Source organism: Oncorhynchus mykiss, chromosome 8 (assembly GCF_013265735.2).
Source record: "Oncorhynchus mykiss isolate Arlee chromosome 8, USDA_OmykA_1.1, whole genome shotgun sequence".
Classification (NCBI taxonomy): Eukaryota; Metazoa; Chordata; class Actinopteri; order Salmoniformes; family Salmonidae; genus Oncorhynchus; species Oncorhynchus mykiss.
The window spans coordinates 35,356,933-35,424,248 of record NC_048572.1 but is presented as its reverse complement, the minus strand read 5'-3'; the positions used below and the strand labels follow the sequence as shown (position 1 = coordinate 35,424,248).

The 67,316-nt window shown below is 42.2% G+C and overlaps 1 protein-coding gene across 2 annotated transcripts; it reads right to left on the bottom strand.

The window, feature by feature from the left end:
• Positions 1-38,311: 38,311 nt before the first annotated feature.
• Positions 38,312-55,547, bottom strand: LOC110529853 (E3 ubiquitin-protein ligase pellino homolog 2-like). Of its 2 annotated transcripts, none has more exons than XM_021612457.2 (7): positions 55,198-55,547; positions 43,584-43,713; positions 43,307-43,408; positions 42,270-42,467; positions 40,140-40,325; positions 39,728-39,933; positions 38,312-39,502 (listed from the first exon to the last, which is right to left on the bottom strand). In XM_021612457.2, the coding sequence occupies exons 1-7, from the start codon at positions 55,272-55,274 to the stop codon at positions 39,085-39,087; spliced, it is 1,317 nt and encodes a 438-aa protein (XP_021468132.1). In that variant the 5' UTR covers positions 55,275-55,547; the 3' UTR covers positions 38,312-39,084. The 2 variants fall into 2 exon arrangements, with proteins under 2 accessions (XP_021468132.1, XP_021468133.1); XM_021612458.2 differs by having other exon boundaries at positions 38,312-39,484; positions 55,198-55,546.
• Positions 55,548-67,316: the final 11,769 nt, after the last annotated feature.

The following is a 67,316-nucleotide window of genomic DNA, read 5'->3' as shown; positions in this document are numbered from 1 at the left end:
ACCCTGCCTTGGCCCTGGTCACTGCTGCGGAGTGAGGAACTGGCCCTCGTTTCCCAGAGCCTTCGTACCGTTAATATAATTGTTAGAACCATATTACAATGCATCTTTAGTAGCCGATCTGTTTCCCCATAGCCTTTTTACTCACGTTGATCTTAAAAACCTTCGCACACCTGAGAGAGCCACAGCCAAATTGCATTGTTAGATGTTTCGCCCTTCCGCGTCACTTTATTCACAATGATGTCTGCGAAACATAGAACCAAGATGTTTAGGCTAGGTATGTCTCTGACCGCAGATATCAGAACGAAGTTGACTACAAATACAAAGTTGCGATTTGCAATTGTTATCAAATAAGTGAAAGATAAAACGATGCTTCAGATTAAAACCGAGATGACTACGTTAAAGATAAATAGGCTATAAGTGTACAAAACTTTAGGAACACCTGCTCTTTCCGTGACAGACTGACCAGGTGAATCCGGATGAAAGCTATGTATAAGGGAACAAGGCGAGACCCAAGTGTAGACATAGGAGGCAGATGGTAGAGCTCCGATATTTATTATAATAAAGGGAGTAGGCAAAATGCAGGTCAGGCAAGAGTTCATAAACCAGGTCAGACCAAACAGTACCAGACACTAGGCAGTCTCAAGGTCAGGCCAGGCAGGGGTCAGAAACCAGATCTGAGTCCAAAAACAGTACAAGGGGATAGGCAGGCTGGTATGCAGAACAGGTAGAGTGGTCAGGCAGGCGGGTTCAGAGTCAGGACACGCAAGGATTGAAACCAGGAGGACTAGAAACAAACCGCGACTGGGGAAAGAACCACTGGTTGACTTGGCAAACAAGACGAACTGTCACAGAGACAGAAAACACAAGTATATATACACTGGGATAATAAGCGACACCTGGAGGGGGTGGAGACAATCACAAGGACAGGTGAACCAGATCAGGGTGTGACAATATGATCCCTTATTACATCCACTTCAATCAGTGTAGATGAAGTGGGGGCGACCTGGTCTTGGAGCATTTTATATTATTCTGTAGGCTATGTAAATCCGAGACACTCCATTTAGTATGATATCATACGTTTCATATGGTATGTATTCATTTGGGAATGTCCATCACCCATTTTGTATGATATGTTACAAATTACAATTTGTATTATATTTTACATATTTGCAAAACGTAAAATATGTTATGCATTATGGCATGGTGACTAAGGTTAGCGAGCTTGCTAACATTAGCTAGGTTAGGGGTTGGGGTAAGGTTACGTTTGGCAGTGAGGTTAAAGGGATAAGGTCAGGGTCAGCTAACATGCTAAGTAGTTGAAATGTTGCTAATTAGTGATGAGATTCGAACTCGCAGCCTTCGGGTTGCTAGACGTTCGCGTTATATGCCAATGTAACAGTATAACTTTAGACCGTTCCCTCGCCCATACCCGGGCGCGAACCAGAGACTCTCTGCACACATCAACAGTCACCCTCGAAGCATCGTTACCCATCGCTCCACAAAAGCCGCGGACCTTGCAGAGCAAGGGGAACTACTACTTCAAGGTCTGAGCAAGTCACGTCACCGATTGAAACGCTATTTAGCGCGCACCGCTAACTAAGCTAGCGGTTTCACATCCGTTACACCAACCCATCCACCCTCCTTTAGTTTTTGCATTAAGTAACCATACCAAACACAACATATTACACTGAACAAAAATATAAACTCAACATGTAAAGTGTTGGTCCTGTGTCAGGAGATAAAATAAAAAATCCCAGGAATTTTCATACACACAGATTTCTTTCAAATTTGGTCCACAAATTGGTTTACATTCCTGTTACTGAGCATTTTTCCTTGGCCAAGATAATGCATCCACCTGACAGGTGTGGCATATCAATAATCTGATTAAACAGCATGATCATTACACAGGTACACCTTGTGCTGGGGACAATAAAAGGCAACTAAAATGTGCAGTTGTCTCACAACAATGCCTCAGATGTCTTACATTTTGAGGGAGCATGCAATTGGCATGCTGACTGCAGGAATGTCCTTCAGAGCTGTTGCCAAATAATTTGATGTAATTTTTTCTACCATTAACGGCCTCCCAACGTCACCAGCCCAAGACCTCCACATCTGGTTTCTTCCCCTGCGGGATTGTCTGAGGGGGTGCTGAGGAGTATATCTGCCCTTATTTCATGGGAACATACTGAAGCAAAAAAAATACAGACAGTAGACTAGTGACAAAATAAAACACGATATGATTGAAATATACAGTACCAGTCAAAAGTTGAGACACCTCATTCCAGGGTTTTTCTATATTTTCACATTGTTGAATAATAGACATCAAAACTATGAAATAACACATGGAATCCTGTAGTAACCAAAAAAGTGTTAAACAAATCAAAATATAGATTGTATATTTGAGTTTCTTCAAAGTAGCCACCACAGTGTGGCAGGCTGGCTCGAGGTTTGGTCAGGCAGGCAGGTACAGAGTCCAGAAATAGGCAAGGGTCAAAACTGGGAGGATTAGCAAAAGAGAAGAGAATAGGAAAAAGAGGGCGCACGGGGAAAACCACGCTGGTTGACTTGAACGGACAAGACGAACTGGCACAGGGAGACAGGAAACACAGGGATAAATACACCGGGGATAATAAGCGACACCTGGAGGTGGTGGAGACAATCACAAGGACAGGTGAAACAGATCAGGGAGTGACAGATTCTGTCAGTAGCAACACATGGTCTAACCAACGACGCACTTAGCTAACGTTCTCTCTACGTGCTTGTTTGGGAAACACTCATAAATAACGATGCAACTGGTACCATCATCGTAATATTTAAATCACACCTCAACTGGGAAACGAGGCCCAACTCTCTTGGCTGGACTAACGGCCCTCGAGAAGCAAAATAGGGCTTCCCCTCAGCGACATCAGGCAGACAGGCACTTAGCCGCGCGCCCAGGGAATTTTACACGCATTGCAATAAAATAAAATAGGCTATGATAGGAAGCTTTGTCAAAACTTTTATGGGTTTTGTGAATTTGAGCATCTTTTCATGGTTTGACAATAAAAATGTGAAAAAAATCTCAAAGGTTTTATATTTTTCGATTTTCTGCTGCAGTGATATTTATCCATGCAGTAAAAAAGGCTACTATGGTTTAGGAATATTCTGACATTTGATATCGGAATTGGGAAAAGTAGTAGCCTAGTTTCTCCCATGTGAGCTATCAATATTAAATCAATCATTGATAATCAATGATATCATCAGTATTTGGTTTGTATCGCCCCCCCTGCCCCCCCCCCCCCCCCCCCCATAAACCATAATATTGTAACATCCTTTTTAATTAGAAAATCTACCAGTTCCCATTCATGCAGCAAACGCAGGTGTCTACAATAACACCGTTAAAACATGTATACAAGTGTTGTTTTATATAGAATAGAACCTCTTTAAAAAAATAAATGAACAGCCTTGTTGTTTGTGAGAACTAAACTAAAGACTATTGTTTATGTTGTCCTACATTCCCAGGGATACAGGCAGTGACAGCATCACATCAACATACATCATTCATCTACATCAACAAACATGGAATCTAATTTGACTTCATGAAACAATAGTGTCTCTGTGTTGTATATGGGACGTACTATTTGACGGTTGGGGAATATGGTAAATGGTTAATAACCATGATACAGGCAACACACACACACACACACACACACACACACACACACACACACACACACAGACACACAGACACACAGACACAGACACAGACACAGACACACAGACACACACACACACACACACACACACACACACACACACACACACACACACACACACACACACCCCGACACACACACACAGACACAGACACAGACACAGACAGACAGACAGACAGACAGACAGACAGACAGACAGACAGACAGACAGACAGACAGACAGACATACACTTATGCGATTCAATGCCTATTTTAATGTGACAGAATGTGACGTGATGCTTTAATAAGACAAAGTGCAAAATAGGGAACATTAGGAGAAAAACAGCGACTGCACAAAACAGTGAAGAATGAATGATTGGTTAGGTTGGTTGTAATTAATGGTGAAGGAAATGCCTTTTACATTACACATTCATTAATGAAGTATCTTAATATGTGTGACATAACATAACATAACATATCTGTAGTATAAGAGACTGATCAATTGTCATATTTGAGTGTGACATGACTGAAACTACAATTCCATGTCCCCATAACCAAGTTCAACCAACAGGTAGGATAGGCTATACACACAAAACCCACTCATAGTTTGGTTTGATTGGCACTACAGGGGAGTTCCCCAGTCACGTTTTCTCCCCTTGACTGTGACTTGGTGCTGATCCATTACTGTAAATGGAATATGGCTGCATATTCTGTAAGGGTCCGAGAGTTCCAAAATGCACTTCCTCAAGTGTAGTTCAAAATGATAGCAGTGTACACCTTCTGTTGGTGCTAATTTCAGGCAACCTAGAGCCAACCATACTCAGGGGTTGTCCAAGGATGCACGTGTGACCATTCACATGTCATACTTATGTTAGGTATAAAAAATGAAAACAATCTTTTATGTCAAACTGATGCTTGTTTTTTCAATAAGCCTTTGTGTTTGTGTGTGGTGGTTTTGGTGACACTTTTTACATGAGAGAAGGAATATTCTAACCTTAGTGAATAGATTTTCTTGGAAATATAATAAAATATACTCAAGAATGGCATGCCTTTCTCTCAATTCTTAGAAAAAGGTTATGGTAATCTGTACATAAATCTCCCCAATAACAATGAACTTTATATAAGTAAATAGTGTGTAAGTGTAGATAACTATGACTGTAAATTGTAATGACTTTTTAGTTGTTTGAATTAGGTTTAGTGGTTTAGAATTAGGTTTGCATGGCTTTTTTAACCATATTGATGGGGTTACAAATGTCAGCCAAATATATCAACATTGTCTTCTTTATTCCAGAGAGAAAAAAACTCACAAAGCTGAAAGCTGATTACAGGTTTTTAATATTCTGACATATGTAAAAAATAAAAAAATAAATCAATGTTAAAAGACATTTGAGTATCAGGGCTTTCTGCATGTTAATGCCTAGTTATTTTTTCAAATGCAGCGTCCATTTAGCTTGGAGACCTTTCAACGTGGATTATACAGACAGACTGCAGTACAGCCAGCCAACAAAACACCCCCCAGTCTTTATACCAACGCACCATTAGTATTAAAAAAAAATCTCAAATCTCCTTAAGAGCAACATGGAGATGCTTTAATAACAGATTACATGCATCTAATGGCACAATTTGCAAGCCTTTATAAGCTTTTTGTGAGGCTAAAAGCATTTGGAATGGAATTTGAAATGACTGGTATACTGGTGGTGTGTTGTCAGGCACAATGTCCCTAGAAGGGTGGAACATCTCTCTATGGTGACTGGGACATGTGATGGAACCTCTTTGGCCCACCGGTCAGGTTTTTGAGTGTGATGATGTCACTTATAATACAACAGGATGTCACCTGACTCAGTTGAGAGTGGGCTGTGTCTCAAATGGCATCACATTCTCTTTAGGGCCCTGGTTAAAAGTAGCTCACTATATCAGGAATAGGTTGCCATTTGGGACGCAATCAGAGAGAAAGAGACAGCAAGAGATGGATAAATTGAGCGAGTCGCAAACAGTTTATTTGTTCACACAGCAGTTTCTTGGTTCACACAACTACAATGAGTACTAAGAGACAGAGAGAAGACAGAAGTCAGGAGGCCCTTGACTCTGACTAGTGTTTGTATCATTATGGGTACACTGTAAAAGGGTTGCAGAGAATTTTACAGTAACTTACTGCCTCAGTGGCAAGTGAAATTCTGTATTTCATATTACAGTATACCTATTGTAATATAAATACTGTATCAAGGCAAGTACTGTGTAATGACAAAAAGTACAATACCGTAAAACTGACTGTATTATACTGTAAAAAAAAAAAAAAGTAAACGCTACCATAATCGGAATAAAATTAATTTAGGAGATTGGTTTGTATTTCACAGTATTTTACCGTAATTACAAGGGATTGTTGCAAGCAGGTTGGCTGCTAAGTAAAGTATTTCCACAGTAGAGCATATTAATGAATATTTGGTGTTTTAAATCACTTGTACTTCTAGAGGCCTTAACAGAATCCTTGATAAATACTCAACTTAAATACATAACAGCAGTCAGGTTTCAGAGCAGGTCATAGCACCATTTTGGTTACTTCTTTGGTTTTAAATGATGTTCTTAATATTTTGGATAAGAAGAAACACAGTCCAGACCTTTTTTTTGACCTGTCTAAAGCATTCGACACTGTCGGATCACTAATTTCTTATGAAGAGGCTTTCATCATTTTGCCTGGACCAGGTTGCGTGTAGCTGGTTAGACAATTATTTAAAGGACAGAACACAGTTTGCATTTACTGATGGTGTTAAATCAGGTTTTCTGGACATAACAATGGGTGTCCCACAGGGATTGACTCTTAGTAATTTTTTTCTCACTATTTACATGAACAATATTGGTTTATCTGTACAAAAAATATATACTTTTACCTCTATGCAGACACTTTGGTATATGCTATTGACCCACAGCTGACCAGGCTCTGTCAGAGCTTCAATCGGCCTTTATTGCCCAGCAGAAAGCCTTTCTTGAACTTTTATTTATACTTAATACTGCAGGTAAAACCAAGTGCATGTTATTTTCCAAATCACATAAATATGAATCTGATGATTTATGAATACATGCTATGGATGGTGCCCTCATTGATCGAGTCCCCGCCTATAAATATCTGGGCATCGGGCTTGACGAAAAGCTATCTATCATTTAGTTAAGAAATGAAGAATTGAAATAGGCTTCTTCTATAGGAACGAGTCCTGTCTTTCATTAAATAGCAGAAAACAAATGATTCAGTCAACATTCATTCTGGTTATAGACTATGGCCATATTGTCTATATGAATGCAGCTGCCAATATATTGAAGCCATTGGACATAGTTTATCATAACTAGGCAAGTCAGTTAAGAACAAATTCTTATTTACAATGACGGCCTACCCTGGCTAAACCCTCCCCTAACCCGGACGACGCTGGGCCAATTGTGTGCCGCCCTATGGGACTCGCGATCACGGCCGGTTGTGATACAGCCCGGGATTGAAGTGACGCGTAGTGACGCCTCTAGCACTGAGATGCAGTGCCTTAGACCACTGCGCAACTCGGGAGTCCATTGTGCTTTATTATGGGTGATAGGTTCATTAAACATAATTTCATTCTGTATCACAATGTGGGCTGGTCCTCTTTGAAGTTTTGTAGATTGTTGCATTTTTCCCCGCCCACAACATTTTTCCACAACCCACCATCATTTACAGTATGCTGCAGTAAAATGTTTCAGAGTATTTTACTGTTGATAATACTCAGAATTACTGTAAAATTATAGTTTTCCGTTACTGTGTAGATGCCATTTAGATCAGTGTCTAAGGGCCCAAAACTCTGTTTTAATCATTCTCCAGAGTGAGGGTTAGTGGTCAGGGGGCCACCCCAGCTGTCAGCTACCACCAGTCTCTTGGCGTCCTAGCTAACTACTGTAAGACTGAATCAGACAGCGCAGGGACTTGGAGTCTCATCCACCTCAGTACTGTAATGTCCCCCATCCACTAGATATGGTCCAATCAACCTTACATAGCATCCCTCTCTGTACTGGACAACTGGGACCATCTCAGTCCACAAAGAGACACAAAGGGACATCTCATTCCAAACCTAACTGGTCACAATGATGACCTGTAGACCATCTCTCAGCTCGCATCAATTATTCTAAATGTTTTAACACTCTACCAGAACACTATAGCTTTCATCAGTCAAGGCCACCTGACCAGTCTGGTTCATATAGGCTGTATGAAGAGCAGATGGAGAGGTAGTACAAGAGGAGTTTGCTAGTTTGTAGACAGATGCCCCCCCCCCCCCCCCCTCCAAACCCTGTCCCCAGTCCTGGACTTGGCCCTCCTGTTTAGGCCAGCAGATAGGCCCTGGAAGCATGTGTGGCTGTGTGGATACACGCAAGGAAATGGGAAAGGGGGCGGGGCAGGGGGGGTAATAGAGTGTATATCTGTTTGTGTGTTTGAACGTGTGTGTGTTTTTGTGACCAGTCCCTCTCTCAAGACTAGGGCACCAAGTGAAGGATTTGTGTTTGTGTGTGTGTGTGTGTGTGTGTGTGTGTGTGTGTGTGTGTGTGTGTGTGTGTGTGTGTGTGTATGTGTATGTGTGTATTAGGGGAGGCATGAGGAGCCCCGCAGACACCACACGCCTGGCCACCTGCTCGTGGATTAGGGAGCATGTGGATTACACGCGCCACAATGGAGATACACTAACACAAATACACCCCACACCACCCGTACAACAAAGGACACACAGCACCGCCTGTCAACATGACCCCACAACAACTATAGCTTTGAGCATTGTCATTAGTTTTAAATAAGGAGACAATTCACTGGTCTATTGTATTGAACTGGAGAGAAGATTCTTGAGCACATAAGTACAACAATAGCATATACTGCCAATGTTTGACATTAGATACTGTGGGGGAGAGTGGGGTAAGTTGAGCAGAATGGATAGTTGACAAATATTTAGGAAGAGGTCATCATTTCATGGACTCTGTGAAGGAAGAAACCACATGGAGGAAGTGGTAACAAGTTCACCAAGGTGTTTGTCAGTGGTTTCATGATGCTTGCATCTAAAACAAAGTTGATCATTTTAAGATTGTTCCATACATCAGTTGGGGTCTCTGTATGAGGCCCTAATATGTTTATCCTTGTTGCTGTGTGGGCTGATAGTAAAAATGTTTGCCTTGAGCCAATGGCCATTTGGTGTGTTGAGCCAATCGTTGAGCCATGTAAATGTTTTCTTCCCAGGTGTAATGCAAGGCATTATCTCTGGGATATGTGGTAACAACAGGGCCTATGTTCACAGTGTTAAAAAAAAAAGTACAAAGTGTTTGTTAGGTGTTAAGCCTGTGTTAAAAGATGCTTGAAGGTAGACTCAGCGATATGACGTACATACAGGAAGTAAACAGCATGGTGGGTCAACTTTCGCAACAACTAAGAGTGTTGAAGCGCGAGGCCCAACTTCTCTGCTGTTTTGGTGTGAACAGCGTGAAGTGAACCTGTGCACATGCGCCGATAGTGTTTGTGACCGTGTGAGAGACGAAGTCATGCATCTCACTCGTCTCGATATCTGCGGTGTTGCTCGTGGCAACGTCGTTTTGCTGAGTCTACCGTTAAAATGATTAAAAGACAAAAAAAAGTGATTGTGATTGTGTTGAATTGTGTTTGGGAAATAAAGACAGACATGGTTTTAAGGGTAGTGGTAATATTTGATTGACTACAGAAATGTGTAGGCGGCATAACCTACCCTGTCCCGCGGCTCAACTTAGCCCATACCCAGGGTAAGTTGTGCCAAGAGACCACTTTTTTTGGACAAGCTATGCTTTCAAATCTGTAACGTTCATATGAATTCTGATTATTTCCACAGCAACCTGAAATATATGTACATACCTTGTTAGAAAGAATGCTATGTGTCCCTTGACAGAGTGATGCTGAATGTAGAAACAATTGCTCAACTTACCACTCTCCCCTGTGCATGTGTTGACCCAATGTCTTTGTGTGAGGATAGCACTTGTGGATTGTATTCAATATCATGACGTTGTAACTATTTAGACTATAATTTACTGTTCGTAGTCACCATGTGAGATGTGGCTAACGTGAGTGTGTATGTTCTGTTTGTATTGTGTGTGTGTTTTTGTGTTTGTGTATTCCTGTGTTTGCACTTGCGTCATGTTTTTAACCTATACGATCTGGTATATTATCTGCGAGAGAGTGGGTTTGTGGGAGTGTGTTTGTGTTTCAACGGGCATGTTTTGCCACGCGGGGAGGGAGGAGAGGACTTACTCTGACCCACTACAACTCCGCTGCCTCCGCTGGCCTAGTTTAACCAACAACAACACACTGTGACGTCACCATCCTGGAACCAACAGGCTAGTGGGACCCAGGAGAAGAGGGTCAAGTGAAGAAATAAAGTCGACAACAATAATAAAAAACAGCAACCATACAATAAGCAGCAATGACAAGTGATTTGAACGACACCTTTGATCAGCCATGTGCAGTGTGTCGATCCTACAGAGCACTTGTTATGGACAATGAGTAGGCCTATCTAGCCTACTGTGATGTCGTGTCCCTCATGCGCCACTATCGTGCAATGGCAAGGGTCATCCTAACCTCATCCCGTGCCCACCCAGGATGTCCTCCATGGGCCTCTCTGTGGCGATGAGAGGTCTGGAGACCAGAGATGACAAGAAAACAGCGATGCATGTGGCTCTTCACTCAGTAGACAGACATTTATTTATATATATGTATATATAAAAACATTTTTTTATGCAAGAATAAGCATTGGTCTGAAGCCCCCCTCCGCCCAAAAAAAGAAAATTCACATGAGCACCACAATGCCTATTCCACCCATGCTCTACCAATGTTTCCATCACACAGCTATGACCGACTACAGATGCTATGTTGGTATGGTACTTCACACTGTGTGTAGTTAGGTTGCTTAGGATTCAAATACTTTCAAACAGCCTCCTTCATACTCTTGGAGGAGGTGCTTCCCCGATAATGTGATTTGTTGCACATACAAGGTAAAGTATTGGATTCTTCACGCACCACAGTAAGACATAATGCCATTACGCTACCTTCTCAAGCTTTTTTTTTTTTTATTAAATGAAAGCAAGCTTTGTTTTTCTACTTACGAGAACATCAGGCCTGACTGAGCTGTTTTGTCTTGTAGTAATGTGGGTGCATGCCTGTATTTACTGCAACTTTTATTTTAGCAATACGCGTCAGTAGGTGCCCAACATAAAAACGGGTGGTGGTGTGTTGCACACAGTCGCTCAGACAGAGCATGTCTGCATTACTGATTGCTGGAACTGTTAGCTTCCCCGTGTGATATTGAATTCAACTCAGAACCTTTTGTGTTTCAAACATGGTCCTATTTTATCAATTGCTGTGCGGATCAACGGACCGTTCATTACCTCTGTCAAAATAACGTGTAGCTTAAAGTAATGTTTGTACTTGTATTTATTTTTTTTGCAATAAAGATGGTGACGCAACAATAATACACATTTACAGTAGGCCTGATATCTAAAAAAATACATACAGCCAAATTACACTCGGTGTACAAAACGTTAAGGACACCACCGTAATATTCAGTAACAAGGTGTTGAAAGCGTTCCACAGGGATGCTGGCCTGTGTTGACGCCAACGCTTCCCACAGTGTCAAGTTGACTGGATATCGTTTGGGTGGTGGACCATTCTTGATACACACTGGAAACTGTTGAACGTGAAAAACCCACCAGCATTGCAGTTCTTGACACAAACCAGTGCGCCTGGCACCTACAACCATACCCCGTTCAAAGGCACTTAAATATTTGTCTTGCCGATTCACCCTCTTGCCCTATACATGTCTGTTGTTTCATGGATAACATCTCATTTTTTGCCCTGTCTCCTCCCCTTCATCTGCACTGATTGAAGTGAATTTAACAAGTGACATCAATAAGGGATCATAGCTTTCACCTGGTTTCACTCAGTCAGTCTACGGTATGTCATGGAAAGAGCAGGTGTCCTTAATGTTTTGTACAATCAATATATATATATCATTTGAATAGCAGGACACTGTAAAGTCCATTATCCCTCTGAAAAGTATGAATTTGTCACACCCTGATTGGTTTCACCTGTCTTGTGATTGTCTCCACCCCCTCCACGTGTCGCTTATTATCCCTGGTGTCTTGTATTATTTTCAAGTCAACCAGCGGTTTTCCCCGTACGCCTGCTTCTATTCTCTTTTGCTAGTCCTCCTGGTTTTTGACCCTTGCCTGTTTTCTGACTCCATACCTGCCTTCCTGACCTTGAACCTGCCTGCTACTCTGTACCTCCTGGACTCTGAACTGGTTTTGACCTTTTGCCTGTCCATGACCATTCTCTTGCCGACCCCTTTTGGATTGTTTAATAAATATCAAGACTCAAACTATCTGCCTCCCGTGTCTGCATCTGGGTCTTGCATTGTGCCCTCATAGAATTAGGCTGTTTGAGAAGGTTTGAATCCTAAACAACCTGCCTACACATACTTTGAAGAACAATACCAACATAGCTACTGTAGTAGGTCAAAGCTGTGTACTGGAAAACCTTGGTAGAGCATGGGTGGAATAGGCATTGTGGTGCTCATGTGAATGCCCTTTCTTTTTCAGCTTCAGACCAATGCCTATTCTCACTGAAATGTTTTTAGTTTTAAATATCCATGGTTTTTACGCCGGACGGTGATTATGCAATATTATTTTACAGCAAAAGTAAACTTGATAAATGGCAATTGAAATAATGTAGTTAGTATTTATTTAATATTAACAGCTGATTTTTTTCCCCCAGAGGGAAATGAAAAACCAGAAACCCATTTAAGTCAATATAGAGGAAACTGGAAATGTTTTCCCTGATCTCTCAAGATAATCGAGCAAGCTCCTGGAAAACACACACAATCGTGTACGCATGAACTATTTACATGAAAATGTACCTTATAGTCTACTGAAGACAGGCCTAGTACTACATTACCTGTAAACAAACGTGAGTTATCACTAAATATAACATTTACAACCAAATGTGCATTCATCGGATATAGTCAACTTTGTAAATACTATTCAGGGTTGGCCACAATATCTTTTGACAAGCTACAGGTTTAAGCCGGCTTTTGTGTTCAAGCCCCAGTTCTACCACACCGGATTCTACTATTCATGGTCTCGGTGAACAGCTGAGTTGTAGAATCCGGTGTGGCAGCACTGGGATTGAACAGAGAAGCCTGCATGACCCTGTGGATCATCAAGAGTAATGGATACAAACACTGCAACAAATGACAAACTGCTGAGAAACACCCTTAAAATAGCCATCAGAAAAGTACAATATTCTTAAGAAAAACTATAGACATATTTACATATCGGAAATTGGATAGGTGCTCTAAATCAAATAGATTTTCTTTCAAATGTATTTATTTATTTATTTATATAGCCCTTCGTACATCAGCTGATATCTCAAAGTGCTGTACAGAAACCCAGCCTAAAACCCCAAACAGCAAGCAATGCAGGTGTAGAAGCACGGTGGCTAGGAAAAACTCCTTAGAAACGCCAGAACCTAGGAAGAAACCTAGAGAGGAACCAGGCTCTGAGGGGTGGCCAGTCCTCTTCTGGCTGTGCCGGGTGGAGATTATAACAGAGAATGGCCAAGATGTTCAAATGTTCATAAATGACCAGCATGGTCAAATAATAATAATCACAGGCAGAACAGTTAAATCCTTGAATACAAAACTTCAAGCAACTCCAGTAAAAGAGCACATGTCTTAATTTATAAATATGAACACAGGTGGGACTGGGAGTGCTCACAGATATGGAACAGAACATACATCTCAAGTATTGATAGTGTGCTAAGTACTGCGTGCATTTGAATTGGCATAAGTAAATGGTCAGTTCCACACGGGCTAGCTTGCATTTCTCTGTGACAGGCGTATGCCACAATCCGCCATGAAGCACTGTGTCCCTGGGCAGTACTGTATGGATGGCGTGCATCTCACGGATGAGGGCAATGACCTCTTTCTTCCTTGAGAGTCTGAGAGATGGTCCCTCCGCTGTTCTAGCAATAGGCACACAGTCGTACACGCCACCACACTCACTGCCACTTGCATTGTCACTCCACACACCCAAAGGCTCTTTTCAGAGCCACCTAATAAATGATATACTTAGTTCTAACCAAGTTAGCTGGGATGGTTCTCTTTTGACTGCGCACAGGTTCGGTTGCGCCAGCAAGCAATAATGTTGTTTTAACTGTGCGCATGTGCTACTTATGTGGATGACAAAGTCGGATTTTGGGGAACTCATTGAAAAGTAACTTGACCCTGTATTGATCAGTCAAGGCAAATGTGGATTATAATGACAAGACAATTCCCCTGAGAGAGGAGGAGCGTACTGAATTAATGCACAAAGTAAGGGCTGATGGCTCATGACGACAGCATAGCCGCGGGGAGTAGGGGTGCTGAGGGTGCTACAGCACCCTGTTATAAATATCTATTATTATTATTACATTGTTTTTTTTTACACAAAAATAGTGCAGTGGGCCTTTAATAATCCGGTATTAGCGGATATATCCATCTGCAGTGTGGCAGGGGGTGTTGTGTACCTCCAATCACGTTGATTTGTTTCTAAACTAACGGGTATTAGCGGATATATCCATCTGCAGCGTGGCAGGGGGTGTTGTGTACCTCCAATCACGTTGATTTGTTTCTAAACTAACGGGTATTAGCGGATATATCCATCTGCAGCGTGGCAGGGGGTGTTGTGTACCTCCAATCACATTGATTTGTTTCTAAACTAACGGGTATTAGCGGATATATCCATCTGCAGCGTGGCAGGGGGTGTTGTGTACCTCCAATCAAGTTGATTTGTTTCTAAACTAACGGGTATTAGCGGATATATCCATCTGCAGCGTAGCAGGGGGTGTTGTGTACCTCCAATCACGTTGATTTGTTTCTAAACTAACGGGTATTAGCGGATATATCCATCTGCAGTGTGGCAGGGGGTGTTGTGTACCTCCAATCAAGTTGATTTGTTTCTAAACTAACGGGTATTAGCGGATATATCCATCTGCAGCGTAGCAGGGGGTGTTGTGTACCTCCAATCACGTTGATTTGTTTCTAAACTAACGGGTATTAGCGGATATATCCATCTGCAGCGTGGCAGGGGGTGTTGTGTACCTCCAATCACGTTGATTTGTTTCTAAACTAACAGGTATTAGCGGATATATCCATCTGCAGCGTGGCAGGGGGTGTTGTGTACCTCCAATCACGTTGATTTGTTTCTAAACTAACGGGTATTAGCGGATATATCCATCTGCAGCGTGGCAGGGGGTGTTGTGTACCTCCAATCACGTTGATTTGTTTCTAAACTCAGAAATGTTGGAGAAGAGCCTCCTTTTCACAAGTGATGCCACACATTTCTGCCATACTAATTAGATGGTTCATCTCACTCAGCGGTGAGTATCTCTCTCCCCCCCCTTTTGGGTCCTGTTGCATGGGGTTGGTGATGAGACGGGAAATGCTTGGGGGAGTGGGGAAGGAGGTGTGTGAGTGAGGGGGAAGGAGGAGAGTGGGAGGTAACTTTACTTTATTAGTGGTTTTGTTTAGCTAATGACCTTACTGAGCAACTATATCAACATCATCAACGCATTTAAGAAATGTTAGATGACGATAATGATGATGGAGATGACAACGAGGATGATGCTGATGATCACGACGACGACGACGATGATGATGATGATGATGAAGTAGAATGCCAAACAGCAAATGATGTATGTACATTTGAAGGATGATAGGTCTACTTCTGAGACAATCCATATAATTGTCTTATTAAATGCATACATGGTCTATTATATCCATTCCTTCCATATGACACTATAATATAAGGTAGGACGAAGGAGAATGATGAAACTGCTCTGAATGGAGTGTAGCTATATCATCTAATGTGGCACAAAATGACCCTCCTGGTGTGTTGAGAGGAGCTCCACGTTGACCGGGAGAAACATCCACTCTAGCAACCAGGAATATTTACAAAATATGGCAAACCGGAACATTCCCCCTGCAGCCCATCTTCTTCTGAAATAAATATTATTGTGTGTTTGTGGACCTTGCTGTAGTATGTGTGTGTGTGTGTGGAACCCCTGTTAGAAATGCCTGTGGCCGTCCATGACGGTGCCTAATGTGTATGTTTACAGTCCATTATTCAAATGAATCTAGGCTGTGTGTTGTATGCGAGAGAGAGAGAGAGGGAGTGATAGTGTACTGAATGTAATGTGTGTGTGTGTGTGACGCGTGTCAGCAAGGAAATGTGCTGCCCATGACTTCAGAGAGGAAGTCACGCTGTGGTTATCGCCCATCAGAAAGTGTGTGTGCACGTGCATTGACTAGCCTTCTCTCACACATTCAATTGAGATGCTCACGCAGTGGTGCTCCACACAACATGTGAGATTTGATCACAGTGCTGTAGATAGATCTCAGTGTGTGCATTAGGAGCGAGACTGCAAATGTTCAAGTGCATCATAGTGTGTCAAAAAAGTGTTGATGGAGGGTGGGCACTGAGCAGACGCTTTTCCCATTATAGAAGTAGAGCAGAAGGATGAAGAGGCGAGAAGGAGGAGAAGCAAGAGGAGGCGGGAGGAAGAGAGGAAGAGGAACAAATTAGATGGAAGGAGAGGTAAGAGGTCATTTGGCTTTGTGCATCCTGGTTAAAAGGTTTCAAAGTCCTGATCTTGAGTTGTGGCACAGCCTCACCGTAGTACCAGTCTTCCTGGTACATGTGAGGGTTTTCTCAGCTAAACAGATACCCCTATGGTGTTAACTTACAAATACTCCATGCTTGAAGGTTAGCACCACTGGGACCCAAGACAGGTAAGAGGATTTTAGAAATGAGTCAAGTTCATTCACTTGCCCTCTCACTTACACACACACACTTAGAGAGGCACACACACACCCTTTTCACACTCTGCGGGTAGCAACTAAAGTCATATTTGCAGCTCCCCCCTCCCCTTCTCCTTCCTTCCCCCGCTCCCTTCTTCCATCCTTCTCCTGCCTCTATCACATCGGCCAGGGTCTACTTATAGCAGTGCCCCAGCATGGAGAGAATGGGTAGAGAATGGGTATTATGACAGTGGGAAGAGAAAGAGAGGGAGAGAGAGAAAAGAAAGGCAGACAGGGTATTATGAGAGAGGGATGAGAGCAGTGAAGGCATTTGGAGTCTTTATTCCCTTTCCTAAGCCGCGGGCTCTGCTCTGCAATCCGATTGGCCGATACGGCCAGGCATGTAAATGAAATGCAAAGCAGAGTGAGGCTGACTTTTTCTTCACCAATTTGTGGCCCCCTTTTTCTCGCTCTCCTTTTTCTGTATATCGCTCTTTTTCTCTCTGTTTATCTCCGTCTGTCTCCCCATTTTTCTCACCCTCTGCATCCTTCTGTGGCTTCCTCAACCTCTGTCGGTCTCTCCCCCCTTCACTTGCTCTCTAACACTGTCTCTCTCTCTTTCTCTCTGAGGAAAGATAATAATTTGCCTTTTCAGTGGGAGCCGAACTGTGCACTTCTCTAATGTTCTGCTCTGAGGGTTTTAATCCACAGAGGCTTGTGGAGTTCCTGGGAGACTCCAGTGGTGATTAAGCATATGCACTAGATTTCTCTCTCTGTCCCTGTCTCTCACTCTCATTCTTTCGCCTCCTCTCGGGTTTACGCGTGGGTGTACGTGCATGTGTAAATATGAGCCCTTTGTTTTGATTGTACTTCTACGTCTGTGTATGTGACAGTGAAGTCTCACTCACCAGCACTAGGAAAGCCTATAAGGGCCTATAAAGCCTGCTCTGCTCGACCAGTCTGTCTGCATGATTGTCTATCTAAGCATCCCAATGTGGCCAATTGTGTTTGGGTATCCCCATCCAAAAACAGACACGTAGATATGATGTAGCATGTTACATTACATAGATGTCCTATGGTTCTGGCTATGCCCTGAGAGGGTACAGTATGTACAGTCTGAACAGCACCCAGGGGGGTAGAGTGGTGTTAATGGGGTGTCTGGCTGACCATAAAGCCCTTAATATGAGCTTTGGACCCAGTTTAAAAAGAGCCTAATCAGCCCGAGCAGTGTCAGCCCGAGCACACACACACACACACACACACACACACACACACACACACACACACACACACACACACACACACACACACACACACACACACACACACACACACACAGGATAGTCCGTTGGGCTGTTTTAAGTGCAGACACACAGACCGGGACAGTCTGTCCCAGATTAAATACTAGCACCACTGTAATCCCTGGCCTGTCCCTCAGCCAAAACATAGGCTTTCCTTTACCCCTCAATCTGAACAGAGAGAGAGGGAGGGAGAGAGAGAAATAGAGGGAGAAAGAGAGGAAAAACAAAGAAAGAGACATGCAGATTTATAGACATAAAAACGTAGAGGGGGATTAGACAGAAAATAAATAGAGAGAGAGAAGTGATGCATTGTCTTACTCTGTTACTTTCCATTCAATTCCCATGTTCATTCTCAACCAACCCCTCAACACCTCCAAGACGTAATTCATAACCCACATGCATGCACCCCAAACTGTAATCCTTGTGTGGTTGTCTGGGGTCAGTGTGGTCCTCTGGTTGCAGTGGATAGTTCTCCAAGCAGATACTGCCCTCTGCAGGACACTGGTATAAGGCCTACAGCAGGGATCATTAACTAGATTCAGCCGCGGGCTAATTTGTTCTTGAGCGGATGGTCGGGGGGCTGGAACAGGCAGGGTCTGCAGTTAGCATAGCGGTTAGGAGTGTTGGAAAAATCACTGGTCCGAATCCCCAAGCCAACTAGGTGAAACATCTTGAGCAAGGCACTTGACTAATTACTCATGTAAGTCGTTCTGGATAAGAGCTTCTACTAAATAACTCAAATGTAAAATATAAACATAATTACTAATAATTTGTAGAATGCAAGAAGCCCAAACAGATATAACGTTTGACTAATTGACTAAAAATATCAAATTCAAACCCTGCTTACATTTGTATTCCATCACGTGTCTCTATTATGCATGAGAATACTTGAGAACAGATTTCTTAAATTATAATCACGTGGTCAACTTGCTTTTACAGCCTATTATGTCCCCAAAAATAATTCGTCCCCCCGCCCCCACCCCCAGAAAAATAGGGGGGGGGGGGGGTAAATAAAACCACCTGGTCACCAGTTGGGGAACTGATAACCTCAAGAGAGAAGCATCTAATCAATCCTAAAGTATGTACCTGTTTATTTATTTACTCTTCTCATGTGACCAGACAGCGTGAGTATCCCAAAGCCTTTGTTGTTTGTTTTGCGTGGCTGCGCGCATAAGTGTGTGTGTGTGTGTGTGTGTTTTGAATGGTGTGTCTATGCAGTGTGTGCCGAGGCAGAGAGCTCTCTCTATTGTGTGATGGAGCTTAGAGAGTCCTCTGCAGACTATCAGTTCACTGACAGGCAGGGAGGAGAGGAGAGAAGGCCTGGTCTATTCACACACTCCTGATACACACTATGGGCCAAAACAACACTGGTGCTAGCTCCCGCCTGCCCCAGCAATATACAACCAACCCTACTCCACACACTCCTCTCCTCTTCTTTATTAAACCCCTCTCCCTCTCCTCAGTCCTCATCTACCCCCATCTCCTAGCTTTCTTTCCTTCTCCCTTTCCTCTCTTCTCGCCCCCCCACAGCCCGCCAAGCTGACAACTCCAAGCTCCGTGGCAAATGAGTCTCGCTCTCATTACAATCGCGCGGGACAGATTCCATTAGTGTTATCTGAAATTGAGTGCGAGGAGCAGCGAGCGGCAGGCAGGAGGCAAGCGCACAGGGCTGTTATCAGAGAGGGAGCGGGAGAGAGAGAGAGAGTGGTAACCGATGACGTCATTAATCTGGCGGGTGGGATGGAAAAACGCACACACCAAAATCATTTCCCGCCCTGGTTGCCACAAAAGGAGCTGTGTTAAGATGGAGACATCCAGGGAGAGAAAAAGTAGAGAACAAACGCGGGTAACACTTTATTTGGAAAGTCAGTCTGTAAAGCATCTACAGATAATCTACTTACCCTTACCCTTAACCTAGCCCTAGCCCTAACCTTAACCCTTATCCTAACCCTAAATTTAACCCTTGCCCTAATCTTAACCCTTATCCTAACCCTAAACTTAACCCTTGCCCTAACCCTTATCCTAAACTTAACCCTTACCCTAACTCTAGCCCTAACCTTAACTCTTAACCTAACCTTTATTCTAAACCTAACCCTAATTGTAACCTTAGCATGACTATCTGTAGAGCATCTACAGATGGACTATCCAGACTATCCAAATAAAGTGTGACCAAAATGCCATATAAAGGAAAGAGTGATGAAACGCACACGCGCATACACACACACACACACACACTCTTTCCTATTTCCTGTAACCGTCTTATTTTCTCTCCCCATTCACCAACCCTGGCTTTTCACTCTGCCAGTTGGGACAGTGATATGGGATTGTCAGGGGATTTGTAATGTGTCAGTCAAGAGGTTGGAGTCTCTTCTCTCTCTCTCCGTCTTTCTAGTCTCTCTCATTATCTCTTTCTCACTCACTCACACACACACACACACACACACACCAATTGCCCCCCCTCCCCTTCCAATGTCCTCATCCGTATAGTTATTAACCCTTGACACCTAATCCAAGGGTATGCAGTATGTGATATTAGGTATGGGGAGGGGGGGGCGGGGGGGGGGGGGGGGGGGGGGGGGGGGGGGGAGTAATCTTTTATGTAGGGAGTTCTTTCACAAAAGATCAGTCAATTTAAATAGACCACCACTTTGATGTCCCTTCCCCCTCTGTCTCTCTTTCTAAGACACTCTCATTTCCCTCTTGTAACCCTCCAGTGCTGCCATGATAAGGTGTAATGAGAAGGCCTAGGACGCCGACCTGTCTAATATGCTCATTGAGCCTGTAGCTGATGCCTCACCTCACTGCAGAGTGCCAATATCTGCTCTGGGGACGACACTATCTTTGACCTATTCTGAAGCAGGGCTCAACAAAGAAGGAAAGTCAAAAAGAAAGGGAGGAGAGATGAAATATTTAACACAAGTGGAGCGAATCTTGGCCCGCGGCTGAGTTAAGTTTGTGGTGGGTGCGGCGTGCGCGCAACAACCTCGCACGCACGCACACGTGCTTAGCATATGCATACACTTACACACACACACTAATGACGAAAATGTTAATTGGGTGTCATTTACTGTGTATTATGGTGTGTTCCCTGAGGGCTGTATCGGTCATGCTAGACAACACTGTGTTGTGGAGATGGTGGGGAATAAAAGATGGCTGTTGTTACGCTTGTAAGGTCCACCATCTTAATTTGTACTCTATTTTGAATATAATCTCTCATACTGGCCATTGAAACTATATCAGCAATGTGCGGGCACCCTGACTAAACTACTTTGGCGAGTACATAAACCGCTGTCACGTGTGCTCCCTCTCCGGTCTCTAGGTCACCAGGCTGTCGCCATCATTACGAGCATCAGCGCATTATGACACTCACCTGGACTCCATCACCTCCTTGATTACCTGCCCTATTTATGTCACTCCCTTTGGTTCCTTCCCCAGGCGTTATTGTTTCTGTTCCTGTTAATTGTCTGTGCGTTGTTCGTGTTTTCTTGTTTTGTATTATGTTTCATTTATTTATTAAAACACTCACTACTCCCTGAACTTGCTTCCCGACTTTGGGTGGTTGAGCGTGAGGAGTTTACCACGAGTCAACGGCTTCATTAATAAGTGCATCGACGACATTGTTCCCACAGTTACAGCATGTACATATCCCAACCAGAAGCCATGTATTAATAAAGGCAACATCCACACTGAGCTAAAGGCTAGAGCTGCTGCTTTCAAAGAGTGGGACACAAATCTGGACACTTATAAGAAATCCCACAACGCCCTCCGATGAACCATCAAACAGGAAAAGAGTCAATACAGGACTAAGATCAAATCCTATTACACCAGCTCTGACGCTCGTCGGATGTGTTAGGGCAGGGGTGTCAAAGTCAAATGGACGGAGGGCCAAATAAAAAAATCAGCTACAAGACGAGGGCCGGACTGTTCGAATGTTCATTGAAAAAATTTTAAATGACGCATATAGTCTAGTGAACCTAATTGAACCTACTGAAAACCTAACAAATATATTACAATATGATCAGATAAATAAAGCAATATTTTCTTATGGCTCTGTCAGTAATCTTTAATTTTCAACAGACACAAAAGACAAATTTCCTTTATATAAATATCCCCATAACATGAACATTAAATGAAAGAAACCGGTATTCAAGGCACCATCAGTAGACTATATTTTCTATTTTAGCAAAAGTGGGCTAAATTTACTTCAAAGAAAAAACAATAATAGCAATTTTCTATCATCCACTCAACTGAAATATTTTTAAAATATAATTGGATTGAAATACAAAAAAATTAAGTGCAAAAATCTATTAATCAAAAACAACACTTTGTTTAAGGAGAAGTAACATGCAGTGAAAACAAATATTAAATTTTAACTTTTAAACTTGAACTGAGTAAAAACTCTAAATATGTGATTGCACAGTAATGTTCACTTGTTTGAGGTTGAGGGTGATACTTGGTGGTGTCCCATCTTTTCCACAAGTTCATCAATGTTCGGGGTAAGGCTCTGAGCTGAAGAAATCCTCAGAATTGAGTGGAGGTGTTCAGCAGTAAGTCGACTTCTGTGTGATGTTTTGTTCAGGTTCATCAAAGAAAACAGTTGTTCACACAGGTATGTGCTGCCAAACATAGACAACGTTTGAGCAGCCTGGATGCGCAGCTGGGGCATTGTGCCGGGGAGGAAACGGGCGAACTCCGCAGCACCCACTGGCATATTTTGCCCTCAGTGCATCATTGCATTGGAGGTCAATCAACTCCATTTGGAGGTTTGGTGGTGAGCTTTCCACGTCAACAGCAAATGGGTTACCGAGCAGTTCCAACCTGCTTTTTTGTGCTTCAAAGTCAGCAAATCGGCGTCGAAAGTCAGCGGCAAGCATACCTATTTTATCAGCCAACTGTGTGCTCGGGAACGCACTGGTAGAGAGCTTCTCTTTCATGGTCTGGCAGCTGGGAAAGTGGCTCAAATTTTCTTTCCGCATCTGCGTCTCCCACAGAGTCAGTTTGGTTTTAAATGCCTTCACTGTACTGTACATATCAGAGATGACACGATCCCGACCCTGCAGCTGCAAGTTTATTGCATTCAGATGACTCGTAATGTCACACAGAAAAGCCATTTCACACAGAAACATTTCGTCTCGGAGTTGTGTTGTGTCTTTCCCTTTGCTGTCCAAGAACAGACAAATCTCCTCACGAAGCTCGAAACATCTTTGAAGCACCTTTCCCTGGCTTAGCCATCGCACCTCTGTGTGATAAGGCAAATCACCATGCTCCGTTTCTAACTCCGTCAGAAATGCCTTGAACTGGCGGTGATTCAAACCTTTGGCTCTGATAAAGTTAACTGTGCGCGTGATGATGCTCATTACATGCTCCATTTTCAAGGCTTTACCGCACAACGCTTCCTGGTGTATGATACAATGATAAGCTGTCAGCTCACCTGTCGCGTTTTCCTCTTGCATCTTTTCCCGTATCTTCGCCACCAGTCCGCTCCTGTGTCCACACATCGCAGGTGCTCCGTCGGTTGTCAAACCCACGAGTTTTTCCCAAGGCAGCTCCATCTCATTTACACATCTTGACACCTCTTCATACAAATCATGCCCCGTAGTTGTGCCATGCATAGGACGTAAAGCCAAAAACTCCTCTGTCACGCTTAGGTTGGAGTCCACTCCGCGGATGAAAATTGACAACTGGGCAATGTCAGAAATGTCGGTGCTCTCATCCACAGCCAAGGAATATGCAATAAAATCTTTTCCCTTTTTCACAAGCTGCTCTTTTAGATTGATGGACAACTGGTCTACTCTCTCGGCAATGGTGTTTCTGCTCAGACTCACATTTAAAAAGAGTTGCCTTTTTTCTGGGCAAACTTCGTCACAAACTTTAATCATGCAGTTTTTGATGAAATCCCCCTCCGTAAATGGCCGGGCTGATTTAGCGATCTCTTCTGCCAAAATAAAACTGGCCTTTTGTAGCCTTTGTTCCATGTCCATATTCTTGTTTTTGTCCGCGTGTTTCGTTTCATAATGTCGTCTCAGATTATACTCTTTCAGTACCGCCACACTTTCTCCACACAGAAGACACACAGGTTTTCCAGCTACCTTCGTGAACATATACTCCGACTCCCACCTTGTTTGAAACCCCCGGTTCTCAGTATCCACCTTCCGTTTTGCCATTTTTGATGGGTATCTGAAAGTTAATTTTACTGTGATGCTGACGACTGCTGTGCCAATAAATATTGAAATGAAGCAGCCTACTGCTCGGTGCGTCACCTTTGCATTGTGGGAAATGTAGTATTGGTGCGTGTAAAAGATCTGCGGGCTGCCGGCTTGCTGCGGGCCGGTTCTAATAATAAATCAAGATCATCCCAGGGGCCGTAAAAAACCTTCTTGCGGGCCGGATGTGGCCCGCGGGCCTTGACTCTGACATATGTGTGTTAGGGCTTGCAAACTATCACGGATTACAATCGGAAACCCAGCCCCCAGCTGCCCAGTGATGCGAGCCTACCAGACAAGCTACATGCTTTCTATGCTTGCTTTGAGAGAAGCAACACTGAACCATACATGAGAGCACCAGCTGTTCTGGACGACTGTGTGATCACGCTCTCCGTAGCCGATGTGAGTAAGACCTTTAACGTTCACAAGGCCGCAGGGTCAGACAAATTACCAGGACGCAGACTCAGAGCATGAGCTGACCAGCTAGCAAGTGTTTTACTGATATTTTCAACCTCTCCTTGACCAACTCTCTAATACCTACGTTTCAAGCAGACCACCATAGTCCCTGTGCCCAAGAATGTGAAGGTAACCTTTCTAAATGACTATTGCCCTGTAGCACTCATATCTGTAGTCATGAAATGCTTTGAAAGGCTGGTCATGGACCACATCAACAGCATCATCCCAGACACCATGGACCCACTCCAATTCACATACCGCCCCAACAGATCCACAGATCATGCAATCTCTATTGCACTCCACACTGCCCTTTCCCACCTGGACAAGAGGAAGACCTACTGTACATGAGCATGCTGTTCATTGACTACAGGTCAGCGTTCAACACCATAGTGCCCTCCAAGCTCACCAGTAAGCTATGGACCCTGGGACTGAACACCTCCCTCTGCAACTGGATTCTGGACTTCCTGACGGACCGCCCCCCAGGTGGTGAGGGTGGACAACAACACAACCGCCATGCTGACCCTCAACACGTGGACCCCTTACGGGTCCGCCCCCTCCTGTACCTCTTCAGGAGGCTGAAAAGATTTGTCATGGGCCCTCAGATTCTCAAAACATTATACAGCTACACCATTGAGAGAATCTTGACAGGCTGCATCACTACTTGGCATGGCAAGTGCTTGACATCTAACCACAAGGCGCTACAGAGGGTAGAGCGTATGGCCCAGTACATCACTGAGGCCGAGCTCCTTGCAATCCAAGACCTCCTCTATACAAGGCGTGTCAGAGGAAAATCTAAACAATTGTTAGACTCTAGCCATCCAAGTCATAGAATATTCTTTCTGCTACCACATGGCAAGAGGCACCGATGCACCAAGTCTGGAACCAACAGGACCCTGAACAGCTTCTGCCCCCCCCCCCCCCCCCAAGCCATAAGAGCTGCTAAATAATTTGTGAAATAGTCTGGGTAGCTAATTGTTTAACTATCTGCATTTACCCCTTTTGCGCTAACTGTTTTTGACTCATCACATACACTGCTGCTACTGTTTTATTATGTCACTTTATTCATGGTAATACTGTATGTACAGTGCCCTGCGAAAGTATTCGGCCCCCTTGAACTTTGCGTCCTTTTGCAACATTTCAGGCTTCAAACATAAAGATATAAAACTGTATATTTTTGTGAAGAATCAACAACAAGTGGGACACAATCATGAAGTGGAACGACATTTATTGGATATTTCAAACTTTTTTAACAAATCAAAAACTGAAAAATTGGGCGTGCAAAATTATTCAGCCCCCTTAAGTTAATACTTTGTAGCGCCACCTTTTGCTGCGATTACAGCTGTAAGTCGCTTGGGGTATATCTCTATCAGTTTTGCACATCGAGAGACTGACATTTTTTCCCATTCCTCCTTGCAAAACAGCTCGAGCTCAGTGAGGTTGGATGGAGAGCATTTGTGAACAGCAGTTTTCAGTTCTTTCCACAGATTCTCGATTGGATTCAGGTCTGGACTTTGACTTGGCCATTCTAACACCTGGATATGTTTATTTTTGAACCATTCCATTGTAGATTTTGCTTTATGTTTTGGATCATTGTCTTGTTGGAAGACAAATCTCCATCCCAGTCTCAGGTCTTTTGCAGACTCCATCAGGTTTTCTTCCAGAATGGTCCTGTATTTGGCTCCATCCATCTTCCCATCAATTTTAACCATCTTCCCTGTCCCTGCTGAAGAAAAGCAGACCCAAACCATGATGCTGCCACCACCATGTTTGACAGTGGGGATGGTGTGTTCAGCTGTGTTGCTTTTACACCAAACATAACGTTTTGCATTGTTGCCAAAAAGTTCAATTTTGGTTTCATCTGACCAGAGCACCTTCTTCCACATGTTTGGTGTGTCTCCCAGGTGGCTTGTGGCAAACTTTAAACAACACTTTTTATGGATATCTTTAAGAAATGGCTTTCTTCTTGCCACTCTTCCATAAAGGCCAGATTTGTGCAATATACGACTGATTGTTGTCCTATGGACAGAGTCTCCCACCTCAGCTGTAGATCTCTGCAGTTCATCCAGAGTGATCATGGGCCTCTTGGCTGCATCTCTGATCAGTCTTCTCCTTGTATGAGCTGAAAGTTTAGAGGGACGGCCAGGTCTTGGTAGATTTGCAGTGGTCTGATACTCCTTCCATTTCAATATTATCGCTTGCACAGTGCTCCTTGGGATGTTTAAAGCTTGGGAAATCTTTTTGTATCCAAATCCGGCTTTAAACTTCTTCACTACAGTATCTCGGACCTGCCTGGTGTGTTCCTTGTTCTTCATGATGCTCTCTGCGCTTTTAACGGACCTCTGAGACTATCACAGTGCAGGTGCATTTATACGGAGACTTGATTACACACAGGTGGATTGTATTTATCATCATTAGTCATTGAGGTCAACATTGGATCATTCAGAGATCCTCACTGAACTTCTGGAAAGAGTTTGCTGCACTGAAAGTAAAGGGGCTGAATAATTTTGCACGCCCAATTTTTCAGTTTTTGATTTGTTAAAAAGGTTTGAAATATCCAATAAATGTCGTTCCACTTCATGATTGTGTCCCACTTGTTGTTGATTCTTCACAAAAAAATACAGTTTTATATCTTTATGTTTGAAGCCTGAAATGTGGCAAAAGGTCGCAAAGTTCAAGGGGGCCGAATACTTTCGCAAGGCACTGTACATACAATATCTACCTCAATTAACTTGTGCAGGGGTACAAGGTATCATTACTCATCGTGTATTTAGTATTACTTTTATCATTAACGTAAACTCACGTACACTCGTAGATCTCCTTGGTCCTTACAATTGCCCTCATTTTTGCGCCCCAAAAACATAATACTTCCAGATCAACTGTAATGTCAATACCATTGTAAAGCACAATTTCTCCCCTTTCTAACAGAATCAATTACATGACCTAAACGCTGCCCGTTTCTGCATAATTCAAGCAGGCAATGAGCCCCGTCGGATCTTTTTATAAATGGCGGGTGGGGAAGTGAAACTAATGCGTGATAGTGAGAAGGAGAGCTGTCGTGTGGGGAAATAGCTTTTTTTCACTCGATCTGTCCAACTTATCACCTTATCGCCTCTAAAATGTAAATAAAACACTATATAGAGTTTATATAATGTGTCATTACATACCTATTTGAAGGTTTGTGTCGAATTTGAATCAGGTTTTTAGGGCGGTGCTAAAGTGATCTTAGAAGTAAACAGCGACTTTGAGAATGAGCATGCAATGATGACGCAAAAAAATGACTAGGTATCCCCCCCTTACCCCCGTTACTGTCCATTTCTTGTTTTTAAAGGACGAGAGAAGTGCTACACCTGGTGGAGAGAGATTGTAAGACAGAAATAGTTGCTTTATGCGTGCTGTACGTTACACATGACACGCCACGATGTAACGGAGGGTCCGTTTTTTAAACTTTTCTCCAATATTATAGAGCCATTTACCATGTCGATCAACGCCTGAATAGAAACCTAGTTCACACCCCCAATTTTGAAGTCAACATAGTCGCTACAGTCCCATTAGTTTTCTTTGTAGCCTCGTTTGAATGTTGCGGTTGCGCACATTTGTACGGAATGGGGTGAGTTTACGTTATGTGTTTTACTTTTCTATTATCTATTTTCTTTCTTTCTGCATTGTTGGGAAGGGCATTTCACTGTTCGTCTACACTTGTTTATGAAGCATGTGACAAATAAAATGTTGTTTGATTTGACTCGCCTAGCCACGCTAGCCTCGCCCTCATATGGGTGCTAAGCACGCTGGGTAGTGTTACGTATCAACTGCCATTGACAGCCAATCCAGTAGGGGTTGGAAGCTATGTTAAGCATCGATTGGTCCTTCACGTCTCGATATCGCGGAGGATTTGAACCAAGTTCAGCTTTTACCAACTATAGTCCCGCCCTGTTCAGCTCCCTCGCCCATACTCGCATCGCTCAACGGTCCCCCCGCCTCAATGGTCCCCCGCTTCTCTCGCTTTCCTTTCATTGAAAGTAAGTGGCTTCCGATGTTTCACTGAGCGAAGCCGCTTCCTAGTGTAAACGCAGAGTTAGTCTTCTAGGCTAATTGTTGCCAAGCTTGAGAGAACTGTGTTCAAGTGGTTGCCTATACTAATGTCAAGTGTCATTTCTGTATTGTTGAATGTAATATGTGTACCACAGTTTAGTCCTACTATCATCATAATATGAAAATCAACAAAAATGGACTTGTGCCCAGTTAGATGTGACCAGTCACATATGTAGGCCTTGTCCATCAGGTAGGTCTACAGAGGACAGGACACTGATCTTTTCAGAAAAGGGAAAGCACACAGGCACTGGAACAGGGTGGGTGTAAAAGAGACCACTCAGAGCGATGGGAGACTCAGGATTACCAATAAAGTGCCACAACACCACCTCCCTAACAGGATAACACAGCATAATAAACTCTTTTCAATAACCAAACTTATTATAACTGCTAACCCTATTTAATACATTATTCTCCGGCTTACACATACACACCCTGGCTGTTCTAACCACAAAAGAGGATAGTATTATAGCTAAGACTATGCATGGGACAGCTTGTGAAGCCTTAATATTGACTTTAATTGGATTTGTAAATTGTGTGGCTAAATTAGTGCATTCTGTAGCTTCCCTGACTTAGTAAAATAAGTGTACGGGAAAGAAAAAAGGAAGTAGTCTCAAAGTTAATTAATCGTGGCAGGCCCCATGCTTAATTAAAGTTTCCTAATGTTGTGAGTTAATGAGTGAATTGATTGAACAATAGAGTGGATGCCCTCCGCTCCTCTGATCATCTCACCATAGGGACACACAGAGAGGAAGAGATGATTATAGAACCAAGTGATTACCACTAAGACACACACACACACACACAAACACACACGCTGATGTACACACACACACACACACACACACACACACACACACACACACACACACACACACACAAAAGAGTCCCCTTCAAACTTCCCTGTCACAAATACCCAGTCGTCCCATCGAGTGCTCCACGTTAATTAGCCAGGATCAAAACCTGCAAATCCCTCCTCAGAGTTTAAACTGCTTCACTAAGCCCTTCCTCCATCATCTACCCCTGCTCCCCTGACACACACACACACACACACACACACACACACACACACACACACACACACACACACACACACACACACACACACACACACACACACACATATATATACAAACACAGATACTGTGTAAACAGACAGGGACACACATGCACAGAATTACTGACAATTACTGGCATACACACAGTCTGGCAATTTCTCACCATCAACACTTTTCATAAAAAATGAAGGTAATTACTGTACAATTATATATTGTTACTGTTATACAATAAAATGAGTTGAGTCTGTATTTGCACTTTGTATTACAGTATTAATAAGATGTTAGACCCTACTGCTCTCTCGGCTCAGTTCAGTTAAACAATGCTTATAGACACAGTGACAAGGGAAGATGGCCCTCTCCTGGAATGTTTTGACTTGAGTTCATATTGGGAATTTACAGTCGTTGCTTTATATACATTGTTTGATACTTACAAATACTGTACCATTTATCTGAATTTCAGGCAGTGGGTGTGACTGTGCATGAGTGTCTGTATGACCATTTTCTCTATGGCCTAATAGACTATAGTCGGTATTAGTGTGTACTCATGCTGCTTCTATCATTTCCCACTGATTGACTCACCAACAAACTCTGAAGAGCTCTTTTGGGTCTCACAGATACAGCCTCTTTCTCTCGTTTCCTCTCACTCTCTCTCGCTCTCTTTCTCTCTCTCTGGAGGAAGAGATTAAATACTCTGTGTCACTAAGATATCCATGAAATAGGCTTCATAATCTCTTTGAGAAAAAAACTCTCTCTTCTTCAGTTGTAGAGTGAAATAATTTCTGAACAAACTTTTAAATAACACTGCAGTCAGCAGGTTTTCTTTCTGAGTCTTTTGACATCTTGAGAACTTTGCAGAGAAGCAACCGTCTCAACTCTTCCCAAACCCTTTTCTTAATCTCGGGTAGTTCTATTATTACGAGAAATGTAGCGTAGCATCTTATCTTGGTTTGGGTTGCATACTTTCAAGGCAGCCAGAATGACTCATTCTAATCAGTGAAATTAGTTGAAGAGGTGATGCAACATGAGAGCAACCCCTGGTATGATAGAGATGATGTGCTAGCCTTGGTCTAAATTAGCAGAGGCTGCCCCCTGGTGGGCTAGGAGGAAACCACACTCTAGGGCCACAATTTGATGTGTACAGTGACGGAAAAAAGTATTTGATCCCCTGCTGATTTTGTACGTTTGCCCACTGACAAAGAAATGATCAGTCTATAATTTTAATGGTAGGTTTATTTGAACAGAATAACAACCAAAAAATCCAGAAAAGCGCATGTCAAAAATGTTATAAATTGATTTGTATTTTAATGAGGGAAATAAGTATTTGACCCCTTCTGCAAAACATAACTTAGTACTTGGTGGCAAAACCCTTGTTGGCAATCACAGAGGTCAGACGTTTCTTGTAGTTGGCCACCAGGTTTGCACACATCTCAGGAGGGATTTTGTCCCACTCCTCTTTGCAGATATTTTCCAAGTCATTAAGGTTTCGAGGCTGACGTTTGGCAACTCGAACCTTCAGCTCCCTCCACAGATTTTCTATGGTATTAAGGTCTGGAGACTGGCTAGGCCACTCCAGGACCTTAATGTGCTTCTTCTTGAGCCACTCCTTTGTTGCCTTGGCCGTGCGTTTTGGGTCATTGTCATGCTGGAATACCCATCCACGACCCATTTTTCAATGCCCTGGCTGAGGGAAGGAGGTTTTCACCCAAGATTTGACAGTACATGGCCCCGTCCATCGTCCCTTTGATGCGGTGAAGTTGTCCTATCCCCTTAGCAGAAAAACACCCCCAAAGCATAATGTTTCCACCTCCATGTTTGACGGTGGGGATGGTGTTCATGGGGTCATAGGCAGCATTCCTCCTCCTCCAAACACGGCGAGTTGAGTTGATGTCAAAGAGCTCCATTTTGTTCTCATCTGATCACAACACTTTCACCCAGTTGTCCTCTGAATCATTCAGATGTTCATTGGCAAACTTCAGACAGGCATGTATATGTGCTTTCTTGAGCAGGGGGACCTTGTGGGCGCTGCAGGATTTCAGTCCTTCACGGCGTAGTGTGTTAGCAATTGTTTTCTTGGTGACTATGGTCCTAGCTGCCTTGAGATCATTGACAAGATCCCCCCGTGTAGTTCTGTGCTGATTCCTCACCGTTCTCATGATCATTGCAACTCCACAAGGTGAGATCTTGCATGGAGCCCCAGGACGAGGGAGATTGACAGTTCTTTTGTGTTTCTCACATTTGCAAATAATCACACCAACTGTTGTCACCTTCTCACCAAGTTGCTTGGCGATGGTCTTGTAGCCCATTCCAGCCTTGTGTAGGTCTACAATCTTGTCCCTGACATCCTTGGAGAGCTCTTTGGTCTTGGCCATGGTGGAGAGTTTGGAATCTGATTGATTGATTGCTTCTGTGGACAGATGTCTTTTATACAGGTGACAAACTGAGATTAGGAGCACTCCCTTTAAGAGTGTGCTCCTAATCTCAGCTCGTTACCTGTATCAATGACACCTGGGAGACAGAAATCTTTCTGATTGAGAGGGGGTCAAATACTTATTTCCCTCATTAAAATGCAAATCAATTTTTTGACATGTGTTTTTCTGGATTTTTGTTGTTGTTATTCTGTCTCTCACTGTTCAAATAAACCTACCATTAAAATTATAGACGGATCATTTCTTTGTCAGTGGGCAAATTTACAAAATCAGCAGGGGATCAAATACTTTTTTTTCCCTCGCTGTATGTATCAGGCACAAACTTGATTCAAATCATCAAATATTTTCTTAATAGTCAACTCACATTTACATAGTTTTATTCTAGACACCTCATCCCATTTCCCTAATCAATATAATCAGTTCAGACAAAGACAGAAAAATTATATTTTAAAAGAGGAAGCTAAATATTTTAAGCATATATTTATTTTATTTTCCATCTCATCCTCACCCTCTGAATGAGGATTACTGTAAGGAATTCTTTCCAAATATTTTTTTTGTTGTTGAAAATGACCAAATGTACAAAAAGATCAGTGCGATGAGGAATAACTTTTTGAGGCTATTAAATCCTTTCAGTCTCGAAACCCCCCCAGGGCTTGATGGCATAACATTGGAGGTATTTCAAGCTTCCTGAGTGGCACAGTGGTCTAAGGCACTGCATCTCAGTGCTAGAGGCATCACTACAGACACCCTGGTTTGAATTCAGGCTGTATCACAACCGGCCGTGATTGGGAGTCCCGTAGGGCGGCACACAATTGGCCCAGCGTCGTCCGGTTTGGCCGGTGTAGACCGTCATTGTAAATAAGAATTTGTTCTTAACTGACTTGCCTAGTTAAATAAAGGTTAAATTTAAAAGCATTTTTTATATACTCAAAGCTACATTATTATTATTATTATTAACTACTCCTATATAAATGGTAGTCTGTCAGGTACTCAGAAGGAAGGTCTGATTTCACTATTATTAAAACAAGACCCAAATGGCAAATATAAAGATCCAGTCCATCTAAAAAACTGGAGGCCTCTAACACTTTAATGTTGTGATGCAAAAATACTAGCGAAATGAATAGCACTTAGAATTAAAAATCTTTTACCATGTATTGTTCATCATGATCAGACAGGTTTTTTACATGGACGATACACTGCAGATATTATACACCTAGAAATAATAGAACAACATGAAACGTCTAAGAAGCCAGGCCTGGTATTTTTTGCAGATTTTGAAAAGGCCTTTGATTTGATTTATAAATGCCTGGAGTCCCTTATAGAATGGGTAAAAGTAATGTATAGCAACCCCAGGTCTAAAATAGTAGACAGCGGCTACTTCTCAGAGATATTTGAAATGTCAAGTGGAGTTAAACAAGGGTGTCCACTGTCACCATATCTATTCGTTATGGTTATCGAAATGTTAGCTTTTAAAATCCGATCAAATAACAACATTCAAGGATTAGAAATCCAAGGCCTATAAAGAAAGGTGTACATGTATGCCGATTACACAAGTTTTATATTAAGTCTAATCACTTATGTAGTATTGAGCGAGTCACTGGTGCTTCCTGCTTTAGTGTTTGTCTGTAAGCAGGAATCAGGAGGATAGAATTGTGGTCAGATTTGCCAAATGGAGGGCGGGGGAGAGCTTTGTATGCATCTCTGTGTGTGGTGTAAAGGTGGTCTAGAGTTGTTTTCCCCTCTGGTTGCACATGTGACATGCTGGTAGAAATTTGGTAAAACTGATTTAAGTTTGCCTGCATTAAAGTCCCAAGAAACTAGGATAGTTGAAAGATATATGGCGCATAGAAATCTGAAGAGGGTGGCCAGCAGAGATAGCTGGGATGGGCTGAGGGAAGTTGAGGTTTGGGATGTGGAATTGGAGACAAGTGGGACTGGAGTTGCTAGGCGGGGGATAGAATGACGGTCAAATATAAAAGTAAAAAATAAAGTCAAAATATATATTTTTTTAAGTTAGTTGGAATGACACTGATGGGCAACGTTGTTACATCTAATGCCTGTTTGCCTTAGGCTGACGCCGTGCAGGTGTTTTTACATGTACACATGCATATACACACACTCACGCACATGTAAATAGTGCCATACATGCACTCGAAATGTATTTGTTGTCCTTGATGTCTTTTGTTTTTGCATTGTTTTGTTTTCCTTAGTTTTTCTCTGTTCTTCATTTTGTTGGTTGTTGGTGCAAGTGGGCTTGGGAGGGCACTTCGGGGTGGGGAATGGAATTATTATTATTTTTTCTGGTGGCGGGCGGGGTTCTTGGATGGTTGAGGGGCAGCTCTCAGGGAACTGTGTGTGTGTGGGGGAGGGGGTGTCTTGGAGAGCTGGTGGCCGGGCGATTGGGAGCTTGGGCCGGTGGCTGATAGGTCACTGCTTCGGGGCCTTGTTTTGACCTTGTGGTAGATCTGTCAACATTCCCTTGGCAGGGCATTGACCCAGGTTGCTTCTTTGGGTTGCTCTGAATGGGAGTCTGTTAGATGACAATGTAATGTAAATAAATGTTGAGCCGCTTCACTGAAAGTAAATAGTATGTTTTAATATTACATTTAAAACATATTAAAATAAAGACAGTCTCGCTCCACCCCATGTGAGAAGAGACTAAAACAAAGAATGCTTTTCAAATATGCTAAATAAATCAAATGTAAATTAAAAGTAGGGGAAAACAGCTATTTCCAAACCTTCATCCAATCCCATCCCCTTCCAGCCAGTGAACAGACAAAGAGGCTAGTTCTAAAACAGGTTTATTGATGTGTGTACAGTGATTGTCTGTGCACCCCAGGATTACAGAAAGGTGAGAAACAATCAGCGTTTAGCGTTTTCGTCGCTCCAGAGGAATGTGATTGCTGTGAGGTTATTACAAGTCAGAGGTCAGCTGTGATGTGGGGGTCAACCGGATAAAATAATGGTTTAAGTAGAAGTTCCTCCTAACCACAGATCTATAGTAGGATCAGATTACATTCACCCAATTCTAACCTTAACTATTAGACGGAATGAAACTATTTCTGACTCTGAATCAGTGGTTAGGGGCAACTTCTACCGACTCAATGGGAGAATAAATTACAGGATAAAAACGAAACAGATAAAAGGTCCAAAACAACAAAGAATATTAAAAACTAAATGAGCCAAACAATTTGGCAAACATAATTTCATTTCACCTGCTATATCATAATAAATTTTAGAATTGGCATGTTCAATAGCAGGATATCCCATGGATTGGACCAATGGGGAATTTGGCTGTCGTAATGGGGTAGGTAACAGAAATGTTACTGAAATGTTTTAAAGAACTCTGTACTGTGTTTGAACCTGACTAGTTCCACCCCAAACCGAGGGACTTGGCAACTATACTACTAACTGTATATTGAGGACTGTGTCATCAAACTGATCTCAGACCTGCTCTGAGCTAATCTGGCTGAGGTACTGAGGACTTGGGGAATACTGAATGGTACAGTCCAGCTAGCACATTTTGGTTCCTTGGAAGTTGTGGGAACGAAGTTTCTTGGTTTTACATTGGTTGTGGGAACATACATTTCCTGACTGGTAAAACGGAGAATTTAATTTTTTTTTCTGAGAACAGAAGTGAACATTTGCCTGTTATGGGAACATTTTATCTTTAGGTTGCCTGGGAGGACCCGAGAACATTTTACTCTGGTTCCTTGAAAGTTTTCCTGGGTGGTTTTATTAACGCTTTTATTTTATTAACGCGGTTTTTAAATAAATTCCTTAAAACCTTCACTGAACGTTTCAGTAAGACTTTTAATAACAATGCTAGCTTATTTTTGGATACATTTTTTGAACTTCAGGCACAGCTAGGAAACATGGAAATGGGTGTCCGTAGGCTTAATCATGCAAACTTTTTGTTGTGACACAACACCTATCATTTTCTGTTGTGTATCCGTGGAATTAGCCCACTGCACCACCAGGATGGAGCTAGCATGCCATGTTTTTTTTACGCACACAAAGCTTTTCATTTTAGTCTATTCAAACAGACCCCATTTAAAAGGAAACAGGCACTCATTAAGATCAGGTGTGGCCAATCAGTGGGCGCAGCCAACACCCCTGAACACACTAACAAGATAGAGGATAAGAGTTTTGTTGATGCTGAAAAGAGAATGTAAATGTTTTAGCCTCAAATGCTAAACGTTTTTTTTTTTTTATGGAAAGTTCTTAACATTCTTGGAACAATTTGAGAACATGCCTTTAAATAGTACAATTAGGAAACGTTATGCTGAAGCACCACATCTCCCACAGAAGAACAGAATGTTTCTAGAGCATTACTAAAATTGAAATGACATGTAACCATATTAGAACTATTAGGAAACAGATTATTTTCTTGGCATTAAATTACTTTAACAAAGTTCCTTAAATGTGATGAGAATGTTCCAAACAAAGCAACTATCCTGCACCATTCCCAGGAGGTTGCATGCCAAATAACAATAGGACAACCACGCTCTCAGAAACATATGGCTCACAGAACGTTGTGCTAGCTGGGTGGGGCCTATTAAGAGGTAACAATGTTACAGAATGTTTCAGATTGAAATTGACTTTAGAGCTGACATGACTCAATATTCTCCATGAGAGAAAATCATGTTGGTTCTAAAAAACATTCTTATCCGAATGTTCTGTAACGATGCAACTCCTTAAATGCGGCCATGAAATGAATGACCATCTAAAATATTTTACTACAAGCTTACTGTAGCTCAGTGTCCTGTGCTACCCTCGGGGCAAACTCTGAGTATTCTAAACCTGAGCTAATAGACAATTGGTTTGGTGAAAACACTGGTACTGAGGAAGATAAGGTTGCTCTTCTAACTGAACTGGGGACTTGGAAGACATCCTGAAGTGGTTTTATATTTACCCATCGGTAACATTACCCATTATATGAAATACAGCATGGCACTGTGTAGAGGCCTAACGGCTGTAAACCTGAAGTAGTTAATGCATCTGGGGCATAGAAATGTAAAATAGAGACATTCTCAGTTCTACTCCAAACATTTCTATCTGAACGTTCTGTAATGTTGCACCCTCCAGAATAAGAAATATTGCTCTCTGGCCCCTGAGTAGAAGCTTGAGTAGGTGTGTATATATCTTATATGGAAAATGTTTAAATTGTAGATTTGTGTTGGACTGCTCATTTTGCTGACATTTCTTTTCATTTGAGGCATTTAGGGCTGTATAATTAACAAGCCACACTGTGCACAATTAAGCACAAATGCAAGGTTTGTCAATCCACAGTGCAAGACGCGAGTGTATGTTCAGGTTACACATGTGGGTGTAATGTGTTCATCTTCCTGCAACAATTTGACATTTTCAAGCTACAGTCAAAAGTTTGGACACACCTACTTATTCCAGGCGTTTTCTTTATTTATACTATTTTCTACATAGTAGAATAAATGTGAAGGCATCAAAACTATGAAATAACACATGGAATCATGTAGTAACCAAAAAAAGTGTTAAACAAATCAACATATTTTATATTTGAGATTCTTTAAAGTAGCCACTTTGCCTTGATGACAGCTTTGCACACGCTTGGCATTCTCTCAACCAGCTTCATGAGGTAGTCACCTGGAAAAGCAACCAACAAGTGCTCAGCATGTGGGAACTCCTTCAATACTTTTGGAAAAGCATTCCAGGTGAAGCTGGTTGAGAGAATGCCATGAATGGGCAAAGCTATCAAGGCAAAGGGTGGCTACTTTGAAGAATCTCAAATATAAAATACATTTTTTTGGTTACTACATGACTCCATATGTGTTATTTCATAGTTGATGTCTTCACTATTATTCTACAATGTAGAAAATAGTAAAATATTAATAAAAACCCTTGAATGAGTAGATGTGTCAACTGGTACTGTATATCACAACGTTCAGATAAAAAAATAGTAGTAGCATAATATAGAGCAATTCAATACAAGCACCTGGGCAGGCTAAGCTAGTATAGCCTGAGTATTTGGCTACATTCATTGTCTGGGCAATTGTTTATGGTCGTGTAACTTGTGTGACACAGTGTTGACAATTTTTTCTCATTCTCCTCGTTTCATCGAACACACATAATACGTCATACACTTACAGAAAACGCATACATTGAGAAATCACATTTAACTAAATACTCAAGATAGAAAAATAGTTGTATCTTAACACTCAACATCTAAATGAAATCCCAACCCATCCCACCCCAAACACCCCCCATTTTTATAAAATAGTTATATTTTCTTTGAAAAAAAAATGTCTTATGAGGTTACTTTATGTCACGCTTTCTGACCTTTCTGCTATGTCTCATGACACGGGCCTGTCTGTCTGTTTGGTCACAAACCTGAGGTGTGGTCAAACTGCAGAATGTTCACTAACATCACTTATATTTGCAACTGTAGAATACGTTACTGGTACTGTGGGGTTGAACCGCTTCGCAAAATATTACAATGTTATGTTTTCCAGATAATTCATATTTGTCAAAGGGAATATTCACGCAAACACTGGAGTAGCATCCTTACATTATTGGTTCAAAATTGGGCTGAGATGATTTTGTCAGGAAACCAGCAATCATGAACATCCAGTGACTTCAACACACCTCAGGTTTAGCCCTTGAGCTGCAGACAACATTCAGCCATGTCTGAAGAGAGACAGAATTGGAGACATGGATGACTAGCCAAAAAACTAGGTTATCTAAAAACTATGCTTCGCTATAGTGGTGTTCTTATTGCTTTTGAAGGGAGATTCTGTTATGGCCAAATCTTAACTTGAGAGAAATGTGCCCAATGCAAACTACAGCACAGATCCTAAAATGACATTAACACATTATTACACAAATGTTTGAGGTACACACACTTGTCTAACATCACCATGGATGTAGTGTAAATTGGAGAAATATTCATATTAGTTATACACAATTATCTCAAGTTAGGATTGGGCCTTTGGCTTAGTGACTTTGTTGGTTCCACTGTTGCGTAGTAGTTGTGGAATGCATCCGTGGGGGCCCTGGCTAGTCGATGGGGCCCTGGAAGATGAGGCGTGTCCAGCCCTGTGGGGTGCTGCTGAGAGGGGCAGAGCAGAAGGGACAGGTGGGCCGGAAGGCGTGGGTCCCATGGGGCAGCGGGGTATCCGCCCAGTACTTGGCTGTCCTCTCTGAACACACGTGGCCGCAGGGTACAAACGCGTACGTAGGTGCTCCAGCATCCACGTACACGGCGGGCTCACACCCCAGCCACAGGGGTACGTAGGGCCCCACGCTCCTGCATAGAGGGCACTCCCGGCGGACTGTGGAGATCGCCCCTTCCCCCTCTCCTCCTCTCGCCTCCTGGCGCTCGGGGCGCTGGCCCCAGTCGTGGCGGCCGTGCACGTGTCCGCAGGTGAGGTAAACCCAGGGCTGGCGCTCCTCCAGACTGGGGAGAAAAGGAAAACTACTAGGTTTTAATTTTTTCCTCAAACTCAAAGCACCATTTATTTTGTTGGTAGTAGTTGTATTGTAAAATAGCTTTTAAATAGACTACAAGGGATAAAAACATAGTTGTAATCAAGGCATGTTGAATTTGCCCCGACCACTGTCCAAGTAGATAGGGGCAACTCATGTATACTACCTCCTTGTGGTGTAGCTCCTTGTCGGTCACTGTGTAGTAGCTACCCACCTGTGGCTGCGTGGCAGGCTAGGGAATGCCAGAGTACTGAGGCCTACAGGACACTGTGGCCGGCCAGCGTTGAGCTCCTGTCGCAGTGCCTCCAGGTGGCGGAGGGTGGGAGCGTGGAGCAGGCCCTCCCCAGTACGCCACAGCAGAGTGGCTCCACACAGGTCCACCAGAGAACCATCCCGCAAGGCACTGCTTTCTCCCTCCGCCTACAGGCCAGGAGACACACACACACGCAGGGAGGACATCAGACTAATACACACGAGTACATATGCAAACAAAGAACTAAATCTGAGAAAATGAAACGTCACAAATACATACAGGTGTCTATGCCCTATATAGTGCACTACTTTTGACAAGGGCCCATAGGGAATAGGGTGCCCTGGTTGTGCCTCTTGTAGCCAACGGTACTGACCAGTTTGCCTCGGCTGGGTCCAGAGCGTGTCTCTCGGAGGGCGTAGACATCCCCACAAACAGAAATCTCCCTCCACAGGCCCTGTCTGTTGTCCTCAGGGAAACCCTCAGGGTGCATCACCAGTACCCCGTTGGTGGTCAAGCCATCCATGTGGCCGTCCGGGTTCTTCCACTTAGTGGCTTTCTCCTGGAAGAGGAGGAGGTGATGAAGAAGATGAAATAGAATAAGAAAACCAAGAAAGAACCGAAGCTTGGTTACTCACGTCTAGGATTGGTTGTGTTTAGTAGCCACCCAAAGGGAGAAAATGTAGGTGGGTACTAGAGGTCGACCAATTATGATTTTTCAACTCCGATTCCGATTTATTGGAGGACCAAAATAAGCCGATACTGATTAATCGGCCGTTTTATTTAAAAGAAAATTGTAATGCCAATTACAACAAAACTGAATTAACACTTATTTTAACTTAATATAATACATCAATAAAATCAATTTAGCCTCAAATAAATAATTAAACATGTTCAATTTGGTTTAAATAATGCAAAAACAAAGTGTTGGAAAAGAAAGTAAAAGTGAAATATGTGCCATGTAAAAAAGCTAACGTTTAAGTTCCTTGCTCAGAACATGAGGACATATGAAAGCTGGTGGTTCTTTTTAACATGAGTCTTCAATATTCCCAGGTAAGAAGTTTTAGGTTGTAATTATTATAGGAATTCTAGGACTATTTTTCTCTATACGATTTGTATTTCATATACCTTTGACTATTGGATGTTCTTATAGGCACTTTAGTATTGCCAGTGTAACAGTATAGCTTCCGTCCCTTTCCTCGCTCCTCTGTGGGCTCGAACCAGGAACACATCGACAACAGCCACCCTCAAAGCAGCGTTACCCATGCAGAGCCAGGGGAACAGCTACTCCAAGTCTCAGAGCGAGTGACATTTGAAATGCTATTAGCGCGCACCCCGCTAGCTAGCCATTTCACATCGGTTGCACCAGCCTAATCTCGGGAGTTGATAGGTTTGAAGTCATAAACAGCACAATGCTTGAAGAATTGCGAAGAGCTGCTGGCAAAATGCACGAAAGTGCTGTTTGAATGAATGCTTACGAGCATGCTGGTGCCTACCATCGCTCAGTCAGACTGCTCTATCAAATCATAGACTTAATTATAACATAATAACACACAGAAATACGAGCCTTAGGTCATTAATATGGTCAAATCTGAAAACTATCATTTCGAAAACAAAACGTTTATTCTTTCAGTGAAATACGGAACTGTTCCGTATTTTATCTAACGGATGGCAACCCTAACTCTAAATATTGCTGTTACATTGCACAACCTTCAATGTTATGACATAATTACGTAAAATTCTGGCAAATTAGTTCGCAATAAGCCAGGCGGCCCAAACTGTTGCATATACCCTGACTCTGCATGCAATGAACGCAAAAGTAAGGGGCACAATTTCACCTGGTTAATATTGCCTACTAACCTTTCTTTTGTTTATGGTTAGGTACACGTTGGAGCATCAATTATATGCAACGCAGGACATGTTAGATAAACTAGTAATATCATCAACCATGTGTAGTTAACTAGTGATTATGATTGATTGATTGTTTTTTTATAAGATAAGTTAATGCTAGCTAGCAACTTACCTTGGCTTCTTACTGCATTCGCGTAACAGGCAGGCTCCCCGTGAGGCAGGTGGTTAGAGCGTTGGACTAGTTAACCGTAAGTTTGCAAGATTGAATCCCTGAGCTGACAAGATAAAAATCTGTCGTTCTGCCCCTGAACAAGGCAGCCAACCCACCGTTCCTAGGCCGTCATTGAAAATAAGAATGTGTTCTTAACGGACTTGCCTCGTTAAATAAAGTTGTAAAAAAAAAAAAAGATATCTACATACATATCGGCATTAAATCGGCAAAATCGGCATCCAAAAATACCAATTTCCGATTGATATGAAAATTTGAAATCGGCCCTAATTAAATCGGTCGACCTCTAGTGGGTACTACCTGAACATGTCCTATAAGGACACACTGTAGTCTTCCGTTTGTGCCTAATGAAGTGTGACTCTTCAACAGACATCCATTTAGAGCTCTCCATTTGGTCTCTCTACAGAGCCCGTGCTACACACTCACCCCTAGAAAGATGTTTTTGGAGGAGTCAAAGCCAGCGGCGTAGATGCGTGCAGTGTAGGGGGGGTTGCGTTCACACACCACCCTGCAGGCGAAGCGGGAGATGGTGCTGGGGGCCACTGAGGGGTCCTCGCACTCCTTCCCCTCTCCTGATGTGTCCGTCACGACAAAGTCTATTGGACACTCTGTGGAGCGCCCAATCTGCAGGGGAAACGAGTGAGAGACAAACATTACATGGGATCGGTCTTGTGTTCAGAACATGGTTCGATGGAAAAATAATTTTTAAGGTCCTTTGCTCCCTTTAAAGTCATATTTATGTCAGGCCATGATTTGGTTTTATTGATGGATGTGATGGTGATGATTTGAGCTTTTCTTTAGCTTGTTAATTAGGCCAGGACTTGAGGGATCCTGCTGTGCTTATTACTTGCCACGATTGTATCATCGTTCACACACAAATAGCAGTAACATCTGGCTACATTTCATTTCAGGCTGTGTGCAGTTACTCACGGTAAATTAGCCACCTGTGATAACCCACTTAAGATACATTTCATAGTTCTACAATGCTCTCCGTGTTTTGAATGTATCCGGGGTCCTGTTCTAAGCTGGCCACCAGGCATCTATTTCAGAACTGATTTAATATTCATCCCGTTCCCCAGCTGTTGTGGAAGGTTGCTGGTGTGGTTCTTACTCATACAATACAGTAGGAGTTTGGTGTGGGATTGGCTGATTGAATTGTTATTTCAATGTGTCTCTCACACACACACACACACACGCCAAGCCCATATGTGGTGGAGAGTATTCCCAGCATGTGAGCCAAAATAAAGCATCCGTTAAACAAACTCTGGAGGGTGTATACACACACACAGCAAAAGCATCCAAAAAGGGAAAAAGTGGTAGCAACACCTGGGTGTTCAGTCGCTATCCTCTTTCTGTTCTTCCTGTTTTTGGAAGACAAAGAACTCAGTATTACCTAGATAAGCAGACAGGCATTATTTTTGTGTTTAGCCGAAGAAAAAAAAAAGCATTGCTGTGGTGTTTACCTGAAACATGTCAGTGTCGTTGTCGTGGCAGTACTCCACCACCACTGTCTGGTTGCGGGACAGAGTGAAGGAGATGCTGTGCTGCCCCCTGCTGTGGACTGCCTGCAATCACAACAACACCACCACCACAGGAGAGGAGAGTTTAGGGTAGAACTTTACATCCTCATATTTCTGCGATATCCTCTCACACACACACTCCGTTACTGTAGGCCTACCACGAGGACAGCATTTCCCACTATAGGAAGACTACGGCAGCATCACATTCTCACGCACACACCTTGCTGTCCTGTGGTGTGTTGAGGATGTGAACAGTGCTGGGTTTGACTCCGTTGGCCTTGGTCCTCCGGTACAGAGCGAAGCGGCTCTTCCTCCTCCCCCGGTCTCCACTGGGCAGCGAGCCATTGTACCTAGAGAAAGCAAACACATAACACAGAGATTCTACATTAAATAAATTACATGCTAAATGTTTTGTAACTAAACTACGTAATATGATCATTACTTTGGATCTATGCATTTAAAAAAAATATATAATAATAATAATAATTGAGTGGCAGCCCACAGGTACAACAGGAATATACACTCAGTGGCCAGTTTATTTGCTACACCCATCTAGTACTTGGTCAAACCCCACCCCTTTGCCTCCAGAACAGCCTGAATTCTTCAGGGCATGGAAAGCTTGCTCAATTGGTATCAAGGGACCTAACACGCACGTGCCAGGAAAACATTCCCACACCATTACACCACTGCCACCAGCCTGTACTGTTGACACCAGGCAGGTTAGGGCCATGGACTCATGCTGCTCACGCCAAATCCTGACTCAGCATGACGCAACAGGAACCGGGATTCGTCGGACCGGGCAATGTTTTTCCACTCCTCAATTGTCCAGAGTTGGTGATCGTGTGCCCACTGGAGTCACTTCTTTTTGTTTTTAGCTGATCGGAGTGATCCTCTGCCGCAATAGCCCATCTGTGACAAGGACTGATCAGTTGTACATTCCGAGATGACATTCTGCACACCACTACTGTGCCGTTATTTGCCTGTTTTTGGCTTGCCATTCTCCTTCGACCTCTAACAAACGAAGAGTTTTTGTCCACAGGACTGCCACTGACTTGATGTTTTGTTTATCGCACCATTCTCAGTAAATCCTAGACACTGTCGTGCGCGAAAAGCCCAGGAGGTCGTTTCTGACATACTGGAACCACCGACGATCATACCATGCTCAAAGTCACTTAGGTCACTAATTTTGCACACTCGTTCAATCGAACAGTAACTGAATTCCTTGATGCCGGTCTGCCTGCTTTAAATAACAACATCTGAAAATGAATAAATAAGAAAGAGAATACGCCATGTAGTAGAGGTCGACCGATTAGGATTTTTCAACGCCAAAACCGATTATTGGAGGACCAAAAAAGCCGATACCGGACGATTTAAAAAAAAATTGTAATAATGACAATTACAACAATACTGAATTAACACTTATTTTAACTTAATATAAAACATCAATAAAATCAATTTAAAAAAAAAATCAATCTCAAATAAATAATGAACCATGTTCAATTTGGTTTAAAAAAATGCAAAAACAAAGTGTTGAAGAAGAAAGTAAAAGTGCAATATGTGCCATGTAAAAAAGCTGACGTTTAAGTTCCTTGCTCAGAACATGAGAACATATGAAAGTTGGTGGTTCTTTTAAACATGAGACTTCAATATTCCAAGGTAAGAGGTTTTAGGTTGTAGTTAATATAGTATTTAAAGGACTATTTCTCTCTATACCATTTGTATTTCATATACCTTTGACTATTGGATGTTCTTGTAGGCACTTTAGTATTGCCAGTGTAACAGTATAGCTTCCGTCCCCCTCCTTGCCCCTACCTGGGCTCGAACCAGGAACACATCGACAACAGCCACACTCGAAGCATCGTTACCCATCGCTCCACAAAAGCCGCGACCCTTGCAGCGCAAGGGGAATAACTACTCCAAATCTAAAAGCGAGTGACCTTTGAAACAGTATTAGCACACACCCAGCTAACTAGCTAGCCATTTCACATTGGTTACACCAGCCATTAGGCTGATAGGCTTGAAGTCAGAAACAGCGCTGTGCTTGTGAAGAGCTGCTGGCAAAACGCACAAAAGTGCTGTTTGAATGAATGATTACGGGCCTGCTGCTGCTCAGTTAGACTGCTCTATCAAATCAGACTTAATTATAACATAATAACACACAGAAATACGAGCCTTTGGTCATTAATATGATCGAATCCGCAAACTATCATTTCGAAAACAAAACTTTATTATTTCAGTGAAATACGGAACCGTTCGGTATTTTATCTAACGGGTGGCATCTCTAAGTCTAAATATTCTTGTTACATTTAACAACCTTCAATATATGTCATAATGACGTAAAATTCTGGCAAATTAGTTCGCAATGAGCCAGGCAGCCCAAACTGTTGCATATACCCTGACTCTGCGTGCAATGAACGCAAGAGAAATGACACAATTTCACCTGGTTAATATTGCCTGCTAAACTGGATTAGTAGTCATAACTAGTGATTATGATTGATTGTTTTTTATAAGATAAGTTTAATGCTAGCTAGCAATTTACCTTGGCTTCTACTGCAGTCGCGTAACAGGCAGGCTACTCGTGGAGTGCAATGGTTAGAGCGTTGGACTAGTTAACTGTGCGGTTGCAAGATTGGACCCCCTGAGCTGACAAGGTGAAAATCTGTCGTTCTGCCCCTGAACAAGGCAGTTAACCCACAGTTCCTAGGCAGTCATTGAAAATATCTAATCAAATGTATTTATATAGCCCTTCGTATATCAGCTGATATCTCAAAGTGCTGTACAGAAACCCAGCCTAAAACCCCAAACAGCAAGCAATGCAGGTGTAACAGCACAGTGGCTAGGAAAAACTACATAGAAAGGCCAAAACCTAGGAAGAAACCTAGAGAGGAACCAGGCTATGTGGGGTGACCAGTCCTCTTCTGGCTGTGCTGGGTGGAGATTGAAACAGAACATGGCCAAGCTGTTCAAATGTTCATAAATGACCAGCATGGTCAAATAATAATAATCACAGGCAGAACAGTTGAAACTGGAGCAGCAGCACGGCCAGGTGTTCTTAACTGACTTGCCTAGTTAAAAAGGTATAAAAAAATATTTATTTATTTAAAAATCGGAAATCGGCACCCCAAAATACCGATTTCCGATTGTTATGAAAACGGCCATAATTAATCGACCATTCCGATTAATCGGTCGACCTCTACCATGTAGCCTATTCACCTCATTTGATCTTTGGAGATATCGCAAATCCCTGCTGATCATTTGGCTCTTCAAAATTGACGGTCTCCCGTCGGTGTTGGTTTCTGTGGGCCTACTATGCTAGAATGAAACATCCCTTTTATAAATGCTGGCCTATCACCTCCACCACTCATTCCTCACAGACAACTAATGTACAACTACCCGCGCATAGATACGGATAAGTACCACTTGAGTCCGATTCACTGACAGGCCACTTGAAACCTTAGAATAGCGCGCTTACTGGGCGAACCCTCTTTACACTGAAACACCAATTAACTGTATTCAGCAAATGCCTGAATAACAATGGTTGAATTAATATGGTGCTCTGAATACTTGTAGGTTCAACTCCTTCTTAACCTCTCCTCTGGGCACTTCTCTCTCTCTGTGTGTGTGTGATATATATATCTTTGTTAGTGTGTGTCAGCACCGAAAGAGACAGCGAGAGACACGGAAGAGAAAAAGAGAAAGCATGAGTAAGCGTTAGCCTAAGTGGAACTGTGCGGTCATCTCAGCTAATTGTTCAAACCTAAACTCTTTCTTGTCTTGTCTCTAGCTTGCTGGGCAACTGAGAAGAACTGCACTGCCACGCTAAGAGTTCATGGTGAGGCCTGCTTTCAGCTAATCAGCTGGGCATGGTACCTATTAAACACTATTCAGATGATGCCCAGTGGACACAGAGCCCTTTGAGGGGACATCAACCCTGCTTTCAAATCAAATTATTCCTCTCCTCTCCTCTCTCTCTAGCCCTTCCTCTTTTCTCCCAGCCCTCGCTCTCCTCTTAACAAAGCTATGCCTCTCTATGCCAAGCTGCAGCTGCTCTTCCTGGACGATCAGCATCATTCCACAGTTCTAAACGAGACCTAAGCCAAGATCTTTCCCTTTCACAATGTTAGTCCAGACCAGACAAGCCAAGATATTTCCCTTTCCACAGTGGTGGAACAGAGTGCAGTAGTGAGGCCCGGTCATGAGATCTAAGGAGAGGAGATCTGAAGGGAACCCACTGCTACCTGTACAATGACACTGTGTCACATCAGGACAGAGCTGAACAGGCAGGAGGGAGGGAGGGAGGGGGGGGGGGGGGGGGGTAAGGAGAAAGAGGGCATAGAGGAGAGGTAGACCAGAAAGAAAGAGACAGGGCAGGGAGAGAGGGGGTAAACATGAGGGCGAGAGCAGGAGTAGAGCAGGGCAGAGGTCAGGAAGAGAGGGATACAGAAAGTGATGAAAGGGCCGAGATGCGGGAAGCAGATGGACCAGAACTGGCCAGGCAAAACACAGTAGGGTTTGGCGATATTACAATAGTATTGTCGATCAACAATGACGGACAGCTATGGTCGATGGTGACGACATCGTAATGTGACAGGCGATGGTTTACCTATTTGAACTTGACTGTCGCTGCGCAGAAAAGAATGGAGTTGGCCAGTGGACGGCAGGGCAGCACACGTGTGACATTCAGAGTAATCTGCCTATTCCTTTCCATTTGCTATAGCCTGTGTTATATAGGCCTACAGAACGCATTCCTTAACTATACTGATCAAAAATATAAATGCAACAATTTCAAAGATTTTACTGAGTTACAGTACATAGAAGGAAATCAGTCAATTTAAATAAATTCATTAGGCCCTAATCTGTGGATTACACATGACTGGGCAGGGGAGCAGTCATGGGTGGGCCTGGGAGGGCATACGCTCAGTCACTGGGGAGAGCCAGGCCCAGCCACTGGGGCGAGCCAGGCCCAGCCACTCAGAATGAATTTTTCCCAACAAAAGGGCAGTCCTGCAGTCAACATTACTTATTGTCCCCAGCACAAGGTGCACCTGTGTTTATCAATCAGGTTTAATCAGCTTGTTGATATGCCACATCTGTCAGGATTATCTTGGTGAAGGAGAAATTCTCACTAACAGGGATGTAAACAAATTTGAGAGAAATAAGCATTTTTTTTGTGAGTATAGAACATTTCTGGTATCTTTAATTTCAGCTCATGAAACATGGGACCAACAGTTGATATGTGTTTATATTTTTGTTGAGTATTTGTTTGTCTAGTGGTTTCAAAAAACGCAGTCCATATTCCCTCGTCTCTCCATTCGATATGGAATATGACTTTGGGCTTTCATCGTTTTACATGTGCATGGTTTCTCTCCTGATCAAACAATATATTAATCTAACGGAGTTCCAACTCCGGAGTTCCAACTCCAACTCAAGTTGTTTGAATAGCCTACAAATTTAAGGTAGCCAGGGGACTAATAATGAGAGAGAACAAACATTATCAATAGCCTATAGAAAAATTGAATGACAAGTTCAAGCTTATTATGAAAGAAGTGACCCACGCGGGGTGGAAAAATCCCTCCATGCGAGGTCAAAAACCAAACGGACAATAACCTGTCCTCCTACTAGGCCTATCACAAAAGCTTTAAGGCAAGTTAAAAGTTACAAACAGTAGCTTATTTCCCAAATATTCTAATAGCCTAAGAAGGTGGTGTCCTAAAGTCTCCTCTTGCAAAAAGAACAACTACAAATGTTGGAGTCTATAAGCCTAGGCATAGGCTATTCTCAATCACAGCTTTATGAGAGATAGAACGAGGATGAGGCAACGTAATTATTATCCAGTTCTGAAGACTGTAGACTTGCTTATCCAGCCCATGAGTTATAACCTTAAGGCAAGTTAAAGTTACAAACAGTAGCTTATTTCCCAAATATTCTAATAACTTAACCTTTTAGGGATAGGGGGCAGCATTTTCACTTTGGATGAATTGTGTGCCCATAGTGAACTGCCTCCTACTCTGTCCTAGATGCTAATATATGCATATTATTATTACTATTGGATAGAAAACACTGAAGTTTCTAAAACTGTTTGAATTATGTCTGTGAGTATAACAGAACTCATAGGGCAGGCAAACCTCCAAACAGGAAGTGGAAATTCTGGGGCTGGTTGATTTTCAACTCATCGCCTATTCACATCCAAATAAGATATGGATCTCTTCACACTTCCTACGCCTTCCAATAGATGTCAACAGTCAGTAGAACGTGGAATGAAGCCTCTAGTGTGATGTGGGACCGGATGGCAGCTATTTGAGTCACTGGTCTGGCAGAATGCCAGTTCCTGGTTACGCACAGTACTTATTATATCGCCTTGCATTCCATTACTCTGTAGACAAAAACTTATGCTCCGGTTGGAACGTTATTGGATATATATGATAATAACATCCTGAAGATTGATTCTCTACTTAGTTTGACCAGTTTATTCGACCTAGAATATAACTTTTTGAAGTGTTCGCCCGAGTTCGCCTGGACCTGCGCTAGCTTTTGGACATGTGAACTAAACGTGCTAGCAAAAGTAGCTAATTGGACACTAGTAATGGACATTATTGAACAAAACAACGATTTATTGCGGAACTAGGATTCCTTACACTGCATTCTGATGAAAGATCATCAAAGGTAAGGGAATATTTATTATGTAATTTCGTATTTCTGTTGTCTCCAACATGGTGGAGAAATATATTTATGTCTGAGCGCCGTCTCAGATTATTGCATGGTATCCTTTTTTCATAACGTTTAAAAAAAAATCTGACACAGCGGTTACATTAAGAACCTTTAATTATATGTAAAACATATAATATAAAACATCAAAGTTTATGATGAGTATTTCTGTTATCTGACATTGCTGAACATGGCACCTAAACCGAGATTTGTGGATATAAATATGCATATTATCGAACAAACATAAATGTATTGTGTAACATGATGTCATATGAGTGTCATCTGATGAAGATTATCAAAAGGTTAGTGATTCATTTTCTCTCCAACTCTGCTTTTGTGACTATCTTTGGCTGGGAAAAATGGCTGGGTGTTTTTTTGGATTTGGTGGTGATCTAACATAAATATATGTTATGTTTTCGCTGTAAAACATTTTAAAAATCGGACACGATGGGTAGATTAACAAGATGTTTATCTTTAATTTGCTGTATTGGACTTGTTAATGTGTGAAAGTAAAAAATATATATTTTTGAAATTCCCGCGCTGCCTTTTCAGTGGAATGTTGGGGGGGGGGGGGGGGGTCCGTTAGCGGAACCTGTGTTCTAGACAGGCTAAGAAGGAGTTGTCCTAAAGTCTCCTCTTGCAAAAAGAACAACTACAAATGTTGGAGTCTATAAGCATAGTGATAGGCTATTCTCAGTCCCAGCTTTATGAGAGATAGAACGAGGATGAGGCAACGTAATTATTATCCAGTTCTGAAGACTGTAGACTTGCTTATCCAGCCCATGAGTTAGAACCTAATTCACTACGGTATGACCGCTCGTTCCTTATTAGTTGACAGTCACTTTGCTGCATCATGTGTGCGAGACACACCTGTTCCATGCTGAATCTCCACCAGAAAGGTATATTATAAAATGTTTGCTTGCACTTAGCCTCTGCCCAGGCTTTCAGCAACATTATGTGGGCACGAGAGAGAAGGGCAGGGGTGAGCTGCAGAGCCGGGCCCTGGCTAGCACACAGAACCAGAGAGCCCACTCAGCCTAGTCTAACTAAGATAATGAATGACAGATAGCAGACAGGGACTCACCGCAGAACAATCACATCACATGCCCTGCACTGAGATACCGACCGACCGAGCCTGCCGAACATTTGATGGTTAAGGTGAATCTGGCAAATCATGCCATCGCAGCATAAAAGGGAAAGGGGGATACCTAGTCAGTTGTACAACTGAATGCATTCAACTGAAAATGGGTCTTCCGCATTTAACCCAACCCTTCTAAATCAGAGAGGTACATGGGGCTGCCTTAATCGACATCCACGTCATTGGCGCCGGGGGAACAGTGGGTTAACTGCCTTGCTCAGGGGCAGAACGAAAAGATTTTTACCTTGTCAGCTCTGGGATTCGATCCAGCAACCTTTCGGTTACCAGCCCAACACTAACATAGGTTAGTTATAGTCAAAATATACACGTCTGATAGCGACGAGGAGAGGGTTCTCTCAAGATTTCCTCAATGTTATACTGCAGCTAGAGAACTGGGAAGAACATTCAGCATTTCCTTGAACATCATTGGGTCTGTGTGTGAACAAGATTTCATGTAATGACTAAATCATTACAGTATAATTACAAAGGAAAGAGGGAGATACTAAAAGCATTTCTGCAGAGGAATGCGTGCTTTGTAGTGTCACGCATGGCTGTTTTGTCTCTGCCACTGTATGTCCTTTAGCTACAGGGGGGAGAATGCGGCTAATCAGTATTCAAGTGCAGCCTGACTCTATGCCCATGATGGTCAGCAGTATACGGACAGCATAGCCACGAGGGCTAGGTGGAGATTTGACCATACTGCTAACTAGAGGTTGACCGATTAATCGTAATGGCCTATTAATTAGGGCCGATTTCAAGTTTTCATAACAAATCGGTATTTTTGGACACAGATTTGGCCAATTTTTAAAATATTTTTAACACCTTTATTTAACGAGGCAAGTCAGTTAAGAACACGTTCTTATTTTCAATGACAGACTAGGAACGGTGGGATAACTGCCTTGTTCAGGGGCAGAACGACAGATTTTTACCTTGTCAGCTCGGGGATTCAATCTTGCAACCTTACGGTTAACTAGTCCAACGCTCTAACCACTTGCCTTACATTGCACTCCACGAGGAGCCTGCCTGTTACGCGAATGCAGTAAGAAGCAAAGGTAAGTTGCTAGTTAGCATCAAAACTTATCTTATAAAAAACAATCATAATCACTAGTTAACTACACATGGTTGATGATATTACTAGTTTATCTAGCGTGTCCTGCGTTCGATATAATCGATGCGGTGCGCATTCGCAAAAAAGGACTGTCGTTGCGCCAACATGTACCTAACCATAAACATCCATGTCTTTCTTAAAATCAATACACAAGTATATATTTTTAAACCTGCATATTCAGTTAATATTGCCTGCTAACATGAAATTATTTTAACTAGGGTAATTGTGTCACTTCTCTTGCAACAGAGTCAGGGTATATGCAGCAGTTTGGGCCGCCTGGCTTGTTGCGAACAATGTGAAGACTATTTCTTCCTAACAAAGACAGCCAACTTCGCCAAACGGGGGATGATTTAACAAAAGTGCATTTGCGAAAAAAGCACAATCGTTGCACGACTGAAATTGTGTCACTTCTCCTGCGTTCATTGCACACAGAGTCATGGTATATGTAACAGTTTGGGCCGCCTGGCTCGTTGCGAACTAATTTGCCAGAATTTTACGTAATTATGACATAACATTGAAGGTTGTGCAATGTAACAGGAATATTTAGACTTAGGGTTGCCACCCGTTAGATAAAATACGGAACGGTTCCGTATTTCACTGAAAGAATAAACGTTTTGTTTTCGAAATGATAGTTTCCGGATTCGACCATATTAATGACCAAAGGCTCGTATTTCTGTGTGTTATTATGTTATAATTAAGTCTATGATTTGATATTTGATAGAGCAGTCTGACTGAGCGATAGTAGGCAGCAGCAGGCTCGTACGCATTCATTCAAACAGCACTTTTGTGCGTTTTGCCAGCAGCTCTTCGCAATGCTTCAAGCATTGAGCTGTTTATGACTTCAAGCCTATCAACTCCTGAGATTAGGCTGGGGTAACTGATGTGAAATGGCTAGCTAATTAGCGGGGTGCGCGATAATAGCGTTTCAATCGGTGACGTCACTCACTCAGAGACTTGGAGTAGTTGTTCCCCTTGCTCTGCAAGGACCGCGGCTTTTGTGGAGCGATGGGTAACGATGCTTCGAGGGTGGCTGTTGTCGATGTGTTCCTGGTTCGAGCCCAGGTAGGGGCGAGGAGAGGGACAGAAGCTATACTGTTACACTGGCAATACTAAAGTACCTAGAAGAACATCCAATAGTCAAAGGTATATGAAATACAAATCGTATAGAGATAAATAGTCCTATAATTCCTAGAATAATTACAACCTAAAACTTCTTACCTGGGAATATTGAAGACTCATGTCTTTCATATGTTCTCATGTTCTGAGCAAGGAACTTAAACATTAGCTTTTATACATGGCACATATTGCACTTTTACTTTCTTCTCCAACACTTTGTTTTTGCATTATTTAAACCAAATTGAATATGTTTCATTATTTATTTATTGATGCATTATATTAAGTTAAAATAAGTGTTCATTCAGTATTGTTGTAATTGGCATTATTAACGTATTTCTTTTATATTATATAAATAAAAAAAAATAGACATTAATTGGTATCGGCTTTTTCTGGTCCTCCAAAAATTGGTATCGGTATTTAAAAAATCATAATCGGTCGATCTCTACTGCGAACACATTACTATTACTACACTTGAGGCGTCGGTCAGAATTCCACTCTTCTTGCATATTTTTTTGCATGTTATTGAGACAGTTCTGAAACAAGAGGGGGAGACAGTCAAGTGTGAAAATGGAGGATGCAGGGATTGAACCCCGGTATCTGGTAGGGAGAAGCATAGTGTGTTCAGAGCCGGGAGTGTTAACACAAGACTGTGGATAAACCATTAGCCCCTACCCTTATGTACTGTTACTTGTGTATTGGAGGTACATGCAACATGCCAAAACAATCCAGACAAGAGGTAGGCTAGCTATAATAACTATATTGCTCATATCTATCCAATATTTTCATATCTGTGCCCAGGTCAGGGCTAGGGGTTGATTTGGGATTGCGCCATAGTCTAGTTCAGGAGGGGTGGAGAGAGGAAGAGTGGTGTCATGGAGTCACTGCATCACAGGCCTGTATGCAGGATGCTCTTGAAGCACAACGGAAGTTTGAGAATCAGAGAGTGCATGGGAACGTAGTTAAGCCAAAGATCCTCAGGACTATAGACTGGGCAGAGGTGGAAATGCTGAATGTCTGTCTCTCTTATGCACATCCTGTCTGGTATGTGTGGGGAAAATATGTTAGCCAACATGCAGGCACCATTTGTGAATGCTCCAATAGGCCTGCGTGTGGTTGTTGATTAATTCCCTAAGTGAACCACAAACGTAGGCTATATATACACACACATCAATTGTGGTGGGATATGCTAGGCTGTGTTTTACCGGTTGGTTTGGTTTCATCCAGTGTCCCACTTTCTGCAATCATCACAGCTCCAGAATAGTATGACATCATAGGTATTTTCAGCCTGAGCAATCGAGTGCTGATTTTACACCGACTCAGATCTTTATTGAAGAAAAAAGCCTACATCCTCCTTACTCATTTCAGTGTGGGCTTATGATGATGTGGCAGACTATTTATTATAACAATTATAATCGTGCGCTGTTACAAAGTAACAATGTATCAAATCAGTCCCCAGTGTTACAAAGTTACTGCAACGTTACTATACTTGGCGCTCGTTCTATAGCAACTTCACAATAATTTCCCCACAATTGTGTGGGGCAAATTTGTTGCGAAATATAAATAAGCTTACATTTTCTGTATAGCAATAAAGGATAACGTTTGTCTGTGTAGAACAAAACCAACCGAACTCAAATCGACTCACACCGTCATCCTTTCAATTGTTTTCGTAGTACACGAATATAATAGTAGTAACCGAATCGCGCTACCACGACTATTTGCTCAGTTTCGATCAACTACTATTTATCCGTCTAGCCTACTGTTACTCACCCCAATATGACCAGCTCGCCGTATTTCACCGGGTCTTTAACGGGCACATCATCTTCGTCCTGGTTCGGCGAATTCATCAGACTGGCGCGAGCTTGGTCTTGTAAAACGTTCGAGAGCGATATAAAATCACAAATACACCCTTCAAACTACGTGGAAGTTTCTTGATTTGAATTCTATCCGAGTTTGATTAGAGGCAAGAGTTTCTTGAGAATTCTTGTTCTTCGTTTGATTGTTTTGATTCCGTGAGCGAGCATATTTTGAAAATAATGTAGAAAAAGCTACTAATTTAAGGCCCGCGCGACACAAAACTGTTCTGTAGCAGAGTGTACAAAAACAGCTCGCGGGCAGAGGGAGTCGACTGCCCCATCTTTTGTAGGGGAGGACAATACAATAAAAAATAAAAAAAACGAATAATACATTCCCTATAAGATCACAATCTATTTTTTTCGGACGTATTGTTCTGAATCCGACATACTGTGTGGGAGTAATACTGAAATATAATTTTGTTCTTTCTTAAAATTCAATTCCGTGACCAACAATCTCCCTTTGAAAACCATGCAGATTGTCGAGGTCTTGATTAACAGCTTGCTAGTAGTGACTATTATGTAAAATAAAATAAAGCGGTTTCAAATTCTGAAGGAAGTGCAATCCCTTTGTAGTCCAGGCTCAGCATATTATATTTCACATTTTTGATTTACATTTTTTGTAATTTTATAAAGAGCTTGAATAATTGTGCAATGTCTCTCTGGTGGCAGTCATTATAACGTGTCTACTTCTCTTGTTGACTGTTTAGATTTCATTTGGAAGTGGGTCAGACAGCCATTCTTTTATTTATTTTTTTAAACCAATCCCAGCATATCGGTACACTCAGTCTCATTCCCATTGACATAGGTTGGGAGACAGGGATATTGGACATGTAATGGATTTCGGATTCTATTTTTAAAAATTAAGTTAACCATTTTGTGGGTCAGTTCACCTGTGTGAAAACCTGTCAAAATAAAAGGCCCCCTTTGAAACTGATACAAAGAGATACAAATAGTGGAATAATGCCATATTTGGACTAGATCATGCTAAACAAGGTTGAAATGTTGTTATATAACTAATAAATAAATACGACCATTAATTCATTTGATAATGAACAGTATATAAAATGTGAATTTATTAGACTGTATGTTTGCATTGGGGCATATACAGTGCATTCGGAAAGTATTCAGACCCCTTGACTTTTTCCACATTTTGTTACGTTACAGCTAAAATTGACAAAATTATTTTTTGCCTCATCAATCTACACATAATACCCCATAATGACAAAGCAAAAACTGTTTTTTAGGAATGTTAGCAAATGTATATATAAAAAAACTGAAATATAACATTAACATAAGTATTCAGACCCTTTTCTCAGTACTTGGTTGAAGCACCTTTGGCAGAGATTACAGCCTTGAGTCTTCTTGGGTATGACGCTACAAGCGTGGCACACTTGTATTTAGGGAGTTTCTCCCATTCTTTTCTACAGATCCTCTCAAGCTCTGTCAGGTTGGATGGGGAGCGTTGATGCACAGCTATTTTCAGGTCTCTCCAGAGATGTTTGATCAGGTTCAAGTCCGGGCTCTGGCTGGGCCACTCAAGGACATTCAGAGACTTGTCCCGAAGCCACTCTGGCTGGGCATTGTCCTGTTGGAAGGTGAACCTTCACCCAAGTCTGAGGTCCTGAGCGCTCTGGAGCAGGTTTTCATCAAGGATCTTTCTGTACTTTGCTCTGTTCATCTTTCCCTCGATCCAGTCTCCCAGTCCCTGCCGCTGAAAAACATCCCCACACCATGATGCTGCCATCACCATGCTTCACCGTAGGGATGGTGCCAAGTTTCTTCTAGACGTGACGCTTGGCATTCAGGCCAAATAGTTCAATCTTGGTTTCATCAGACCAGAGAATCTTGCTTCTCATGTCTGAGAGTCTTTAGGTGCCTTTTGGCCAACTCCAAGCGAGTTGTAATGTGCCTTTTACTGAGGAGTGGATTCTGTCTGGCCACTCTACCATAAAGGCCTGATTGGTGGAGTGCTGCAGAGAGGACTGTCCTTCTGGAAGTTTCTCCCATCTCCACAGAGGAACTCTGGAGCTCTGTCAGAGTGACCACCGGGTCCTGGTCACCTCCCTGACCAAGGCCCTTCTTCCCATTGCTCAGGTTTGCTTGGTGGCCAGTTCTAGGTAGAGTCTTAGTGGTTCCAAACACATTTACTTTCAGAATGATGGAGGCCACTGTGTTCTTGGTGACTTTCAATGCTGCAGAAATGTTTTGATACCCTTCCCCAGATCTGTGCCTTGACACAATCCTGTCTCAGAGCTCTATGGCCAATTCCTTCGACCTGATGGCTTGGTTTTTGCTCTGACATGCACCGTCAACTGTGGGACCTTATATAGACAGGTGTGTTCCTTTCCAAATAATTTCCAATCAATTGAATTTACCACAGGTGGACTCCAATCAAGTTGTAGAAACATCTCAAGGATGATCAATGGAAACAGGATGCACCCGAGTTCAATTTTGAGTCTTATAGCAAAGGGTCTGAATACTTGTGTTTTTCTGTTTTTTCTTCTAAAAACCTGTTTTCGCATTGTCATTATGGGGTATAGTGTGTAGATTGATGAAAAAAAATGTGTTATCCAATGTAACAAAATGTGGGAAAAGTCAAGGGGTCTGAGTACTTTCCGCATGCACTGTATATACAGTTCCAGTCAAAAGTTTGTACACACCTACTCATTCAAAGGTTTTTCTTTATTTTTACTATTTTCTACATTGTAGAAAAGTAGTGAAGACGTCAAAACTATGAAATAACATGTGGAATCATTGGTAAACAAAAAAGCGTGAAACAAATCAAAATATATTTTAGATTTTAGATTATTTTAAGTAGCCACTCTTTGCCTTGATGACAACATTGCACACGCTTGGAATTCTCTCAACCAGCTTCATGAGGAATGCTTTTCTAACAGTCTTGAAGGAGTTCCCAAATATGCTGAGCACTCGTTTACTGCTTTTCCTTCACTCTGCGATCCAACTCATCCCAAACCATCTCAGTTGGGCTGAGGTAAGGTGATTGTGGAGGCCAGGTCATCTGATACAGCACTCCATCACTCTCCTTCTCGATCAAATAGCCCTTACACAGCCTGGAGATGTGTTTGGTCATTGTACTGTTGAAAAACAAATGATAGTCCCCCATGTTTTTGATTTAACGTACCTGGAAGACCAGGTGTGTTGAATTTAGGCAATCATTGAACTGATCAATTAGTCCCACATCCAGATGGGATGGCGTATCACTGCAGAATGCTGTGGTAGCCATTCTGCTTAAGAGTGTGGTGCAGCGGTCTAAGGCACTGTATCTCAGTGCTAGAGGCGTCACTACAGACCCTGGTTCGATTCCAGGCTGTATCACAACCGCCCGGGATTGGGAGTCCCATAGGGCGGCGCACAATTGGCCCTGCGTCGTCTGGGTTAGGTCGTCGTCTGGTCATTGTAAATACACATTTGTTCTTAACTGACTTGCCTAATTAAATCAATGTAAAAACCAAAAAAACATTCTTACTGGTGTCCATTAGTAGTGTTTTTTTGCAGCAATTCGACCATGAAGGCCTGATTCATGCGGTCTCCTCTGAACATTTGATGTTGAGATGTGTCTATTACTTGAACTCTGTGAAGCATTTATCTGGGCTGCAATTTGGCTGGTAACTCTAATGAACTTATCCTCTGCAGCAGAGGTGACTCTGGGACATCATTTCCTGTGGCGGTCCTCATGAGAGCCAGTTTCATCATAGCGCTTGATGGTTTTTCCAACTGCACTTGAAGAAACTTTCAAAGTTCTTGAAATGTTCAGCATTGACTAACCTTCATGTCTTAAAGTAATGATGGATGGTCGTCTATCTTTTGCTTATTTGAGCTGTTCTTGCCATAATATGGACTTGGTCTTTTACCAATTAGGGCTATCTGCTGTATACCATCCCTACCTTGTCACAACACAACTGATTGGCTCAAACGCATTAAGAAGGAAAGAAATTCCACAAATGAATTTTTAACAAGGCACACCTGTTAATTGAAATGCATTCCTGGTGACTACCTCATAAAGCTGGTTGACAGAATGCCAAGAGTGTGCAAAGCTGTCATCAAGGCAAAGGGTGGCTACTTTGAAGAATTTCAAATATATCATATATTTTGATTTGTTTAACACTTTTTGGTTAATACATGATTCCACATGTGTTATTTCATAGTTTTGATGTCTTCACTATTATACTACAATGTAGAAAATAGTAAAAATAAAGAAAAACCCTGTATATATGGGGAGTACAGTGTATATATGCACTGTACAACCTTACCCCATTTCATTGGTGCACACTTTAAAGGTATCAGCCTACTCAGTGGCACACACAGATTACAATTCCAAAGGGTTTACACTAATATTAGCGTCATCGATCTTATTGCAGGACTTTGATTGTGGGAAATCACCTCCCCAGTCAACCTATTTTGCGTAATGAACATTTATATTGGACTGTACAGCTTTACCTATAGAGTGTGCACCCATGAAATGAGGTATCGGCCATAGAGCTAAATAGAAGACTCATCTTTATGTCTGTGCCATTATAGCTTCTGTGACAGCATGGGCAGCGCTTTTGAGGCTACAACCCATAGGACTACCACCCAGTTGACTACTACAACTACTTTAAAATGGCAGAAGCATTGATGGAAGCCCTCAATGGCACTGCCCATGCTAAAACAGGCTTTTGGCCATTAGAGGCCTCTATCATTCTCTGGTATCAGCCTACTTACTCAGTGACGCTCAGAACACAACTATGTAGAGAAAGGGTGGGCAACCCTGGTCCTGGAGTGCCGTAGGCACTTCATGTTTTTGATTTAATGTACAGTGCCTTGCGAAAGTATTCGGCCCCCTTGAACTTTGCGACCTTTTGCCACATTTCAGGCTTCAAACATAAAGATATAAAACTGTATTTTTTTGTGAAGAATCAACAACAAGTGGGACACAATCATGAAGTGGAATGACATTTATTGGATATTTCAAACTTTTTTAACAAATCAAAAACTGAAAAATTGGGCGTGCAAAATTATTCAGCCCCTTTACTTTCAGTGCAGCAAACTCTCTCCAGAAGTTCAGTGAGGATCTCTCAATGATCCAATGTTGACCTAAACGACTAATGATGATAAATACAATCCACCTGTGTGTAATCAAGTCTCCGTATAAATGCACCTGCACTGTGATAGTCTCAGAGGTCCGTTAAAAGCGCAGAGAGCATCATGAAGAACAAGGAACACACCAGGCAGGTCCGAGATACTGTTGTGAAGAAGTTTAAAGCCGGATTTGGATACAAAAAGATTTCCCAAGCTTTAAACATCCCAAGGAGCACTGTGCAAGAGATAATATTGAAATGGAAGGAGTATCAGACCACTGCAAATCTACCAAGACCTGGCCGTCCCTCTAAACTTTCAGCTCATACAAGGAGAAGACTGATCAGAGATGCAGCCAAGAGGCCCATGATCACTCTGGATGAACTGCAGAGATCTACAGCTGAGGTGGGAGACTCTGTCCATAGGACAACACTCAGTCGTATATTGCACAAATCTGGCCTTTATGGAAGAGTGGCAAGAAGAAAGCCATTTCTTAAAGATATCCATAAAAAGTGTCATTTAAAGTTTGCCACAAGCCACCTGGGAGACACACCAAACATGTGGAAGAAGGTGCTCTGGTCAGATGAAACCAAAATTGAACTTTTTGGCAACAATGCAAAACGTTATGTTTGGCGTAAAAGCCACACAGCTGAACACACCATCCCCACTGTCAAACATGGTGGTGGCAGCATCATGGTTTGGGCCTGCTTTTCTTCAGCAGGGACAGGGAAGATGGTTAAAATTGATGGGAAGATGGATGGAGCCAAATACAGGACCATTCTGGAAGAAAACCTGATGGAGTCTGCAAAAGACCTGAGACTGGGACGGAGATTTGTCTTCCAACAAGACAATGATCCAAAACATAAAGCAAAATCTACAATGGAATGGTTCAAAAATAAACATATCCAGGTGTTAGAATGGCCAAGTCAAAGTCCAGACCTGAATCCAATCGAGAATCTATGGAAAGAACTGAAAACTGCTGTTCACAAATGCTCTCCATCCAACCTCACTGATTTCGAGCTGTTTTGCAAGGAGGAATGGGAAAAAATGTCAGTCTCTCGATGTGCAAAACTGATAGAGACATACCCCAAGCGACTTACAGCTGTAATCGCAGCAAAAGGTGGCGCTACAAAGTATTAACTTAAGGGGGCTGAATAATTTTGCACGCCCAATTTTTCAGTTTTTGATTTGTTAAAAAAGTTTGAAATATCCAATAAATGTCATTCCACTTCATGATTGTGTCCCACTTGTTGTTGATTCTTCACAAAAAAATACAGTTTTATATCTTTATGTTTAAAGCCTGAAATGTGGCAAAAGGTCGCAAAGTTCAAGGGGGCCGAATACTTTCGCAAGGCACTGTACCTGGAAGACCAGGTGTGTTGAATTTAGGCAATCATTGAACTGATCAATTAGCTCAGTTGGTCAGGTGTGGTGCCTAGTTGGAACAAAATCCTGCATTACCTCCGGCACTCCAGGAACAGTGTTGCCTACTCCTGATTTAGAGTTTACACACATATTAGCGTCTTAGCTCTTATTGCGGGACTCGGAAACCACTGTGAAATGACCCACATTAGCTCACGATTCAACCTACTATGTGTATTGAATATTCATATTGGACTGTACAACCTTAACTAAAAGTGTGCACCCATTTACTGGGGTATCAGCCAAATCCGCAATCAAATCAAATGTTATTTGTCACATACTTCGTAACCAACAGGTGTGGACTAACAGTGAAATGCTTACTTACGGGCCATTCCCAACAATGCAGAGAGAAAGAAAATAGAGAAATAATAGAAAAGTAAAATACGTAATAAGAAAAGTCCATAATTGATATACCATGAGTAATGATAACTTGGCTATATACAAAGGGGCAATGTGCAGTGGTACGGGGTAATGAGGTAGATATGTACAGAGAACTATGAATAAAGTGACAGATAGTAAACTGGAGGAGCAGAGTATCGGATGAGTCAAAAAAATTGTCAACGCAAATAGTTAAATATACCGAACAAAAACATAAACCCAACATGCAACAATTTCAAAGACTTTACTGAGTTTCCCACTGGGGAGCCAGGCCCAGCTAATCAGAAAGAGTTTTTCCCCACAAATGGGCACCATTACAGACAAATAGTCCTCAACAGCAGCAGCAGATATCCTTGTCTCACCGCGCACTAGCGACGCCTGTGGCGGGCCGGGCGCAAGTGTAATGATCAATGTGTAATGATCATGCTGCACGCTAACCAGGTCGCCAGGTGCACAGTGTTTCCTCCGACACATTGGTGTGGTTGGCTTCCGGGTTGGATGCGCGCTGTGTTAAGAAGCAGTGCGGCTTGGTTGTGTTTCAGAGGACGCATGGCTTTCGACCTCCGTCTCTCCCGAGCCAGTATGGGAGTTGTAGCGGTGAGACAAGATAGTAACTACTAACAATTGGATACCATGAAATTGGGGGGAAAAGGGGTTCAAATTAAATAAAACATTTTTTTTTTAAACTTGAGATGTCAGTAGCACTGTGTTGTGTGACAAAACTGTCCATTTAAAGTGTCCACAGGTGCACCTGTGTAATGATCATGCTGTTTAGTCAGCCACACCTATCAGGTGGATGGATTATCTTGGCAAAGGGATGCTGTTGTGCCCTCTTCACGACTGTGTTGGTGTGTGTGGACCATAACAGATCCATAGGGATCTGGATACAGAGGAACTTGAAGCTCTCGACCCACTTCACTACAGCCCTGTTAAAGTGAATGGGGGCTTGCTCGGCCCTCCGTTTCCTATAGTCCACAATCAGCTCCTTTGTCTTGGTGACTTTGAGGGACAGAGTGTTGTCCTGGCACCACACGGCCAGGTCTCTGACCTCCTCCCTATAGGCCGTCTCATCGTTGTCGGTGGTCAGCCTACCACCATTATGTCGTCTGCAAACTTAAAGGAAAACTCCACCTGAAAATATATTTTGGTATTTGTTTCATTCGTGCATTGTTGACATAGTCCCAAATGTTTTTCTTGTCAGCTCAGGTTTTCAAGATACAGTATGTAACTTTCAAGATACAGAATCATCCCTGTATGATCCATTTGGCATCACATGAGGCTGAATTTTGCAGGGAAAGTGCAGGTGAGAGGGAAGCTATATTGTTTGAAGCTGTGTCAGAGCTCCTTTGGAAGCATTGGTTTTTGCTAAGAGAAGTGCTACCTTGATGAAATAATGATTTAATTTCAATGAAATGCTGTGCCCCCACCGGCACTGAAACCTGTTTTTGTTTGATTTAATTGTTTGTATTTGTGTTGCTATCCTCCCTCCATTTGTGCTAAGCTAGTGCTAAAGTGGGTCTGGAAACTGAACTGAGGAGATAAATAAAACAAACTGAATTGTGACATGCCAGATCCTCATTTCATGTTCTTCCACTAAACGCCACACTGAAAGAACCTGTGCAGTCAGTGGTAGAGGTGTTATTCAGAGCTCCCTATGCTCTTGGTGTAAACCTAGGGTGGTGTAGTCTGCTCTATGGTACTGAACTGTGTTTAGTCACAGCCCCGCTCGGCTGCGGTGTGACATGTGTATTCATGTAATGGGGTATCAGCCTATTCAGTGCCACCCACAGAACACAACTATGTAGCGTTTGCACAAATATTAGCATCTTAGATCTTATTGTGAGACTCTGAAAGACTGACATGTGTCACATTAAGCTCAACAGTCAACCTGTTGTGTGTATTGGACATTTATATTGGATTGTACAAAATCAAATCAAATTTGATTTGTCACATGAGCCAAATACAAGAGGTGTAGACCTTACAGTGAAACGCTGACTTACAAGCCTTCAACCGACAATGCAGTTTTAAGAAAAATACCTTTTAAAAAAAGCAAGAAATAAAAGTAACAAATAATTAAAGAGCAGCAGTAAAATAACAAAGTGATAATAACAGCAGCAGTGTAAAAGGGGGGGGGGGGGGGGCATGCAAATAGTCTGGGTAGCCATTTGATTAGATGTTCAGGAGCCTTATGGCTTGAGGGTAGAAGCTGTTTAGAAGCCTCTTGGACCTAGACTTGGTGCTCTGATACCGCTTGGCATGCGGTAGCAGAGAGAACAGTCTATGACTAGGGTAGCTGGGGTCTTTGACAATTTTTAGGGCCTTCCACTGACACCGCCTGGTATAGAGGTCCTGGATGGCAGGAAACTTGGATGCCGAGCAGTTGCCATACCAGGCGTTGATGCACCCAGTCAGGATGCTGTCGATGGTGCAGCTGTAGAACCTTTTGAGAATCTGAGGACCCATGCCAAAACTTTTCAGTCTCCTGAGGGGTAATAGGTTTAGTCGTGCCCTCTTCACGACCGTCTTGGTGTGCTTGAACCATGTTAATTTGTAGGTGATGTGGACGCCAAGGAACTTGAAGCTCTCAACCTGCTCCACTACAGCCCCGCCGATGAGAATGGGAGCGTGCTCAGTCCTCTTTTACTTGTAGTCCACAATCATCTCCCTTGTGCACTCGTGAAATGGGGTATCATCTTACTCAGTGACACCCACAGATTATAATTCCAAAGAGTTTACACAAATATTAGCATATTAGCTCTTATTGCAGGATTCCAAACCCACTGTGAAATTAACAACGTTAACAACATTGTGTAAACTAGACATAGTTGTATTCTGTGGGTGTCAATGAGTAGGCTGATACACCATTTCATAGGTGCACACTCAGTAGGTAAAGCTGTACAGTTCATATACACATTCTAAAAAAGGCTACGTGTGCACCACCAAGTCAGAACAGTAGTCTAAGTTATGTTAGTTACAAAATTATTAGGGTGAGGCACAGCTTTCTACACAACATACACTTAGTATTACTTTCTTAGCTACTGTATACATAGCTCTCTGGCATATTACATCATTTATGCAGCAGCATACAATACATTTTTGGACTCACCTTGTCCTGTGCTCACTTGACCAGGAAGGTGACACAGCGGTCCTTCTTGTGGGCAAATTGTGTGATCAAACTTTGTCATCAAAGTCTGGTATTCTCTGGATTTACAGTGCTTTCAAGACAACTGGGAACTGTAAAAACAAAAAACAAGGTTGAATCACGACTCAGTGATCTTCAGGTCGGAGCTCTAGAAAGAGGCCTGAGATGCCGATTTGGAATTTCGAGTTGGATGACATTTCAAAACTGTCACAGTTTCTGTTATTTGATTGTTGTTTCCTTAGGTTACCACTGGAGGGCACCCTTACCTGTTTTTCTTGTTACTCTGATTATTACTTATTGCATTCATCTATTTTACCTTTATTTAACTAAGCAAGTCAGTTAAGAACAAATTCTTATGGGCACTTCTAATGTAAATCTATGGCAGCACCTAATGGGCTTGAACTTTCTAGCTCTCCCTGTAGATTTTTGAAGAGTGTCCCCATGAGTGACAAAACACTGAGCCAATCACGGTGCAACTAGAGAACATTACCAACCCCTATGCTCTGTATTTTATGCTGGCTGCCCCACCAGTACAGAAAGCACTGAGCTAGGCTGAAACAACTGCAATTTGGAGCTGCCTTAAAAAAGCAAAAAAGTTGTTTGTATGCGGCTTTATTAACGCTATTATATATTTTGTCATATTTATAAACTGATATGTGACATGAATTAATGCCAAAATAAAAAACTAAACAAGTGGAGCTCAAAACATGTGGGGCCCTGCCCCACCTTCCCTGAATGCTTGGTCGCCACTGCAATTATACAGTCTAAAATCAGCAATGGGATTTGAACTGTTATTTTACTGTTTGTCGAATAAATTAATTGTATTTATTTTTAAGTTATATAACAACATTCTACCCTTTTATTTGCACAAGTCTAACTACAGCATTACTCCACAATTTGTATCCATTTGGATTAGTTTCAATGGGGAACTTATGTTGAAGGCGAACCGCAAATTGTGGCTAGCTTCACACAGGGGATTAGTTCCACATCTACATTCTACAGCATTGTAACCTTGTCTGTACTTTAAAAAATATATAATTTTGTGAAATATCTGTAAATGTTCACTAATTACTGTAACTTCAAAATCCAACAGTTACATTGGGTCAATGTATTTTCTTTGACAAATGGTAGCAGACTACTGCTAACTACCTCACACTTCCCCTCTCTCGCCGTGTGTGTGTGTGTGTGTGAGAGTGAGTGAGTGAGTGAGAACAATATTAGAGACACATATTTCCCTCAATTTACACAGATCCACAAAGAATTCAAAAACAAAGCCAATTTTGATAAATTCCCAAATCTATTGGGTGAAATACCATAGTGTGCCATCGAGAGAGCGAGAGAGAACTGAAATTCACTGGTCGAAACTCAGGGACTGTTCGCGTCGGTAGAACAAGGTCTGCTTCTGGCCACAGGAAGGCGGTGCTTGTCACAAAGTTCCGAAAGTTTTCAAAATATCAGTGAGGAAATAAATATGGTGTCTATTTATCACCATAAATAGCTGTGTTGAATTGACAATCCCTAGCCACCTCACTGTCCCAAAGAACTAGAGGTCGACCGATTTTGATTTTTCAATGCCGATACCGATTATTGGAGGACCAAAAAAAGCAGATACCGATTAATCTGTCGATTTTTATATATATATATATATATCTTTGTAATAATGACAATTACAACAATACTGAATTAACACTTTTATTTTCACTTAATATAATATATAAATAAAAATCAATTTAGTCTCAAATAAATAGTGAAACATGTTCAATTTGGTTTAAATAATGCAAAAACACAGAAAGTAAAAGTGCAATATGTGCCATGTAAAAAAACGTTTAAGTTCCTTGCTCAGAACATGAGAACATTTGAAAGCAGGTGGTTCCTTTTAACATGTATCTTCAATATTCCCAGTTAAGAGGTTTTAGGCTGTAGTTATTATAGGTATTATAGGAATATTTCTCTCTATGCCATTTGTATTTCATATACCTTTTGACTATTGGATGTTCTTATAGGCACTATAGTAT

Bases quoted from the DNA above. Each gene is read 5' to 3' on its own strand.
- LOC110529853 (XM_021612457.2), bottom strand. From the start codon at position 55,274: ATGAATTCGCCGAACCAGGACGAAGATGATGTGCCCGTTAAAGACCCG. The intron at 42,468-43,306 runs GTAAACACCACA...TTTCCCCTGCAG, and splicing joins ACGACACTGACATGTTTCAG to ATTGGGCGCTCCACAGAGTG. The intron at 39,934-40,139 runs GTCAGTACCGTT...CCTGGCCTGTAG, and splicing joins GACCCAGCCGAGGCAAACTG to GCGGAGGGAGAAAGCAGTGC.